This window comes from Passer montanus, unplaced genomic scaffold (assembly GCF_014805655.1).
Source record: "Passer montanus isolate IOZ18808 unplaced genomic scaffold, ASM1480565v1 scaffold45, whole genome shotgun sequence".
Classification (NCBI taxonomy): Eukaryota; Metazoa; Chordata; class Aves; order Passeriformes; family Passeridae; genus Passer; species Passer montanus.
In genome coordinates this window covers 7,194,099-7,254,447 of record NW_024369373.1, presented here as the reverse complement: position 1 = coordinate 7,254,447, position 60,349 = coordinate 7,194,099, and the positions used below count along the sequence as shown (strand labels likewise).

General features: G+C 40.9%; 2 protein-coding genes across 3 annotated transcripts; both read left to right on the top strand.

Moving 5' to 3' along the window:
- Window positions 1-22,733: 22,733 nt before the first annotated feature.
- Window positions 22,734-53,626, top strand: LPCAT2 (lysophosphatidylcholine acyltransferase 2). 2 transcript variants are annotated; one of them, XM_039721410.1, is made up of 14 exons: window positions 22,737-22,911; window positions 28,509-28,648; window positions 29,652-29,869; window positions 31,112-31,224; window positions 33,820-33,880; window positions 34,896-34,954; window positions 36,130-36,164; window positions 38,114-38,168; window positions 41,299-41,381; window positions 41,911-42,036; window positions 43,121-43,274; window positions 49,805-49,903; window positions 51,596-51,737; window positions 52,009-53,626. In XM_039721410.1, the coding sequence occupies exons 1-14, from the start codon at window positions 22,804-22,806 to the stop codon at window positions 52,251-52,253; spliced, it is 1,638 nt and encodes a 545-aa protein (XP_039577344.1). In that variant the 5' UTR covers window positions 22,737-22,803; the 3' UTR covers window positions 52,254-53,626. The 2 variants fall into 2 exon arrangements, with proteins under 2 accessions (XP_039577345.1, XP_039577344.1); XM_039721411.1 differs by lacking the exons at window positions 51,596-51,737; window positions 52,009-53,626 and adding an exon at window positions 50,473-50,854 and having other exon boundaries at window positions 22,734-22,911.
- CAPNS2 (calpain small subunit 2) lies at window positions 43,408-46,994 on the top strand. The gene has a single exon (XM_039721412.1). It carries the CDS (start codon window positions 44,799-44,801, stop codon window positions 45,552-45,554), a length of 756 nt encoding a protein of 251 aa, XP_039577346.1. The 5' UTR covers window positions 43,408-44,798; the 3' UTR covers window positions 45,555-46,994.
- Window positions 53,627-60,349: the final 6,723 nt, after the last annotated feature.

Here is a 60,349-nt window from a genome sequence, read left to right as displayed (position 1 = left end):
ACAAAACACAAAACAAAGTGGGTCTAATTGGAAAATATTTGTGTTTCAGTTTTTACAAATACCTGGCAACCCTCTATTGCAGGATCTATTTCAGGGATGTATGATCTGTCCTGATCATAAACATCTTCCTGCACTAGCGCTGAAAATATTCCCTAGCTTTAATGACTGCCAGGCATTCCTTTTGAGCACTGCAATAATTTAAGCTCTGTTATAAGAATCCTCAATAACCATCCCCTGAAGATTTTTATGTTCTTATGTCAATACTGCTCCAGAATGCCTACTCTAGCATCTGTATTTAATATGGAAGGGGTTTCAAACATAGATATAGTAGAACATTTGCAATGGGCCTTCCAGCTCTGAACTTGCTAAATCACATTTCTACTGATTACTGACATAGTTTCCTTTTTGTCTACAACTCATGCATGTTCTGCAATATTGGCAAACTTACCATCTTATGTTCTGTAGTAATAGCACCATAATCCTACAAAACTCTGCACATCTGGTGGGTGTAAGGAGTTCTGCTCAGCGTCTCCTTTTGTTCTCCTGTGTAAACCCATTCTCCAATGACTAAATCACTGGCAGAAAACCAGAAATAAATTTTCTGTCCTTAACCCAATGCACACTTCTTTGGGTTCAGTTTCAGACTGGCGACTTTAAGATTAACACAGGTCATTTATAAACACATCTGTTTCTGTTCATCAGCTGTAACATTTGCCAGGTTATCACTTATGTATGTCAGACAAGCTGGGGGAGTATACCGACCTTCTCATTAGCCTTTCACATCTGACCTGGGAAACACTAAGTCACAAAATGTGTCCTGAAAAAGTCTTTGGGTCTAATTCCACTTATTGAGAGCCACTTCTAAAACCTGCCTCTCCTTTCCTGCTTGTAATGAGTTAACCATGAGACAGAAGCACTGCAGCTCAGCCTGTACCCGACATGTCCCATGCAAATCCTTCCCACTCATCTGCTTCCCTGTTTCAGTCTGTCCCAATGCTATGGACTTTCTTGATGATCCCTAGACCCTTGGCTGAACCACATTATCCTTCCCAAGCTTCTTTTTTCACCTCTCTTATGCACTTTGAGACTGTACTCTTGTCAAGGAGGACACCACCCTTGCCTCTCCTGCCCTCAACACACTGCTCCCAAGACATTTTCAGAACAGAACCAAGAGTTTTTACCTACCTTCTTCAAAAAGAAGCAAAGGGAAAAAGCGTGTTTACCTCAAAGCCATACAAAATCCAGCACAAACATTTATTGAAGTTGTTCTACTTCTAGAGTTTTATTAAATTGAAGTTGGGTTCACTTAGGATTTTTTGGTGTCAGGGTAGAGTTGCACACACGTTGCACCGAAGCTTGTTGCAACATGGGGAGAGTTCAGACTCTTGCTCCTTGAGCTGAAGGAAATCTCTCCCAGTTATGAGCAGGATGGGCTGCAGGCCCCCAGCAGGGCAGCTCCAGTCCAGTAGGGCAAAGGGCAGTGGTTTAGCAACTGCTCCATCACAATACATAAAAAGAAGCCAAGGCTATAATGAAATTCCACAGCTTAAACACTCAACAGACAGAGCAGCCTGAACTGTGAATCATGCTTAACAGTTTGTGTCTCACTAATACTTTGTATTTGCTAAAAATACAATTTCTTCCTGCTACTCTGTCTTGATTTTACAAAGCAGCAGTTACCCATAAATTGTAACTGTGCTGTTCTTAAAATCAGGAGGAAGTAGGCCCTTTAGGTCCATTTTGGACACATTATTTATATTTCTAAATGCAGACATGTATGTTTTTAGCAGCAAAGACTAAGTGAATGAACATACTTCTGCTTTTGGAAGAGCTGAAATCAGAAAACAAGCAGGCATTGAGCTCTGTGGAATCACAGAGATTGGTACATGCAAAGAGAAACACTTGTTCCAGACTGGTTATGTAAAATAATCAGAAGTATTAGGTGTTTCCAGGTAGGAAACTGTAGTAAGAACAAAAACAAAATTTAAAAAAAATCTCAAAACAACAACCAAGCCAACAATTATGTCTTCAGATCAAGACTCCTTGCCTTTTCAGAGAATATTCTTCATCAGACATATTATTTCTTGTGGTTTTTGGGAAAACAAATTCCTAGCCTGGACTAAGAAGGGAATGGATGAAGTGAACCAATAGTCTCTTCTAGTCTTGAACTGTCTTAGGCCATTAAATTAATTTCTATTATTTAAGAAGTGTATATATAATAGCTTTTTCTAAATTACATATTAAATGTATGGCTGCATGAATGCATGCATATGCACACACAAAGAAATAGCTCATGGCTATATTAGAATATTTTTTTCCTATAGATGTCAGAATAGAATATTTGGTTTGAAGAGACCTATGACAATTATTTAGTCCAACTGTGTGAAGGCTAATTGACCTAAATCTGCTCAGCACATAACACCAGTTTTTCCCTTCTCCAGAAAAAAATCTCAGTCTGAGCAAAGAACAACACAGTGAGATAAAGTAAAAGTGTTCAGCCTGCATGGGTGATCTTCCCTGGTAGCACTACTGGAGATAACAGCCAAGAAATCCAAGATAATCAGTAGTTCATTTGTTTTATTGCTCAAACACTTTCTCCATAGCTGCAATAGCTCCATGAGAGGCCACAGCAGCACTGGTAGGTTGGTCAGTGCAACTGGGAAGGCCACACTGCCTGCTTGTGTTATCACTGGATCATTCTTTCACCTCATTTTGCAAATCCCCAAACTCCCAGGAGGCTTCTAAAGTTCAGCTTCAGCCAGATTCACCATACTCATGCTCAGAATCTTTTGACAACCAACAAGCCAGCCTGGAATAGGGATACAAGGATAAAAAACCTCATAACACCACAGGTCTGCATGTCTTCTGCAAATCCTGCCACAGAGGCTCTGCACAATGAGCCAGAGGGTGACAAAACAGAATCTGTTGAACTTTCAGCTGTCTTTTACTGCACAGTCCTCTCCTCTGGGACTTCTCAGAATTACTCACAAATGACTGACTTGCTTTGCTATTAAGAATTTGTTAGCATTGCCAAAATAAACTAAAATTGTAAGAGGATAATTGTTTTAATTTAGATTAGCCTGGAGTTTTGGCAGTCTGTCTCTGGAATTAGGTGGAGGTGGTCTCCACTTTCTAAAAGCCAGGAATTCACAATATTAAGCTATCCAAGTGGGCTTATTTTCCATGTCTCTTACCACTGCTTCAACCTTGGACTGCTTCACAGCTATATTCTGCCTTGCCCATGCCTCTTACAGCACAATATTGCTGCCAAAAGGGCTGAAGCCTGAAAGCAGCTTCACACTCTGCAGTTGTGTGCCAGGCAATGATGCAGACCTAGCACCTCCACTGCATAAAATTCCTAATCACTAACCAAGGAATTGGGAAATTCAACCCCAGCTCTCCCACCCAGTGCCACATCACAGAGTTACTTCAGCCTTGGAGACATTATTTCTACTGTGGCTGCACCTAAACAATCTGGCCACGGCCACTCTCCGCTGCTCTCCTTTCCAGCTGCCTGAACCCGACCCAGTGGCACCCCCACAGCAGAGTTCAGTGCCTCAGGACAGCAGCAGAGCAGTGAATAAGGCAAACCAACTCACAGGGCTTTACCAGAGAGACAAGACCTGCATGCAGAAGGAAGACAAGGGCTCTGCTTCCTCTCTGTGGTCAGTGCACTGACTGTTGAACCCAGGCCTCAAAAGGGAGAGAGTCATTTCTCACTAGCTGAAGATGTGGCAAGGCTCATTAAATTCTAGCATTTTCATGCTTTTCCATTAAGAGAATGTACTTTTCAAGGCCACTCACTATTCTATTCATCAGCAGCTCAAAAGAATGAAGTAGGAGGACTTACACTGAAAATCCTTTTTCTGTTGTTTCTAATGTTGTCAAAGGGGCTTCTAAACCCCTCATTTGTAGGACTTTCATCCATTCCTACATTTAGAAGCCTTTCTATGCAGCACTGCACAGCACTGTATTTCAATATAAGATTGCCAATTCTAAAATTCTTAGTAATTTAAGTAATTGAGTATTATCTGAATTAACTGTGATGTGAGCTAGGCTGGTGTAGACACCACATGGCATGCTGTGAAAAGGCAAAAGGAGGCTCTGCAAAAATTGTGGTGGAAAAAATAAAACCAAAATTTGTGAGCCTTACTCTCTCCTAAGTTTGGAATAAACTGCATTCTCACTAGCCCAAAGTAGGCTAATTCAGAAGGACATTTATGAAATGTGGATGTAAACTAGAACCATTCCTGGAGTTCCAGGGGATAAAAGCTTCTGCGGAGGCAAGAAGTGGCTTTACAATAATTGACAGCTTTAAAGCAAACCGAAGGAGAGTTATTGCAGTTGACATAGCATTGCTTCCAGTTCGATTTTCCTTCCAGAGTCAGCAGACGGGCTGTCACGGACAAAAATTTGGGAAGGGGAGTGTGCTGAAGCTCTCGCTGTGGGCGCGTTCCGCGCTCCCGGGCTCGGAGCGGCCCCTGCGGGAGCGCGGCCGCACCGCACCCGGCCCGCGGAGCGCCGGCACCACCGCCCCGGCGCCCCCACGGCACCGGGACAGGGCCCCGAGCCCTGACACCGCTCCTGCTGCACGGCACCGGGACAGGGCCCCGAGCCCTGACACCGCTCCTGCTCCAGCACGGCACCGGGAAAGGGCTCTTCCAGCCCTGACACCGCTCCTGCTGCAGCACGGCACCGGGACAGGGCCCCGAGCCCTGACACCGCTCCTGGAGCACGGCACCGGGACAGGGCCCCGAGCCCTGACACCGCTCCTGGAGCGCGGCACCGGGACAGGGCTCTTCCAGCCCTGACACCGCTCCTGCTGCTGCACGGCACCGGGACAGGCCCCCCGAGCCCTGACACCCACTCTTCCATCACGGCACCGGGACCAGGCTCCCGGAGCCCTGACAGCGCTCCTGCAGCACGGCACCGGGACCAGGCTCCCCGAGCCCTGACACCGCTCCTCCCTACACCAAGGCACCGGGACAAAGCTCCCCGGAGCTCGGGCACACGCTCCTGCTGCAGCACGGCACCGGGACCAGGCTCCCAGAGCCCTGACACCGCTCCTCCCTCCACCAAGGCACCGGGACCAGACTCCCGGAGCCCTGACAGCGCTCCTCCTGCAGCACGGCCCCACAGCAGCCCCCTGCACCAAAGGCAGCACACAGAACAGCCGCGTCCCTCGGAGTCCTCGCTGTAAAATGCTGCCGAGCAGGAGGCTTGAAGGATTTTGCTCTCTTTGGGCCGGTTGTTTTGGGGTAGTACCAAGCTATTTTAAAAGATAAAGAATGCTTAAACATCAAAAGGAAAGCACATTTTGTTAGGAATAAGTGTGAAAATTCTTTTACAGAATCAATTCTGTAAAGAGAGGGAGAACTGTTGAATCACATTCCACAGCTCCCATATACACTCTGCCATATGTATGCTCCATACTCATTTAGGGGAAGCTTTTTCCCTGAGTTTGTCTCTCCTTCCTCATGTCCCTCAAGCTCTTCATTTTAGCCACCATTCCTTCAAGCCAAATGGGGAAAGTCATCCTAAGTCTGCAGCACAATCTTCAGCCAGGACAAGCTGGGAAATGACTGAGCCACGTTCAAGGAATTTCCTCACTGTAGGAGGCAAGTCCCCCACAGCAACTCCTGCCAGTCTGAAGAGCAAATATTGTCTTTATAGCAGCACAGTGTGCTGCCAGGAGACCTCTGGCCACGTTTCAGCACTATCTCCACCACGCACTATGGGTATTCCAACCTATATTTTTTATCTGTATTTTTTCCAGACTTGTTAAAGTCTTTGTTCTTTAAACTGATACCACCTGAATGTAATTTTAACAGGTCACCTTGGTGCAATTCTGTGGCGTAATTCAACACCTGAAACTGTTTATTTAACTCTAAAATTTTCTTTGAAAAGTAATTATTTTTAGATCTTGGCCTGTGACTAGTATGTCAACTTCCCCTCTCAGAGAATGGGAAATTATTCAGACCTTGCCTCTATGGATAAAAGGTATGGTACAACTGTGGCATCACAGTGGAAGTATAGCCTGAAATATCTTGGTGTGCTTGAGAACACAGAAGATAGAGTGGGAAACCTTTCTAATTAGGAGAGATGACTGCTGCACACTCACACCCCTAAACACACAACTTAGGGAGAGAAACCAAGGAGGATGGGCAGTGCCACCCAGTCTCACATTAACAGTGCAAATACAGAGCTACCAGGCAGTAACTGCACAGGATAATCCAAAATGTGAGAATGGCCACAGCAAAAGAGCAAGGAGAGTGGTGAATGAGTAGCTAAGTAGCCACGTGGTTCATCTTCACAGAGATTGTGGCTCTGTTTCATCCTTGGAAAGCCAGCACTGGCCTCACCTCCCTTGTGCCATCCCACCTGAACATCACTGAGCACTCAGTATTGGAAGGGCAGCAACACAAAGCTACACTTTGAATCCAAAAATTATTCCTCTTGACCAGACAGCTGTTACAGCTGCTACTGCTCTTAGGCCAATACCAAAATTTCAGACATCATGGAAATACTAACAAAGTATTGACAGTACAAAATAAATATGCAAGCAGCTCAAAACTCTGAGATCAACTAACTTATCATTAGAGTTAGTTGCAGAGGTCTTCCTTCTGCTATTATTTACAGGGGGGAAGGGATCACCAGAAGAGGAATAATCATAAGAAAGGTAACAGATAAATTATTACTAGAGACAGAACTACTGAATTCCATTCCAGCACCTGGGCATGTTTCATACAACTATGTAGAGTTATCAGGATATAAAATCAATTCAAAACATAGACCATGCTCCTGGCAGGCTCTTTACTGCAGCAGATGTCTGTCAATAAACAGAAATTTAACTGTGCCTCGATGGCACTTCATTATCTGGAGCTCAAGAATACTACTAAATACTTCACATTTATATAGATTAATCTATTCTCACTTACTGTCTAATATCCATCACAATCTCATCTATGTTGGCAAGACCTCTCCATTTCCCTGATGGGATGAGTGTGTACCATTAACATGGACAGGTTTTATCTGTGTCACTGGTGGCTAGTCATAAAAACACTTTCAGTTTACCAAAATGCAAGATGATTGTATTATTACCATTATTTAAAAAAACAACACATTTACCTGGAGTTAAACACAACAGCACTGCATTGTGGATAAAGGAGGAATGTTCTTTTCTTCCTATTTGCAAGGCATTTTAAAACAGCTCAGCATTCATGCTGAGTTTGGGGAAGGAAGGGTTAAAGCGAAGGCTCCTCCTCCCCGCTCAGAGCACTTTAGAACAGTAGATACTCATTTCAACATAAATGTGGTACATAAAACTCTGATTGTGCATATGCTCAGTAGTGCTTTTGCAGCTTTTACGTTTCAAGGAGCATTGTGATAATTTAACCTGATCTCCTTAAATGTCCCTTCAAATTCAACCACTGATTACTACATCAATCAGTCACTTTTACCCTTGATTTAAAGGCTATAAACAACAGAAAATTTACCACATTAAATGTCTGTCCTCTTAAGTAGTTCAATTTCCACAATGCCATGAATGACAGCTTATTTTTCATCCAACATGAAGGATATGAGGAAACCACAGGACATGACTGGGTTCCAAATCATGCTGTTTATGAACTATGTGCAAACATACAAACCCTGCTAGCTGAGTGTCTCTCCAAAGCCCTGTATCAGACCTCCAGAGCCCAGGAACTGTGCTGTTTATACATGTGCACAAGAATTACACATCCAGTATAGAATATGCTTTCAACAAATTTGTCCATAATATTTCTTACTCTTCAAAATTATTGACTGCAGCTGTGTTTTTGAAAACGTGCTTCAGCTTAGATCATTGATGGAGAATTTGTTTTATAATATTCACTAACTCAGACTAGCCCTGGTGGTCTAAGCAGAAGCTAGAACTACCTGGTCTTCCAAGAAAAAAAGTATTTAAGAATGTTAAATTCAAATTTTCAGAAGTTAAATTAGAATAAATTGAATAACACAACTATTTTTTCAACTTTTTCCATGATACTACTGCGTACATCCTTTCAGGACGTGTGTGGTCTGGACTTGTTAAGTTCCAGTAAGAATCAGAGCCAATGAAATTATTCCTCAATAGAGGAAGAAGGAAAAAGCTCTCGTTTTCATCAACTTGCAGTGTTAGATGTGATCAACAGATAGTGGAATGCAGAATTTAAAACCAGACAGATTATCAATTATTACATAGTAACACATGCTCATTTCACCAGTTACATCATTTGCCCACAGCAAAAACTACATCTACCCTGTCCAAGCCTTCAGACACGCATCAACGCAATTAATAAGAAATAATAGATAGAAATTCATTTATACTTCCTTTTTCTTAGAATTACTGGTGAAAGCAGCAGTGGTTTTTATCCAAAGTTTTTATACATCATTTACCCAAAACCAAAAAAAACTCTTGTTTTCATAAAGTGCATTATAGCCAAGCAACAGAGAGAGAAAAGGAATTTCCTGACGACCTGACAAAAAATACAACTACAGCATATTGGAACAAGTTCTCAGTCTAGGGTTCTAAAAACCACAAAACCCAGAACTCCAAGGACACTGCACTGACAAAAGGCATCCCGAGGGGAACACAAAACTGCCACAACATGGCTCCCTCCACAGCTTTTTCCTTGGAACCAACCTTAGCCCAAGGCTGCTCTTCCTGCCTAGGGTTAGGGTTCTGAAAACCACAAAGCCCAGAGCTCCAGGTTAAATGTTTTGAATCAAAGCAGCACTATACACAACTAAAAAGAAACTCAAAAAATTCTATATAGTTTTATGTCAGGCAACTTCTGTTCTAAAGTTTAATAATCTGTTTAAAAATTATATATTTTTAAAAGGCAACTGAATGATAATAGCAAGGCATGAAGAAAAAGTCACTGGAATTCAGACAATGGTATTGTTATTTTCAGGATACTGAATTATTGTAACTCAGTCTTCTATCTCTGTAGCAAGGTGATGTTCAAAAGTATTAAGTAATAATGCCAACCTTTTGTATGTCAAGACACATTATAAACCTTAACTAATGAACCCATGGGACACTTCTGTAAGCTCAGGAGTTGGTTGTGGAGCTGGAGTCAGAGCTGGCGCAGGAAGAGGCACCAGGTCCAGAATGTCACCTTCTCTGAAGAACAGCAGAGCAACCACACATCTCCTAATCCCTCCCCCTTGCAAGATTTGTAGGGCCAATAACAGGCAAGGCAGGCTGTACTCATAATTGTGGAACTTCCTAATTTTGGTGTAATTGTGGGCTGGTAGTGGTTCACTCTTAGTGCCAGCCCAAAGGCCAGCAGCACCAAAGAATCTCACTGGGGTCCTAACCGCCTTTATAGGAGGTGTAGAAACAACAAAACACAGCCTCCTTTCAGAAAGACAAACCAGAATATTCAACATACAGCATTATTGATAGAAATTACACAATTATTTATTGGACTTCTGTCCAGAAAACACAACAGGAACTTGTGTACCTGCAGCAGTATATTTTACCCTATCACGTAAGACATTCCCAAATGGAAAAGTCAATCAGCCCAACGTGCAACTGTGCAGCCCTAAGTAGAAATAGCTTTTTCTTTATTCCAGCAACACTTCAACACTTGCTGTACCAAGGCCCTGCCCAGTGACATTGGATTAGACCACCATGTCACAGGGCATCCTTTACATTGCTTTAACAAAGCAGAACAAGCTCCATGCACATCTGTGCTTGCTAAAATCCCTGGCCTTTTATCTCAAAGTTCCTTAAACATGTTTATTCTTCTCTCAGTACTTTTAAACTCAGCCATAAACTTTGTGCCATGTTATGACAGCCTGTTTGTTTTAAGGTATTCAAGGATATTTAGAGGTCTTAACATCCAGTGCATCTTACCCATGCAAAGGCAGACCATTTACTTTGGGACAGAGAACAGGAAGAAGAAATCTCAAAAAAACACCCCAAAGAACTCTCCAATGTTTCCATTCTTCCATCATTAAACTACTTTCTTCCATGATAGTATCTCCATGGGAGATGTGCCCTAGGTCTGTGTTGAAGCAAGCAACTTTACTTTCATGGATAAGCATTACAATTGCCAGTTTTAGCCACAGAAAAACAGATCTAAACCAGCTTGAGAACAAATCCAACCTCACCAAATAAACCATGAACAGATTTTAGAATGCTGCAACTCCAGCCTTCTGCTAGTCCATGCAAAGCTAGACAACATCACTTACTGTAATACAGGTAGCATTACTGTTATTGTATAAGTTCCTTACAGTAATCTTTGGAAAAAAAGGAGAGAAAGAGAAATAGAAAGCTCTGCATGACAGGCAATGGTTGTCTTGCCTGAAAAACTACACAAAAGCTCTAAAATGATATGTGGCAATGAGTAGTAAAAAGCACAAGTAGAATATAAAACTGGAGAGATGCGTTTCATTCTGAAAATATTCAAGTGATATTTCTGCTTAGGATGGAGTCACATACTGGCCCTGTTGAAATCTACCCTTTTCACTTGCTTCCTGCTTGGTTGCTAACTGGGCTCTGAAGAGATGCAAAGGAGATTTGCTGAAAGGACTACTCAGGAAAATCAGTTATATTTGCAGACATTTGTAAAAACAGTTACAGATACATCTTCAAACTTTCAAACACTTTAAGCCTGATATCTTGGGAGACTAAAAATGGTAACTGGGAGAGTTGGTAGAATAACTGAGGAAGACTTCAGATGGAAGGAAGTGTTGGCCTGGCAGTTAGGAAAGGAAGTCCTTTGACACGAGAGACAGCAGCTCTGAACACCACCGCCAGCAAAGCATTAACACCTCCAGCAGCCACTTTAATGCATTAATGGTTACACTAACCCTGCCAACCTCTGAGCAGCGTTGTAAGTGATACCTCAGGGTAAAGTAAGTGGATAAAAATGCTATCAGGGAAGTTATGAATAGAAAGCATTCTTATGGAAAACGTAAATGCGTTCTACTGAGGAGTGACGAGCACTCGGAAATAAATCCTGTGCCATACCATCTCGTTTGAGAGTGAGGCTATAGAATCTGGGGCAAGGCATAAAACAACAGAGGCAAAATGAGCTTATTAGCACCCTTTCATGGGTTTTGGCTTCCTCCCTTCCCTCTTATTTTCAAAACTTGAACATACATGAAAACATTGAGAAAATCCATTCTCTAAGGCATTCTTGCCCTACGGCCACAACTGGCAACCCAACAAGCATAGAGAAAGGTTTCAGAGATTTTATTCCATATCTCATGGCCTAAACTGTGTCTTAGCTTGCTTGTAGGATTTATTACTGCAGTAGAATACAGTTTTTTTAAAAAAGTCAAACACTGCTATTTACATAGAAAACATCTCTATGCCTACTGAAGCACAAGCTCTTAAGAAAAGTGTTTATTAAAATTTAAGTATAATAAAAGCAGTGGTTCAGTAAATTTCAGATATTCATGGCAGTACATTTTCTTTCAGAGGTTCCTGGGTTTGCTTTATCATTTCTGACATTTCATATAGCACGTTATAAGCTTTTGCAGGGGAACAGCACTTTTACTAGAGCAGCAAATTGCACAGGTGGGAGAGGTTGATGCTAAACCGATTATTAAAAGATCGTCCTTCCCAAAACAAGAAATGAATGCAACAGCATAAAATCATCTGGGAGCACAAATTCTTTAGAAAAACATTAGAAATAAATAAGGAATAATCTATTTTTTTTTAATAAGAAATTCACCTGTGCATCTGTCTGTTAACTCTGCTTACTATACATGTCTTCAATGGTCAGATGAAACACTGCACTGCGATTTAACAAGACAGTACAGGTAGTTTAGAATACTTTCCAGATTTCTGTCATTTATATGTCAAAAGACTCCAGCTGACATGGCTATAGAACAATTTTCCAAGACCATTTCCAAGGAGTTCTAAGGCCCCATAACAAAATCAAAATCAGATTTTATTTAAAATACAGACATTAATATTCACTTCTGTAACAACACTGAGATTACTACTACTTATAAATTCTGATAATGGCAGTTTCTGGAAATGATTTGTTGCACTGCCTCTCCAGCCCATTTGGTGACTGCTTTGATATATAAATTGTTTGCAGATCTATACACTCTGAAATTCTTCAGAGAAATATCCATCCTTCTTGTTTAAGTTCATAACTGTCAGAGGCATCTCCCAAATATCAATACATTTTCAAATTGATTTACATTGGGGTAAATTTCCACAAGGCCTTTTTTATTTTGCATTTGTGGAGATTTTCCTGTCTCTTTTTCTGTTGTTGTCTCCCCATCTACTGTCACTTTTCGGTTTCCACAACAGTGGTGGAAACACTGTGTTTATTTCTAAGTTGTTTCATGGATCATATGATCCATTTTAATGGCACACATCCTTTTGAATTACTGTCCTCTGTACAATTAACACATTTTATGTTCACCTTCTGCCAAAATGCCTAGGGTGTGTGAATCTTCTCCACTCCGCATGTTTTGTTTGCAGGCAGCAATGAAGCTAGCAGTTTTCTTAACATTTCAAGTTAATTAATTGACATTAAGTGTTTACACTATACCATTGGACTACCAAGGCAAGGACTGGCAGTGCACAATTTAGCCTTCCAAAAACCCCAGATCCTTAGTCTTGGAAAGTCTTGTGTTTACCTAAGGCCTCTTGATAAAGCAGCCTGATCTTCTTCCTGCTGAAATCAGTGATGGAATTGCCAGTGACCTCAATAAGAACAAGGCTCCAACACCACTACCCCAAGGCTTTATTATTTCCAATTGTCTCGGTACACATCACAGGCATTAAGAAATGTGTCTCCACCTCAAAAGTAAATCCTATGGGTGTGCAGCAGTAGATAAAACCACTTTGCACTGAGACAGCACTTTCTGTTTCAATACATTTTACAACTGATTATGCCTTTCAATCCCTCCAGTAAGATAACCACTTCATACTACAGACTGGAAAACCAGCACAGAGTTACTGTCATTTGCCCAGCGAAGCATGGGTGAAATTCCAACACCCAGCCCCTTTGGGTCCATGCCCCTCTGCTGCTGGGAAGGAAGCTCACAAGCCTCTGTAACTAATCACCATTTCTCTTTATGAGAACTGAGCTACAGCTTCATAATCCTTTGTTAACATCCACATCTGTGATCTGATTCCACAGAAGAAAAATAGGTTATTTTACTGTTCAAGGCCCAATCTCAGTTTTTTGAACCTGCCGTATATATCAGTGTCCAAAAAGCTTCTCCAAGCCAGCTGGGTAGAGCTTAGGCAGTGTTTCTAATTCCACAGCACATTTCCAGACTCAAACCTTCTTTGAAATAAAGAATGAAAAGTTTGGGCAAAGCACCTGTAATCAGCATCTGAAATGTCCTGTTAGACACACACACTTCCTCAGAGCTTCCCCTGCCTTTTTGCAGGCCAAAAACTTTGGCTACAGTCAGCAGAAAAGCAGAATGTTTATTCTTCAGGCACAACTAACAGCACATCTCTGAAAACTGCCAAGTTATAGCAACCCTATTTCCTAGCATTCACTCCCCTTTTTGCAAGACTCATTGTTTCCACTCTTCCTGCCCTTTTCCTCTAGAAAAAAATATTTTTTCCTAAACCTGTATTCCAAAGCTTATAATAGACCACTGATTTGGGCTTCACAGCAAGTGTCTAGGCTGGTCCCTACGTCAGATCAACCTGACCTATGAGTACCTGTGTAGAAGAGACACTGCTGTGGTCTTCAAGGGTCCCAGCTGCTAAACAGCAGGAATACTTGGTCTTGCTTTAAATTACCCAATATCCACACCTTCAGTATTTGAAAATGCAGTGTGGCTCAGGGAAGATTATATTAGCATTAACTGAGCTCACACACCTGCATTTTGCTATTGTCCTTACAATCTTGCAGCCTCACCTGTCATATTAATAGCATTAGAATGGCTTCAGTGATAGCACTTAAAAAAGCAGAAACTGGTTTGAGCAAAGCAGATACCTGTTAACACTACGGAAGGAACAGGTAGGAGAAATCTTCATCCAGTTGCTAAATAAAAAATAATTATTGCGTGCCTTCCACTCCTTTAATTCTAGTTACCAAGTTCTTGCTCTCATTATCTACTATCATCCTCAGCTGAGTCACACTTAGTGGGTTGGTTGGAAATGCCTCATTTACTCTTGCTTGTTCACTCTCAACTCCTTTTTATTTCTTGAAATGGTATAAAAAGAATTGGCCCATCTGCATACTTACTCTCCTACTATTGTGGTGTACTTAAAACTCCAAATAATATGACAAAAATTACTTAAGTATCCTTCTGACATACCAACGGAGTTCTGGAGAGTGCATTTTTGTGGTAAGAAAAGTTTGTTTTCCTTGGCTGGAAACACATGAGTTATACATTACAGTGAGGCAGATCATATTTACAATTGAATGTGCCTATTAAGGTTTTCATAGCCCCAGACACACAGCAGAGCCGGGGCTGCATCTGCCAAGGCAGTCAGGAGACATTAATGAAGCACACAGAACTCTGCTGCTGTCCAGAGGAAAGCTGATAGTAAACCAACAGACACAGTCACATGGGTTTGTTATATAATTTTGGTCTTTACTAAAATAGCCAAAATGCCTGGCTGTACTGAGAGAATCTCTATGAAGGAGTTTGTGTTTACAGTGGCACTCCCAGCCTGGAACTACTGACTGTAAGACACCCATTAAAGCACTCCAGTTTTAGAGTTGACAAAAAACAGTGAAGAGGCCACAGACCTCATCTGGTGATTAGGAAAGGCACGGGACAGACTCTAATTTCCCTTAAACAGGGTACATTTTTCTCCCCAGAGCTGCAATCTGCACCTCTCCCCAGCTGTGCCTGTTGGGCACCCCAGCTGCCAGAGCACACACCCAGCGCTGTGCTCGAGGACAGCTCTGCCCTTGCACCGGTGCAGCCCCTGCAGCCACCACTGCAGGAGGGCTGGAGGTGAACTGTGAAGGTTAGAAGCGAGATAATATCAAAATAAATAAGCTATTGGTAGCCCTGATTTCTAACAGCTCCCTCGTACTGCAGGCCTGAGGTAATCAGCAGCTGGGCAAGGGGCCAGGCAAGACTGAGTCTCTGCAACCAAACACAGCTGAAGCTGTCGAAAGACAATAAAAGGTGGTTTTGTCTCAGCTATCTGAGACAGCCCCAGAACTCCACTGAGCCTGCAGAAGGGACCTCAAGAGTCATGGACTTGTCTTATTATTTAAGGAAGTCACATCAGCTGAGGCCCTTAAACTCGTTTGGACACTGCACTAACACACTGAGCAAATACCTCAGTGCATTGCTAGAGACTTTCAGCATTTATTTATTTTTCATATTAAGATACAAAGTGAAAACATTCTTCAGAGGCCATACTAACCGTAAAATATTAAGAATTTATTCTAATACTGACAGCTTAAAAACTGCATGGGCTGGGTCATGAAGCTTTACAGCTGGAAGAAAACAAGCTCCTTCAAACACAGGAGCTGGAATGAACTCAGATAACATCAACAGAGACATAAAATTTAGCACACTGAATGAGTTGTTCTTTTTTCTTTTCTTTATTCCATGTAAGACTCCTGAAATCATTCTTATTATGATAATGTGAAATAGAAACTATTAAAAAGATATAGTGAATGTGAATAAATATAAATGTTGGAAATATAATGGCATGTTAATAAATGTTAAAACTGTCAACAAAAAAAGAGAAATTGCAGTTCTTATGACAGCTGTCCATACTGATACTATCACCACAAGAGGCTTGATTTTAGATGAAATAACATTATATTCAAAGGGAAGGTTCAAAACAAAATATACTTTAATTAAAGAAAAATATTAACATTAAGAAACAGAAGGTTCTGATTACCAAAAAAAGTTTCAATATGAGGAAGAAATAAACATACACAGAAACATTTCGGTTATGGGAAATTGTCCTGAATGCTGTGCTCAAAATCACTTTTTTATTATGTGCTTGACATTTGTCTGAATTTAATACCTGTATGTGTACCACAAAGAAAACATTTGTAGTGTGTGGATATTATAAATAACTTTTCCACATCTAGTTTCTACTCACAGTAGGATCTGCAGTGGAAAGAAATAAACAGAGCATAGCTTAAACTCCACATAAACCAAAATAAAAGGCATCACAATATTTCATACAGATCATATACATATATATCAGTTTTCTGACAGCAAGTTGGTCTTTATGACGTTCTGCAGTGAGGTACTGAACACATACTAGAGGCTGCATAAAGATCATTGGGGATTTATCGCCCTCTTGTGAACAGGGGGAAAGTTACAATCTTCCTGAAAGTGAACGTGCAGTTGTTGCTGCTGCTAAAGAATCCTGTAGTAAAAACACATCTGTACAATTAATAAACAGAAATTCAGGTTAATAAAAAGGTAGGTCTGCTGGTTACTTTAATAACCTATAATAATTTTGTCAGAAAAGGATAAATTTCAAAATTAAAAATAATTCTAATTCAAATCAGAACAAGCAAGATATTTTTCTATGTAAGCAGGAAAACAGTAATCTAAATTTCACAAACTCACTGCCTAAAGCACTGATGTCAAATGTACAGACTAGCTCAAAGGTGTGTTAATCCCTGATTGCAGGCCCAAAACATCCTTCCATTTCAAACAGAGCAGAAGGATGAAAACACCTATTTTTGCCATACAGAAAATACAGCCTTTTAACTGCAAAGAATAATCGTGGGTGTAAATCCAAATTTGTTTGCAGATGCCAGTGAAGTTTGCAGACAGGAGCAGGGGTGTCTTGGTCCAGCACTCCACAGCAGCTCCAGAGGAAACAGGCTAGCTCAGCACTGGGAAGGCATCACACTTCTACTGAGTTATTTTTACAGAGCTTCCTCTTTGTGGTACTCCTTTCTTCCCTGCTGCTCTGCATCCACTCAGGGCGTCACGGTGAGTGCTCCTTTCCTTCTCCATCTGTCTGCTATCCCCCTCCTTTACCAAAACACCACTGAAATCAGGGCAAAAGCCATAAAATGTTCAGGCAAAGTCACCACCCCTCATCAGACAAAGCTCCAAGGCCAAGGAGCTGTTGGACACCAGGGTTTCCATTGCACACCTTGCCCTAAGGATGGGCAGCTACATCATTCCTTCCTTCTACCCTTCCCTTCTTCATGCACCCCTCACTAACTAAATGCTCCAAAGGGAACCCTTCCAACCTAAACAACCCTGCAACTGCTCACCCCCACACACTTCCCTGTGTCCCTCACCAGACAGAGTGCCCACCATGCCCTTCCAGTTCCCTCTGAGGCTCAGATCAGGATGTCACCACATAAGCACAGGCTTTCCTGGGCAGCCATGGGCCCTTGCTGGGTGCGTGCACAGCACACCCTGTGTGTTAATACAAATCACTTCTGGTCTTCTGTCACCACACCTACTCACAAGATGGCTCTCTCCTGTACATCTTCAACAAAGAAACATTACCAAACTCTCTCCTGAGATTATTAGCAGATAAGATATCAAGAAGCCAAGTGTCATTTGATCATGAGTAACAGAGGACCCTCATCCTGAGAAGCAATAATAACACTGCCTTGGAGGAATCTGAGAGCTTCTGTTTGTTTGTGCTGCCTTCCCTAATTTAAAGTAAATAAAGCATAAATCCTATCCAAATGAAGGCATCACCGAGCCCTACTAGCACTACATAATAACCATTTCCCTGAAAAACTATGTATTAATACCACTTAGCATAATGAATATTTAAAATGATACTGCAGTAAAGAATATAAATTCACCTATGCCTTTCCTCTTCTTAGTAGTGACTGTTAATAAACAGCTTTATAGCTATATTTATATATACTATATTTAAATGCAATTAGTTCCATACATTTCCAGCTTAATAAGAAATAATACATATTCATTTCTGCTCATTAACAGTCAGTATATAACTCTTAGCTAATGAACATTCAATTATGTTCTCTGAATACATTGTGGGATAAATTCTCTTTTTGTTGCTCATATCAGTTCACTTCAATTCAGTTGCAGCTAATTAAAATTCTTTTGCTTCATGTAGACAAACCTGGGTTTTTTGGAGTCCCTGGAGACTTTTTTAGGAGTTCTGTTTTATCTTTATGTACAGTCAGCTCCCTAATTAATGCTTTAAATAGGGTAAACTCTACTGAGGCTCCTGGGTTCAGTTCAAAGGAAAAAAAAAAACCAACTGGTAATTTTATATCTCATTCTCACACAAATCACTGGAGTCTCTCGTTTTCTTGTAAATCTACTTTTTTCCTTTTGTTTTCAGGTGAATTGAATAATCAGTGAAGGTGCCAGTTTGAGAGCACTGGGAGCTGGAGATGCCCTATCATCAACTGAGAGCTTTCCTTACCCAGAGGAACAGAAGAGAAATTCTTGTCAAGTTGTCTAGTTCTGCAGCCAGCTCAGGTGAGGAAGGAGGAATCTCCAAGGGTACGTACCCAGTGGACTCCCTGAGATAATACCACCTCCATTTTCATTCAGCATCAGCAAGAGTCAATGATATTTTTCCCTAAATTGTTATCAGAGCTGGTTCAGCAATCTATCTGCCTGTCTAGGACCAAAATTCCAACCTACTCCACTGAGACTAACACCACACAAGCTGAGCATCTACTGAAGTGTCTCCCTTTGCAGAGGTCATTAGTAGATATGACTTGCTAAAGGAAGTGATTAGGTTCTTGCCTCTGATTTATTTGCCTTATGTCCATTAAGCACTGTAAAAAGAAGGAAATTCAGCAGAAGAAGCTTTAGGGAACTTTCAGCAAGAAATTTTTCTCTTTGGTGTAGCACGCCAGGATTCTTTTACCTTATGCACTTATGGGATGGCGTGGATAACACACTGGGGACAGCAACCTCCCTGTGACAAAAACAGCTAGAAAAAACTCTCCAATTGAACAAAGCATTTGAAAACTTACCAAGCAAACACTGTGAACCTTCTGTGTATCAATATAAGGAATATAACAAAAAACACAGAAAGTCTAACATTTAGGGAAGAAGGGACAGAGGCAGAGAAACAAATGTCTGTAAGAGAAAACATCTAGGAATACCCAAGAGAAAGATTAGCTTTAGTGGTGTCTCAATTCTATTTAATATTAAATGAAAACTCCAAGATATATCTATCTCAGCACCTGCCTTAGAAGAAAAGGTTTGCCTGGGTTTGTGTATACATGCATGCCCCCATGTGTGCCTGCCTGGATGGGTGCATGCATGCAAGTCAGCCCTTATCCACTCCCCAAGTACCTGAGCACGGTGAAATGAGCAGTCCAGAACTGCTTTCCTTGCTTGAAGTCTCACTAAACCAGTGAATTCTATGAGAGACATGCAGAGCTGGATTCCCAGGAGACTGAAGTCGATTGACAGAACCCTAAGGAGTTTCACACCCTGTGTTATCCAGCCTGCCACAGCGCCATTTACACGGCATGACACTGAGGTTGTATGGTGCACAAAAACCTTTGAGTACACACAGCTGACCAGGATAACACTGGAAGACTGTCTCAGGTGGAGAAAGACAAACTCCATGTGACTTGTGTCACAGTTTTTGGCTGCCCTGATCGCTGCAGAGAATATGCTGCCAGCTGGGCACAGATGGGCACGAAGAAGGCATTAGCAGGCATTCTTCCAGGATGGGGGCACAAACACAACCAGCATTAGGGCACCATGGCCTAGACAGCAAGCAAGCTAGAAAGCAAGCAAGAGAGAAAGAAAGTCAGAAAGTAAGCCAGAAAACAAGAAAGAAAGCAAGAAAGAAAGTAAGCAATAAGTTGCTGAATTGAAAACAGAAACACGCAGCAGTCTACTGCTGTCCTCATACACATTTCTCACAAGTAGTTCACATTTAGTACCATTTAGTTCTTTTAGAAAGAAAACAGAAAATCAGAATGACACTTTGCATGAATAAGTTTTTTAGCTAGTCCTCCAGAGGAGTTGTTTTTCTTACAAGCACTGAACAGATGCTCCCCAACTGCTCTGTGCAGCAGTGTTACACAGCCAGGCCAGGAGATGGCAGATTTTTGTCAGACAACAGCAGGGAGAAGGTCAAAAGCAGATTTTCAATTTCTGTATCAAAAATGTCTTTGTACATGTGTTTTTATAAAGGTAAAACAACAGCCCTGATCAAAAGAATTAAACAGACAAATGTGAAAAAGATAACCTTCTTTTAGCCTCTGGTTCAGACTAGGAATTACTGACAGAAGAGTAAAAAAAAAAGTGCAAATATTTCATATTCTGTAGTATATGCTTTTGCTTAGCACAAATTTTATGATAAGAAGAAAAGTTAGAGTGTATTTTCACAAAAATGAGGAAGAGAGCAAACTGTCCCAAAGGCAGCTGCAATAAGGCAGATATCTTAGTCAATTTTAGACTGTATATATACAATTTATATTAAACACTATAAAGCTGCAAACACTTAAAGAGAAGAGCTGTGTCTGTTTATGAGAGAGAAAAACTCCTGTCTTAACACTAGGGAAATGTGTACTGGGTTTTCATGTATCACTAATATGATTCATTTTCATGAAGCTACACCTGCTCCAAAGCACTTTTCTACTGTTTCTAGGCAGAATCAAGGAACAGGGTAAACTTCTCAGGAAAAACCTCTGCTGTCCTAGTGACCTGCAGAACTAAAGCTGTAGTTTCAACCAAGAAAAATAATGAGCAGCAAGTCAATGCTACTTATTCCGTTGAAGTCCATCTTTAGCACCATATAAAGCTTTTGGTGAAATATTCCAGATACCAGCTTTGCACAAGCTTGGTGTTATGTTAGCAGTCCAATTGATCAAGATTCAATTTACCATAGATTCAGAGACAAAAAAAAGGAATTATTCAAAAGAGATGCTGACCCTAATTTAGCCAAAGAATTAAATATGATCGCACTTTCTCACGTGTTCTGAACAATAAAGGTTTTTTTGCACTGTGCTTGTCTTTTGGTACTTGTGATGTTAAGCATTTCATATTATGCTATAGCTAATCAGCCTTAGAAAAGCAGAATTTACATAATCAATATTATTGTTTTTCTTAAATGTACAAGTCACCAGAAGCACTAATGTAGATATGAAAAGCATCATGTCTGCAAGGCCACAGTGTGAGTCAGAGGATCAGGCCAGTGGCAAAAAAAAAAAAAAAAAAAAAAAAAAAAAGCAGACACTATTATATAGTGATATAATAATATAATTTGTCAGACATAAATTAATCCTGCCCACCCAGTTGCACTGGTCAGGCCTCCTAGCAGTAGTATTTTCTGTTTGGATACCTCAAGAAAGATGTGGAGAAATGCCACAGGAAAGCTTTAAGAATGCTCAGATATGTAGAAACTATCACCTGGGAAGGAAAATCTGAAAACATTAGTCTGGTGAAAGCATTAGAGAATCACAACAGTACACAAGTGTACAAAAACTAGCTGCAGAGAGGAAAGGGACCAGTTCTTGCATCCATCTGAGGGTGGGTATCATCTACAATCAGATACAGAAAAAATAATCTCAAGACATTACCAGAGAAGTGCTGGAACAGATCAGCTAGAGAAGTCATGGGCTTTTTAAAAAAGCTTGTAAAATCATCTGCCAAGAGTGATGGAGGTAGAATTGATCTTTCTCCTCTGGAGTTCCCCCCAGCCTTACTTTCTGTGACAATTGTGCTGATCCAGTTCCTTCACAGCTCTCAGCTTTTTCAGAAGACAATGTTGGTTTCAAGGACTGACAACCGCAGGGAAATCCTGGAAACCAGCCAAGGGAAATCCTACACTCATCAAGCTTCCATTATAGGCAGGCTTCAGTTAGCCCAAATATATCATTATGACTACTCCTTAAGCACCTGCAGTTGCAAAACACAAATAATTATTTTATAATAATAAAGTTTTGTGAATGCTGATGGTATCTTTGTGGAAGCAGAGACGTCAAAGTGGGAACTGAACCATGAGATGTTTATAATTAGTTTCATTACAGCAACATGAACAGTCTGGCAACATACAGACAACTGTTATGCCAGGAAGTACCAACATTTTCATGTGAAGGAGAAATTGGAAAAAGCACCATAGCAAAACGAAGTGTTTGAACCAATGTCATGCAAGAGGCCAGCGGCCTGGGCCCAGCGCTCCCTGCACAGACAGACAGGCGGCTCAGCCCCACCACTGGAGCAGATTCCTGTGAGAACCCAAAAGCCTGCTTCCTAAATGTGGTCAGCGTGGAACTTCCTCTGGGGTGAAGCCAGCAGCAGCCAGGCGGGCAGGCAGAAGGTGCCGGAGGACGGAGCTGCAGCGCGCCCGGCCCGGCAGAGCCGCTCCCGGCGCATCCCTCAGGGCGCACCTGCGGGAAGGGACGCCACGGGCATCCGGCACGCCGAGAAAGGCTGCAGCGGATCTGCAGACCTCACGTGCTCAAGAACCAGAATCACTGTACCAGCCTTAGCAGCAGTGAAAATGCACCACTGCCCTAGAACGACCTTTGCCGTGGGCCACGACAGCGCCGGCCCCTCTCCTCTCCTCTCCTCTCCCAGCTCACGTTGCTCCCAGTGCTTACGGCCAGCGCGGCTCAGCCGCGGAGCCTGCAGCGCACGGCGCGGGGCAGGCACGGCAGGGCACTGCAGGGCTGCGGGTACACTGACCCCGGCGCGGGGCAGGGCACGGGCAGGGCTGCGGGGTGCGGCAGGTCACGGACCGGGCACGGACCGTGCACGGCAGCGTTGCGGGCACACGGACCCCGGCGCGGGGCAGGGCACGGCCGGTGCTGCGGGACACCGACCCCAGCGGGAGGCGGGGCTCCCGCGGTGGGCAGGGCCGGCCGGAGCCGCTGGCCCCGGGCTCCGCCGCCGGCTCATGCGCAGCCGCCGGGGGTGGCAGTGGCGATGGCGCCGCGGGTGTTGCCGCTGCCCAGGCAGCAGTCCTTCAGCCCGCCCACCGTCCTCAACCCCTTCGTGCATCCGGGCGGCCTCAGCGCCGGCGACAAGCTGCGGGTAAGGCTGGGGGGTGGGCGGGAGAGGCCGCCGGGGCCGGGCCGCGCTGCCCCGGGCTGGGATGCGCTCGGGAGCGCGGCGGGCACGGCACCCCCGGGCGCGGCTCAGCCCGGGCGCGGCTCTGAACCAGAGCTCCGTGCCTCCGGGCCCCCGCGGGGCTGTCAGCGGTGAGGGCTGGGGGCACCGGGCGCTTTCGAGCCCCCTTGCCAGGGCAGAGCGCGGTGTGAGCGATCGAGGTTTGAAAGTGCCGCCGGCAGCCGGGGCTGCGGGGCCCGGCCTGCCCAGCACTGCCCGTGCCCAGCGCCGCCCGTGCCCAGCACTGCCCGTGCCCAGCACCGCCCGTGCCCAGCACCGCCCGTGCCCAGCGCTGCCCGTGCCCAGCGCCGCCCGTGCCCAGCACCGCCCGTGCCCAGCGCCGCCCGTGCCCGGCACCGCGCCCGCAGGACAGCCGAGCAGCCCCGGCTCCGGCTCACCTCTGCAGCTCCCGGCTCTGCCGAGAACAGCCTGCTAGTGACAACATTTCCTTCCCTGTACGGCATAGTTTCCTTCCTGATCTAACCTGGAGAGCAGATACACGGGGAAGTTATGTAAACTTCCAAAGATGCAAAGGGTGATTTCCATAAAAAAGTCACTTTTCTTGAAATTAAGTTCTTCAGCCTTTCAGAGTCTTCAAGCTGCATGCTTGCTCAATGCATACACACAGGGGCTTACTGGCTTCAAACTTAAAATTTTAAACACAAGATTCAAAACAAGCTTTTGGAAATATTTGTGCAATCATTGCAGATAACACATCATTCCTAGAGAATACAGTGCTCCTGTTTCAATAATTAAATACTACCCATCATGTCAGATGCCCCAGCTTTAGAATTTAGATGTCAGCTTCTCTCTTATATGAAAAGCTAAAGCAGAAGATAACTTTTTCAGTCATGCTGTTTCAGATGCTTAACTGGCTTTAGGCTGATTTTAAGCCTGGGATAGGGAGGGGGTAGTGAATCTCTTGGCTCCATATCGTAGGGTGTACAAGAAAAGATGGTCCCCCATATTCCACTGGGTCACTGACTGGTGTTACTGGATTAATTGAATCATGCCTCTGAGCTGAGTGCTGTCCCAGTATGACTTGTGTACAAACAAACACTAGACTTACAATATACTCATACAACTAAAAAAGCTTTGATTCTTAAAACATTCTGTAAAAATTAGCTGATGAACCAAACATGAATATATGATTGAGGACAATGAGGACATCAGTGTGTGGGTGAAATTAGAGCATTTTCTGCTGATGGTTATAAATATCTGAAACTGACATATAACTAAATATTTCATGTTTCATATAGATCTTTGTCAAGTTATAAACAATGTTTGCCCTGAAGATAGCTGGGTAGAGGAAATGTGAGAAAACTGGAAAACAATTTCAAGTCCTTTTATCCCGTATGTTTTACTAGCAGCCTGGCACACATTTCAAGTGCATCTGGATCAGTAGCTTTAGGCATGAACCCTGAAGAAAACAGTTTCTTAATCAGATTCCAGAAATGAACAGCTTTCTGTGCCGCCTGTCCTTTCTGGAGGGTGCACAGACTACTTTCAAAAGCTTGCATTTTTAAGTTACTCCATAAAGCACCTGGAAGGAAAAGCACTCATCTGGGTTAGGGCCTGGTGGTTCTGAGCTGAGGAGCTAAACAGTCACAGAATTGCAAAGCAGAAAAACACACAAGAGAGAACCTTTTTTGTATTGTGGTTTGCTCCCTTCTGATCTTTTCCCCTTATGGTCATAAGGACTGGGACACTTCCTGCTGATTGCTTTGTCCTGTGAACCTCTGCTCCTCTCTTGCTCAGCACTGCCAGCCAGACCTGCTGGGAATCGAGGCCTTACCAGACAGAGTTGCTATAAATTCCAGAAAAGGGAAGTCTCCCTTCTCTTTCCGTTCACATCAAGTGTAGTGTTTCTCCATTCTTGCATGTTAAGGATAGTGTTGTCATGTCTCCCCATTCTGTACTCATTTAACATACACCAATACAAACATACAATTTCAAAACCCTCTTTGGGAGTCCATGGCAGGATTTCCATATGTTGGTGACCTTGCATGTAAAGGCTGCTATGTACCTGGTGAGTGGAGCTTGAAAATGAGGTAGGGTGGCTGTCTCATTTGCATTTCATTCAGCTTCATATATAAAAACAGCTGGACTGAAAAGTGAGTGAGAAAATTTTACAATTTCTTGCCAGTCTTTTTTATAGTTTACAACCCACCCTTTGTCATTCTTTAGAATGTGCAAAGCAAGGATCAGTTGGGCTGTCCTAAACATCTTTATGTGCCAAATGATTTTAAAACAGTTGTCAAATACTTCTGGTTTCCATCCTCTGACTGAAGTTGGCTGCAGTTCATTGCTGAGATTTTTCCTGGGTTTTAGTTCTTTTGGTCCTGATTGCTCACTTGCTGCCATAACTTCTGAACTGCAAATGTAAAGCACAAATTCTAGTCATTACTGGATTCCAATTTATTCAGAAGAGATGCTCAGTGGACTTCTGCAGTGGTGAACTGTGTAATACCACAGTCAGCATGCTAAAAGCAGTATTTTTGGAAGCAAGCAGCTGGACTGCCTGGCAGAGCTGTGACATCCTCTGGATGCTCATGGAACACTGTCCTGCCCTGTGTGTACTGCTGGGGGCCAGTCCATCTGATCACAGTTCAAGTATTTCAGTAGGAGCTGGGCTTCACTCTGGTCCCCAGCCTGCTCTGCTGCTGCTTCTGAGATAATTTGACAGCAGCTACAGTTGAACAAAATTTTATATGGAATTCTATGGCTTTCTGCTTTTCCACTTTAAAGGTTCCTACCATCCATGGAAGTATAATCCCATGTATTGATCAAAGATCAATCAGCTATGGGTGTGGGACCTGCACTGCCAGGACTGCTGCAGTGACAGGATGTGCAGTTACTGCAGACACAGTAAACAGAAAGTACATGGGTGATTCAGTAAGTGGGAAAAAGTTCTCTGGATGACTCAGAATAATTCTATCTTGGTGATTACTGCACAGAAGCTGAAATGGCTCTGATCCTACTTAGTAGTAACTAAGTGTAGTTAACTTTGTTTTTTTCTCCTATGCTTTCCCTTTTCTAGTCTACCTTGACCTTCCTCTTTTCTGTCCTTTTCTTACCCTACTCTGCAGCTGATGGAGCAGAAACCAACTCTGCCTCATTACACAGTGACCTAGAAAGCCAATGGCTTGCATCAGCAAATCAGTACCACCTGTGCATCTGCCTAAAATAGATTAATGAATTTATTAAAGTTTTGAAGAAGGAATTGTTTTGCTTTTGCTATTGCATCCTTTATCTTTCATTTTAGGTCATTACATATATATTCTTTTTTCATGAAGAAAAACATTATTTTAAGTCAAACCACACTGATTTATGCTTATCCTGCCTATTTTGGATAACTGAATGCAGCTGAAATGTTGAACTGGACTATAGATCATAGTGAAAAAGGATGTATATAGAGAAAAAAACCCCAAATCTAATTCTGGGAGACAAGCAAGGAGTCTTTGTTAGTTTATCTTCCTAGCCAACTTTCTCAGATTTGCCACAACTGCCACCAGAGTGAGTGGGAGCTATAGATCTGTAGGGTCAAACCTGTCATGCTCATTTCTGTGATCCAGAGCAGTCCTTTACCTGTTATCCATAAAGTTATGGTTAAAATTCCATAGCTAGTTACACAGAAATGTTAAATAAAAGAAACAAATAGTCAGACCTAAATGTTCAGATTTCTCCTGGAAACACACTGTATGGCAGTGCTTGCAGAACATAAACATCAACACAGCATACCTGCTCATCATGCTCATCTGAATTTACTCTGTGTACAGATTTCTCCTGGAAACACACTGTATGGCAGTGCTTGCAGAACATAAACATCAACAATGAGTGTACCTGCTCATCGTGCTCATCTGAATTTGCTCTGTGTATCCACTGTCATGTTTGGTCTGTTGCCACTGTGCCTGTGGTAACACAGAAGCGAGTCCTGAAGGCCCCAAATTCATCTTAATCCTCATCAGTGTCAGAGGGTTTAGAGGCAGATGGCAGAGCCTCTCCTGAATAGTGACAAGGGGAGGGTAAAAGGACATTACATGAAGATGGAAGGGATTTGGTGGGAGGGAAAGGACTGTGTTGGTGGAAGGAAAATTAGAAGCAACTGAGTGTATCAAAAAATTGGATAAAGTATACACTAAGGTGCTTATTTTCAAATATACCACACTTGTTCCTTTTTAAAGAAAAGAGGTGAATTAAAATCCACTGTGATGTTAATAATCACAGCTCTAGGAGATTGCAAACTATTTTATAAAGCTGACTTAAAAATGCCTTGCTTTTTCTGTACAGTAAGAGGCCACTGTTAAAGAGCTGACTAGAAAGGTTGATTCTGAGAGAAGAACACTGTTGTTCAGTTGAAGATTTTCTTAAAAAACAGTAAAGCATAAAACACAGTAAGCTCACAAGAATAAGTTAAACTCTCTTAACTCTCCTTCAGTAACTTCTCCCATACACTTGAAGTGGTGGAGCTGTCAGTCTGTGACACACTCTCAGATAAATTTTGGGGAACTTGAAGAAACAGCCCAAATAAATTTTTTAAAAAATCACTATTACAGTTCTTTTGGAGTGTGTTTTGTTTTGTGCATAGCTTTTCACACAAACTGGTCCTCATCAGTGAGTGGCAGCAGAGCTGGATTAGTGCCAAAGGGACTTAAATCCTTTACTGGTTTCCCAGGAGTTCTGGGCTCTGACCTGCTCACACAGCTCACCTGCCTCCCAGCCCCAGCCTTGCTCAATCTGCACGGTGCTTGTTGCACCATAAAGCCAACCTTCAGGATACAGTTTCTAACCTAATGTGCTGGGGTAAAACAATTAAGAATTTCCTCCTGCCCTGCCCTGTACCAGAGCTGCCTGTGGTGCCAACACACCTGTTTCCTGGAGCTATGCATGAAAATAGGCAAGCTAAAGATTCCTTTGGGAGGGCTGGGGATGATGTTTGAGGATTATTTGCAATTAGGGCAAGTAAAACCTTGGTTTTGTTCAAGTCCCAGCTGGAGGAAATGACATTGTGTTGTGTGTGCACTGCTCCCTGCAGCAGTAGTGGGGACCACTTGCAGCAGTATTGTGACTCAACACAAGATTTGTCATTTGAAAGGGCAAGAATACAATTAGTCATCTTAAGGATCCGACTTGACTTCTAGATAGGCAGCTAGAGATAGAAAGCTCTGGAGTGGAGTTATGTGTCAGCTGGGCAGACTCATCTGGGCTGGTTATGTGCTGCAGATCAGGGCCAAATATAAACTGGAGCCAGCAAACTTAGTTTACCCTCTGTGTCTAGTGACATCCAAGCCAAAAATGTAAATACTCAGATACTCCAGCCTTTCCTGAAATGGGAGCTCAGAAGTGAAAATGAAATACCGTTAATTACTTCCCATAAGAGCACTGGAATCATTAAAGCTTTCCTTACTAAATCACAAAGCAATAATGGTAGTACTTTAAAATAGTTGTAAAGTAACTACACAGATAGCAGAATCATTTCTGTTGATACCATTTCTTAAGATTTTTCACCTCTTTTTTTCCAGACTGCTCTCCAGGGGATTTTTTTGCTTCCCCTCCGTGCCATATGCATCACGTTCATTTTACTGCTAGCTTGGCTGTCTGCATCAATTGCAACTTTCTGTCAGCCTGGAGGAGGATTTCTGCCGCTGGAAGGATGGAGAAGGTGAAAAAGTGACCAATGTTTGTGAAAGCTGAACTTTTTTTTCCCTTAATAACACAAAGCCAGGGTCTAAAGCTTTTTTTCCCCTTTCACTCCTCCTTTTGATTGAAGAGGATTCCTCAGTTTTTACCCATTTATATGAAGCAAATTTTTAATAAGTATATTTTACAAAAATAGTGGACCTTTTTAAGTAGGTAGATTTTCAGTTGTCTTGAGGCTAAAAAGATAAATTATATAAAAACATGTATAGACTATCTGTAAGCCAGGACTTCAGTAATAATCCTAACAGGAATATTTGAGAAAAGAAATTCATTAAGCAAGTATTTTGTAACGTGGCATAGGCTGAGCTCCTGTGTAGCCTTTGTCATTTTGCTGTGCTATGATTCTATGACAAAATTAGCTTTGACAGCTCCTCTCAGCTGCATTGCCCTTGAAGTGGTATTTCACAGCTGCTTCTGTGGGTTCTGGGTTTCAGTTGCTCACTTCTGACCTCAAAGTACTGCAGTTCCCTTCTAGCCACAGTGCACTGCAGCTGCAGGAGGAGAAGGAGACACAGGAGGTGAATTCTAGCAAGACCAGAAGGTTAGGGATGAAAGGAATGTGTCCTCTCCTGTGGGAACATGTTCCATTAAGGAAATATTGTCATTTAATCTTATTTAAAAATGACAGTAAAAAAACAGTATCAGTTACATAAATTCTTATGGTAAAGGACACTAAATTTGCTAATTACCCCACTCAAAACAGTGTTATGGTACAATGCCATGAAATATGCCATGAGAAATAGTGTGCTTGGGAAGAGGCTGTACACTGCCTTATCTTCCCTCAGGAGAAGGTGATGTCCCCTTCCCTACTTCCCCTTTAGCCCTACATTCTGCTGGTGAGTAGCATTGCTACCCTGTGTGGGGCCCCATTGCTGGTTAGAACTAGGAAATCTGTTAGGGGCTTTTCTTTTCAAGTACAAAATAAAAACTGTAAGCTGGACAAGATTTTTGTTTCTTTTTGCAAGGAGGATGATCCAGACAACCCTGCCCAGCCTGGCTCGCGCGGCGTTCTTCGTGATGGGATTCCAGGTTAAAGTGAAAGGGAAGGCAGCCAGTCTACTGGAAGCCCCAATCTTTGTTGCAGCTCCTCATTCAAGCTTTTTTGATGGCATTATTTGTGCCCTGACTGGAATGCCATCAATAGTGTCTAGAACAGAGAATTTGTCAACTCCAGTATTTGGCAGTAAGTATTTATGAAAAAACCTGAAAGTTGCAAGTTAACAACTTGACATTGGGCCAAAAAATTTATCTCCTGTAGTGATTTAAGGGCAGACTTTTAAGCTTTATCTTCCAAAGATACTGACAAATTATTTCCAGTGAAATTTCTATGACACATTATTTTTTTGAATTTGTAAAAATGCCTAAAAATTATGCTGTTTCTTTTCAGGTATGATATACAATATAATTTTGAACTTCTTTTGTACTGAATGCATGTTTTGCAGCTGCTCAGGCTGGAAACTTTTTCTTTCATTCTCCCAGTAGTAACTCAAAAAATCTGTTCCACTGCTGTCTTTTAACAGTGTAGCCCACAAATGTGGGTGAAGGTTATTTCAAAACAGACCCAAACTACAGTAGTCTGGAAAATACCATATTTATAAGATTAATCTTGCAGGCACTGTTATGGATTTTTTAATGGGAGCAAGATCAGGAAAGAATAAAAGAGGAGTTACTCAAAAAGGAAATGCAGGGAATGGAAAAGATCAGATGAGTCATGCTTCTATTATTTTCTCCTCCTTCTGGCACAAAAAGAATCCCCACTTGCATTATTGCTAGAATCAGCTGTAGACTTTCTGCTGGCTATACAGTAACCCAGAACTAAACACAGTAGGCAACACAGCAAAGTGTTTTTGTGGAAAAGAAATGGACAGAGAATATATTGATTTTAGCTTAAAAGCACAGGATGGGGACAGAGAAGATAATTCTTCGCCAGATTTCTCATGACAAAGGTCCACACATTTTAATGTAGACTTCTGATTAAATGAGGGTTTTTTTCTGTAATTTATATTGAAGCTGTGCATGCTTTGTAACAGAAAAGGGAAGGCTAAAACTACGTTTTGGGTGCAGTCTGCCTGAGCTAGGCCTGAGTGTGGCCTGTGAGCAGACCCAGTCAGGTCACTCTTTTGAATTGTGTGGAAATGCTTAGTGAAAAATAACAGCAATATTATTAAAATGTGTTTGGGTGAATTTTGCATGTTTATATCTACTGTAAAGCTCCTCAGCTGGCAGGCTGGGTATGTCTTCTGCATCTTATTTCCCATTTTGCAGAAAGAGAATAACAACACTCTTATCAATTTAGTCTGGAAGTTGTTTGTGTGGAGTCTGTCTCCTAGTATATAAATAACATGGTTTTGCTATAAGGAAGCCTTGAACCCATGTGTTTTCTAGGCACTAGTATAAGGCAATTTCTTTTTTATCTGTTTCACAGGAATTTTAAGATCCCTTCAGCCTGTAGCAGTTTCTCGTCAGGACCCTGATTCTCGGAAGAACACGGTTGCTGAGATAACTCAGCGGGCATTGTCGAGAGGCCAGTGGCCACAGGTAATGAAAACACCACTGACTTCTCTTCGATCTTGTATTCCTATTCCTTATTCATCGTGCATCACAAGTGACCAGCTGGATAGGATTCTTAAAAGGTACAGAAATGAAGTCAGCTCTCAGGTATATGACTGGGTTAAGAAGGGAAGAATCTGGTGTCTAGAAGGAGTTCAAATGGATCCGTTAAATCCAACCATACCAATTGCTGTTGCAAATGCAAATGCTCTTGACTTTTTTTCCCTTTTCAAGTCTTAACATGCTGCCTTCAGTGTAGCAGGTGAATTGCATTAGTATGTGTGGATCAGTAGTCTGAAGCTAGACCATAGAGCTGTGCTCACACCGTGTGGAGGATGAGCAGTTGGTGAGATGGGTAACGCAGACTGTCCAAGATCAGTACAAACAGTACTTTAGCCCAAAACTTCAGTTTCTCACATAAAGTATAGACGAGGTGGAGCTCTGTTCATTTTTCAGGTTAATAATGCACTAAGCCCAAGATTTTTAATTGATCTGAACCATGGAAGGATTTTGACATGGAAGCAAGAGTTGTTTCTTCTGCAGCGTTTCCCATGATCATTCCTCAGCAGCAAGCTCTGTTCTGCCTCCAGTCCTGGGTGGCTTTCCATCTGGAAGAGCTGATGGGGCCGGGGCTGATCAGGAGGGAGGAAAGTGTTGAGGCAGCAGCTCTGCTGCGTATGTGAAAAGCAGAGGCCTGGGATGGAAATCCACATCTTTTGGAGGAAGAAAGACTGGGAGTGCATCTACTAACATCTCATGTGGGAGCGCCTTTCTGCTTTCTTCTTGTTGCATTAATTCTGGACTCACAGTGCCTTCAGATACTATAAATACAATGTCATTGCCATGCTGCTGGATAGATCCAGTCAGTGATACTATAAGATCTTTCTCCAAACATCTCCTGTGCAGATTTTTGTATAAACTCATGCTTTTTCTTTTGAATTATCTCTTGACTTGTTTTCTTGGAGGTTAATTTACTTGAAATAAAAACAGAAAGTGACTGGTTCAGTAGCTGAATTTACAAGGTCTCTTTAGTCATAGTCATACTCCCTAAATGACTAAGAAAAATTAATTTTTCTTCACTTTTGTTCCACTGAGTGGCTTTTGAGGAAAATTAAGAGGCAAGTGAAGATAGTAGACTTCAGTAGGAGGTATCTGTGACAGCTAGACCTGCTGTTTACTGCTCTACTTTCTGAACAGTCTCTAGAAACAGAGACCATTTAAGTAGGTAAGACCAACACTTGTTGGTTCTTTTTGTAATGGCATTATTTACACATTTCATACATTTTTACTTCATAAGTACCTTTCTAAAAGCTTTTTTAACATTTAGGGTACTTTGACTCATAAATGTATTTTTCTAATACAATTGCTCTAAATAATTTTATAGCCTCCATTACTTTTTGAAATTTGTCAGTTAAACATGCCAAATTTTTTTAATACTAGGCTTACAGACTACCCTGGTACTTATGATTAGTGAATACCCTGGTAGACCTGATCTCCACTGAAAGCAGCATGGGGAGGAAAGGGAAGTGGGCTCCTGCGCCAGTGCTGCACTTGGGATGAAACCTAGATATGTATTGTGGCATAAATAGATTATGAGTCAAGTAATCTGGGAATCTCCAAGACTGAGTCAGCAGTACAACTGAGGGTATCACTGGGTGATTCCTAGTCCTGTGCCCTGGCCACACATTCTGATTACAGGATGTGTCATGGAAGACTGGCTGTAACTTGCTGTGTGCAGTTGCCTCTGTCATACCCTTGAACAGTGTGTGTCCCTTGGGTGTGACCTGCTGAGGCCTCTCTCACAGCTAGCCTTGGCCTGTTCATTCACACTGAACTGGGAGCACACCTTGATCCAGACCATTTTGTGCTGGGGTGTTTTTAGAATGCTGCTTATGATCCTGTAGTTTTATAAGAAATACAAGTCTTGTGTTCCATAGGGGGCTGGATTCAGTGTGTCACACTGCAGCTCACAGTGCCCTTCGTGTACTATCTCAGACACTGATCCAGAAACCTTCTGGGTGCTGGTGTGTCTGAGTCACTGGGTTCAGAGGCTGCTGTGGTGTGCAATGCCTTCAGAGCTCTGCCTCACAGCAAATGCCTTCTCTGCCTTTTGCTCTGCTGCTCAAGCTGTGTTCTCATCACAGCTGGCATCTCACTTGATGGCATCTTCACTTGTAAATGCCCAAGTACCTCATGCACTTCCTTTCAGCCCAAACTCCCCTATTTATACACCCAGCAACTCAAAAAGGAACTGCTGTCAGAGGAACAATTCTATTATTACCAACACTAAAATGACAAGTGAAACACTTAAAGCCTTCTGTACCATATTTCTGAACTGATAAAGGCCTTTCCCCAGAACTCCTTTCTTGGGAAGCATTGGTTTCCAAATCAAGATGGACCAGGTTAAAAATATAGTGAACATCCTTCATTAATATGTTTGTTTCCTTTGGAAACAGTAATGATATTCTGGTAATAGAGTACAACACGTCACAGAGGTCAGCCGGTGCATAACAGATACTAAGGTACAATCCTTTTATGAAATATATGTGTGTGTATATATTTTTCTCTCTCTTTAAATCCAAGATACTGATTTTCCCAGAAGGCACCTGCACAAACCGATCCTGCCTGATCACATTTAAACAAGGTGAGAGATTTTATCCTGTTGTTGTTGGAAAAAAATATGTGATACTAATTTGATAGTTGTAGTAAGGACTGAACTTTTGAAGGTACATCATCCACAACAGCGCTGTTGTAATCCCTTACTTTATTAAAGTTTCAGAGGTACTAAACCCACTCTTTTATACCAGTCAGCTTATTTCCCTGGTTAGTGCAATTGTGTAGGATGCAAAATATCTGTGACATATATGAGTAGTTAGTTGGGGGATTTTTCTGAGTACAGTTTTCACCTAATTTATTTACTCAGAAACTCAACTGTGATTGTTATGAGATAAATGTATGAACTTCCTCATGTGATATTCTTTTATGTCAGCTAACAGTTGGGCTATCTTAGATTCCTGTAAATTTTGCCATGCAAGACTTAGCAGCCAAGTTACAAAATGTCTTTGTGCAGCACTTAGCAAGGAAGGACAACAAATAATTTTTAACTTTTTTCATTGCACCACTGATCATTATGTTGTGCTGCCCTTCAGTTAAGAAAGGAGAGCAATATGACTTTAACTGTTTTACAGGGTCTTGGGTAGAAGTGTTAAAAACCATTACTACGTGGCCAGATCCGTATCACTTGTGATAATCAGAATACAGAGTGATTCAGGAAATGCTCAAAAGCCTTGTGAACATCTCATCCTATGAAATTAATGCCCGTCAGTGGGGAGATAATGCACAGAAAATGAGTTTGAACAGTCCAGGGATCTCAAGCAGCTTTCTCCTTGAGATGGAGCTGAACCCTTTTCTGTCCCGACATCTTGCTGGTTGTGCTGCTGATTTAAAAAACAAACCAAAAAACAGAAACCCAACCTACAATATAGACATAAAACCCAAATCAAACAACAGACAAAAAACTGAAGTAGAACACTTCTCATTTTCCTAGTGTTTTTAAAAAAGTCTCCTTCAAGGTACTGTTGTCTGAAATAAATCACTTAAAGCTCCCAATTGCTGTATCAAGCTTAGTTGTAACAACTAGTTCTAATTTATGGCTGCAGGTGCCTTTCTTCCACGAGTCCCTGTCCAACCTGTGTTACTCCGATACCCCAACAAGCTGGTGAGCAGAACACTTCTGTTACTAACTGAGAAGGCAAAAGTCTGACTTAAGTGGTACCGACAATAAATACTTTGCATTGTCACTAAAGAATATATTGTCCTGAGCTTTAGCATTGCTAAAGCTAAGCTAAGCAGCCAGGCTTCCCAAGTGTCAGCATGTTGTAGTTGCTACTCTGACTGTGCAAAAATTACTGCTGGGCGTCTTAGCTAAAGGGGGGAGACAGGAAAGTGTTGTGACGGAAGTTGGAAACTTCCTGCAGTGCCACAGAGCCTGTACTTTGAAGTCTAAAATGGACACAACTTCCCTATTTAGTCATCATTTTCTGGTTAACCTCAAGATAGCCTTACTGCAAAAGGACTTGTGAAGTTTCTGAAGAGAAGCAAAGCTGAGCCATGCAGTACATCCAACACCCCTCCTCAGGAGAGCAGCTTTGCAGATGTTCTTTTCATGCAGCATTCCATGTGCAGCTCCACTGTACTCTGACTGTAAGGCTGGAACCTTTTCAACTTTTTTTAAATTACCTGGTCATCCAACAAATCCAGGAAAGACCAAACTTTCACTTCCTAATGTTTTGTTAGGATTGAAAATATGGTTGTTATTGTTATTTGCAAAGGCTCCTTTGTGTAAACCTTTCACAAATGAATGTCAAAAGTGAACCACTCGGGGGATTGGTGTCACATTTCACTGATAAGATTTAAGGATCTGCCAGTACACACTGTAAATATAATGTATAAGAAGTAATAAACACAGAGAGAGGGAAAAAAACAACAAAATATCAAATAAAAAGCATGATAAATTATGCAGAAATGTCTTTAAAAACTAAATGAGACATATTTATGAGAATGCCTCTCTAAAGGGACTGGTAAGGCCCACTGACAAAGTCTTACCCATTTTTCTTTTCCCTGCTTCTGTTGTTTAGATCAGAGTGAATGATTTACAATATCTAACTAACTATAAATGTTATTCCCAATTGTTTATAAGAGTCTGCCATACTTATTTCCAAATTTTTAAGGCAAGGAATCCTATCTGCCTTAATACCTTTATTTATTTTCACTATACGCCTATAAAAACATCATCCACTTTTACTAAACTTGTGCCTGTTTTAAATTGTAACTTATCTGCTCACCAACTTTCATCTGGTTTTGTCATACATTTCTGTTTTATTTTTTCCTTAGGATACTGTGACCTGGACATGGCAGGGCTATTCATTGTAAGTTTCTTAATCCTGCTGAAAATTACATACAGAAATTTTTCCCCTGTCTGCCAAACAGATTCCACTAAGCCAAGACACATGTTCTTCTAGATCTGTTTTTATGAGGGGGAAATACTTGGGGATAATGCTGTCATGCAGTAGATTTCATATCTGAATGGCTAGAGAGAGGGTTAGCAAAGGAAAGTATTATTTCCAGTTCCATCACTTTTTTTTTTCCTCTTGTTTCATGCATTAAATTAGAACAAAGGAAAGAAAAGTATTAACCTTCACAACTGTACTGAAAATATGTCTGGAAAATACTTTCCACTTCACAAACATTCATTAAAATGTGCATTTTCAGAATCCATATACCACATTCTCGTGTGGAATATGTAGTGTATCTAAGTACAATAGTCCTGATTTATTAACTAACATTGGGAAAGCAGGTAATTTTGAAACACATTTGGAGTAGTGGAGCAGATCATAAGCACCTTTTAAGCTATCTTTATAAATAAATAAATACACATACACTTTTTAATATACATAATCCTGTCATCTGCACACTTAGACAATGGACATGATGAAGTGTCCATTTTGGTTTCCCAAGATTTTTTCCTGTTTCTGCTATTGTTGATACATTTATCAGCTTACTGAGACTAGTGAACATTGCAAGTTCAGTACATGCTGCAGATTTCCTCCATAGAGGATTTACACTGAAAGATTAAAATAGAGCTGTGTCTTCAGTTATAATAGATGGAGTAGGAGTAGACGAAGAAGGAAATTAAATCAGAGTTATTCCCATGGGAGGGAGGAGGCTGCCCATTCACTCAGAGTAGAGAAATGCTCTGAGCCTGGTGGCTGGATGGTGAAGGATCAGATCAAAACCTGTGAGCAGGTGAAAGGAACTGCTTAGCAAAATTGTGAGGAGAGAAGGGATGGATGGAGAGGAATCCATAGATTCTTAACAAAACTAACTGGAACCAGGAGAAGAATATTCCCTGCACAAACATGCAGATCACAAAATGCAAAACTGTCTCACTCTTTGTAAAACTTCCTGGATATTGTGGCCAGGACAGGACAGTACCAGTCTCCTCAGAAACCTCCTGGCATAGTTCCTGCTTTTACTTACTACTTCTCTCTTACTTTTGTGCCTTGCTGGAAGGAATACCTGATGTTATGTGTTAGAAAATCAAGCATTAAGAGTGGGCTTGTGCAGAAGATAGACACGATTCCATAGATTCTCTTGCATTTTCCCTTTTCTTTTCTATTTAGTCCAAAACAAGAACAGAGAAAGACTGCTTGAAAGTTTTCCATTAAAATATACCTGCTTTAAAGATCAAATGTGCATTTCTGCTTCAAGATCACAGTGAAAAGAGGAAGTCAGTAGTAGAAGTGACTATGCTTATCCTCTTTGGCAGTTCCATCCTCCCCTGAGCTTATCTGTTGATTCTAAAATTTGTGACTTTTTAAAAAAGAAGATGGTCCTGACCCTATAGGCACTTCATTAACACTTCTGTGTAAATGTTACTGTAATTTGAAAAGTGACTAGCAAATACTAACAAATCCAGTTCTGCATACGGAAGTTACTGGTCCTATTTTGCAGCTGAGAGAATAAAAGATAAAATAATGCTTCTTCTCGGAATCAAAGGTCTTAAAGTTTAAAATCCAGTATCCATGGACCTCCTTAGAGAGAAGGGGACATTTTACTGGCCAAAGAGCTGTGCAGAATTGTTAATGTTCATGAGAGCAGACAACAAGTTGCCTGCCCCATGAGCAAGCAGCAGCTATATACAGGAGCCCTGTTAGAAAAAATGTGAAAAGTATCTTTTTGGGAAACTTCACTACAAGGTACTTAAAATCTTGCCTAATACAGGCTTTGGGTTTTTTTTTTTTGTGCTTTAAAATTGACATGCAAATTCTTCTGTTTTAAATAAGTAAAATTTATTTTTCTTCCTATTTACCTGCAGTAAAGAGCTGTGCATAATGACATTGTGTCAGATCTCCACAAGAGTAGAAGTTGAGGTAAGAATTGGAAATATTTTTTATTAAGATTTAGCAACCAGGGTATTTCCGCTTTGATATAATCATAATATAATAAATTATTCACATTATTAGTTATTTTTAGTGAACAATAAATGTCTCAGAAACAAGAACAAGCATCATAGTAAGTAATAGATTAATTTGTTGTCCATATGTATGTATCATTCTGATGAGTTTTTGAGACAGGTGCCAGAAATGTCTTTATTTTTAGAGAACTATAAAATCATTGTTAAGTATCACTACATGAATTCTACTGATGTTAAAACTAAAAATTAACGTTCTGTCAAAGGTAACAGCTTCTTTTTCCCACCTCCCCATTTCTCTGAGCCCTTCAAAGTAGCTTTGTCTTCCTCACCATCACCCCAGACTGGGCTCTCATAGATTTCTACAATTCACAGCTCATTCAAGTACTTGTGCTGAGCCTCGTGTAAGGACCCAGTTTCCCTGATCATTAAATGCACTGCACAGCACAGGGACAGATGAATGACAACTGAAACAACATCCACACTTCTCATGTGAGCACCCACACTCTAACTGCTCCCTGTCAAAGAGGAAACTTTCAAAACACATTCCTGACCAGACCACAGAGGATTGTCAGTGTGCACTAAGTTGGTTTAGGAGCCTGAGGAAGGGGAGAAAATGACACATTTTGCTGTTTATTTCCAAAACACAGGATTTAACAGAGTCCAAAGCTTTGTGAATATAAGCGGTGTTGTTGCTGCTGACAATTGTCAATCTACTCTGTGTTGTGGAAAGGTGGCATTCATTTTAAGGGTATAATGTATGCCATATAGTGCATGCATTAGACACATATTTGTAGAGGATGTAATCAAGAAATAATTCTCCTAATAATTTTGTTCAGTGGGGCATAGCTATGTGATTTATATACATGGGAGAAAGAAACAATTAATGCAGCCCTTCCAACAGAAGGAAGAGTATAATTTTCCCTACTTTGGAACAGAACTCAAACTTGTTTTTTTAAAAACTAAATTTCATGTTCCATGAGATGAAACTGAAACATGAAAAAATTTGCAGCTTTCTCAGCAGCATGTGTCCCTAAAATGAAACTAATTTCTTACACCAGTGCAAAAACCTTTCAGTTTCTAATAAGAGAAGGGACACATTTTCCTGTGAAAGGAGGGAATCCAGCTACTCCTTTTAAGAGTGGAAATTTCTGTTGCTGTCCCATGTTGTGAGCAAGTAGCCTCTCCACTCCCACCACTCTTGCAGTGCCTCTCCTTGCTGTGCAGGAGCTGCAGGGCTGTGTGCCCATGTCCAGTCCAGCTCTAACACACTGGGATGCTGCACATGAAACTGAACCTGGCAGTGAGTTTTAGGGCTGCCAAAAATACAGCGATTGGCAAATTCTGTAAGAAGAGAGACTAGGTCCCAAGCAGATCAGAGCAATATTTTTGCTATTGAAAGAGGTGTGAAGAATTTTCTTACAGGACTGAATTTGACTGGGAAGATGTACATGCCACTCTCCAGCAGATAGCAGCTGAAGTGTGACATCATGCAGCCACTGCAGAAGGTCAACCAAATTCTTGCTCCTCAGCTGTTGTTTCTGGCAAACAGGTTCTATGAATAATTGTAGGGGAATTTTTTGAAGGGGGTGAAGGTGGTGTTTAAGCTGCCAGGAATTTACATTGCTCTGTGAGCAAGACCTCAGCCTCAAGTGAGGTAATGACCACATTCAAAACCATGACCATGTTTGCGTAGATAAACCCGGAGTTATGACTTCATCTCACCCATCAGAGGTTTCTGTGTCCTGTGTGCCTGTGCTTTTTCAGTTTAAGAGTTATCTGACTTCTGAAGGGGTGTTGTAATAACCAGGGACCTATTTCAGACCTTGAACAAAGCTAGGAACTGCTTACAAAAGGAATGAAATCTCAAATATTCCTGTGAACAGTTGGACCTCCCTCTCCTCTCCTCTCCTTACAGGGGAGACAACTTTTAATTATAAACAGAAAAATTTTATGGTTATTTGACAGATAACCAATTCCATAAACTCATTGGTTTTAATCATAAAGAGAAAGCATTCCTTAAAAACAAACTTTAAATGGCTGTTCAGGACAAACTGTGTTTATATGGGACAGTTAGCGCTATAGTAATGCACCACCAGCAACTGCAGTATAACTAACTAAAGCAACATACCGGCACATGATTAACAACTTTCTTCCAATGAACTATGAGCAGCACCTTATTTTGGAATCTTTGTGTTCTAGGAATTAAGGTTAGGGTGCAGAGCAGCAGAACTCAGATAAATGATAACCATAGCTGGGAAAAGGCACAGTAAACAGAACTGTGAGCAAACACTGTAGACTGAAGTAGGAAGAGCAAAGCACTCCTCTGCACACACCACTTTGCAAACAGGTGCTGGTTCATGCCACAATAGATAATAGTTCATCCAGAAGCTAATTTGGTGAAAAGGTACTTCCAAGTTTTTACATATTAATAGTGAACCCTCAGTAGTAAACATGTTTCCATTTAGATAGCTGGGGTGTTTCCTAGGTGTGGTCAGAGAGGGGGTTGTTGGGATTTTTTACCTTCTGCTTGCAGTTCTGAATTGTATCCAGTTAGTGTACTACTTACAGCTCAGAACTGTGATTCCTTAATGTTTTTGTCAGGAGGGAAAAGTGTACGGGAAACTTACCAGTCACATGCTGACAGATACACGGTATGACATGGGACTGCAGTGTGTGTTTAAAAACATTAAAACTCTCACACACAATAGTCTAATATATAACATCACTTTAAAAGGATCTTTGAAAAGAAGTGTGCAGTATTTCAAGCTCACATTCTTACCAGTGCAGCATTTAATCTTCTAACTAAGTATGTACTTATTACACTTTCCTTCTTTGGAGGGTTGATTTTACATATTAAAGACGCTTCTACCAATCCTTGAGAGTTTTGCAGTAAATCTCATTTGTGTGGGGAGGGCAGGAGAGCCTGAGCAGTTTCTGAGGTGGCTGAGACCTCTAGTGCCCAGTCCTTTCATTGCATGGCTGATGTTTTTCTCCTGTTCTCGCACACTCAAACAAACATAAGAAATTGCTCGTGTTCCTGATGAAGTGGTAACTGCTGAATTGATTGGATAACTCATCCCTTTCAGTTTCTGCCTGTTCATGTTCCTACTGAGGAAGAAAAGAATGATCCAATTCTTTTTGCCAACAGAGTCAGACAAACCATGGCAAAGTAAGTAACTGATCATCAATAAAACCTGAGAACTGTTCTTTTATTTTTATTAGCAATTCCACATATAGCCTAACCATAAAGTACAATTTGATCAAGTCCTGGGTACTATACATAGGAATTGCTCTAGATTTTCACTAAGAGGTGTCAAAATCCTGTACTAGATTACCCTGATTGCTTTCACATGGAACATAAAAAAGGTATACATTGGAACACAGTATGTTCAATTCATAGAACATTTGAATAAATGATCTCTCCTTGCTTGGCAAGGAGAATGGGTGGTGGTTTGTTCTCCAGCATTACTGGGCTGCATTTACAAGACTGTAAATCTTAAAACCTCATGGTGCTGCCATAACATAGTTTCATGGTGTGGTTTCACAGTTTCATGAAATGGTGTATATTGCTTTGTCTAATTGCAGCAGTGCAAGAATGAATTACCATTTGTTTCACATATCAGAGAAGGGAAATCGTCTACAAAAAGTTATTTTCATATATAAGAAATTTATTTTGCTTTTCCTTAATTTTATTTCAGTGCTTTGAATGTGCCAGTCACTGATCACACTTTTGAAGATTGCAGGCTGATGATTTCAGCAGGGCAGTTGACTTTACCCATGGAAGCTGGGCTGGTGGAGTTCACCAAAATTAGCAAGAAACTCAAGTAAGGGAAGTTTTAGTAGTAGAAGTTTATGGTAGCATAATTACTAAAGTGCTGCAGGTATTGATGGCCATCTGCCAAAGGTTAAATAACCAGACTACAGACTTGGCCATGTGTAACATAGTGTATTTAAGCATACAATTTACATAAATTACTGGGAAATCAGAGATGAGGAAAATCCCAGTAAGGACTAATCCCGAGTAATTTTTGTAACCAGCATTGCCAGACAAAAGATTGTTCTCACCAAAGGGTGAAAAAAGTAGAGCAGTAGTCCATGGTAATCTTGGTGGAAATTTAAATTGCTTTAGTGGTGAGGTACTGGCAGCTTATGGCAGGAAGTAAAAAACCTTCTTTCCAGCCTGAAACTTCAGCTTACTGTTCTTAGTTTTACTGTGCAGCCATGTGTCACTAGTGATGTCAGTTTTTTCTGTCTAGATACAGTGGAATTTGAGAACTGAGCCATGTAACCATACTCCATCAAATAACCTGGCATGGCTGTGGTGAAATCTGAATGTGTCCAATAAATCTTGACTTATTGTTAAGTGCTATATATCCATTTATAGAATTCCATCTGGAACAGTTACATGGCAATCCTAATTATTCTTACTGAGGTGCAGTGGTGTATTGTGCAGAGATCTGGCAGTTCTGAGGCTCTGGCAATACTGGTGTTTGGGTAGAGATCTTGCTAACAGAGCTGAGACCTGCTCTCTCTGTCAAGGAAATACTTAGCCTAGAGCATGATACAGCAAAATACTGCTACACTTGAATTTATGGTAATGAAAAGCTCTCTGCTGGAGCATCCTAGTAATTGGACAGACAATTCTAGGTTTGGGAAGTTATTCTGTGTAAGTCTGACATACCCAAGCATAGAACTGCCTGATTTTAATATTAATAACCAGAGAGGAGCAGTCCTTAATTACTGATTTAAAGTAAAATATCTGGTCTGAAGTACAGCATTAGAAATGCTGTACACACATGCCCTGTTTGGCAGTTTTTCATCTTTGAGCACTGTAATAACTCCTACTAAAATTCCATCTGTCCGAGAACTGCTGTATAGAAATATCTCCTCTCCCTCATGTTTGCATAGCCTAAAATGGAATCATATCAGAGAGCAGTTGGATACTTTTGCTGCTATTGCAAGTGCTTCCAAAGGGGGAAGAATTGGAATTGAGGAGTTTGCTGAGTACTTGAAGCTACCTATTTCAGATGTCCTCAAAGAGCTGTTTCTACTTTTTGACAGGGTGAGTAATTGGTTAACTGACTTTTTGACAATATTTTGTTAGAAATCATGTCCCAAAAGGATATTTATTATAATTCATTATGTCCAGCTTAATAAATGCTTCTTGGTTAACAGTTTCTGTAAGCAAGGTAGGTGACTCTTACAGTTTTTTTCATAAGTTTCAGTGGAGAAAATATTCATTAGTTTCTGCCTTGTGAGAGATGGCAGCCATCCCTTGGACCAAGTTGCTGCACCAGTATCAGACAATAATCTTCATGCTGGTAGTAGCTGAATATTTTCTTGGGCCAACTGCAGATTTTGATCTTATGTACATTTTGATAGCTTAGTTAGCTGTTGTAATTAATTAGATAATTTAAGGCAGAGTGAAGCTAACTGGAGTGTTAACTGGAACACTGGAGTGTTCCTGCTGTGCTTGTGAAGGGTGCTGTTAGATTTTACAGGGACTCCTCTTGCTTCTCTCCACCAGGAAAGGAGGTTGTGTGTTAACATGATCACTTAGGCTTTACCCCTACTCAGTGCTAATCTCTCCAATTTCCTACTTCTCTCTGAGAATGACAAAAATGGCTGCATTTCTGTCTATACCGAAAGCATCAATGACTAGAGCAGAGATAGAATTAATCTTACTTCTAGGCCTCCACATGTGCTCCAGTGCACACCGCCTGTTGTCCTGCAAGTGCCTGTGGACTGGAGGTTTTCTCTTACCGTAAGAGCTTTCCCAACTCACCATCACTCTTCCTGATCAGTTAGCCTTAGCAGTACACCTGTCCTTGGGAGGCCATGGTATATGCTCATTAAAACTGTTTCAGGATTTTTCCACATAAAAGTTTTTACAAGCTCTAAAAGAGTCAGATGTATTTCCTGAACTGCTGAATGCCTTGAAGCTCTAGCAGTCCTAGGTACATCAGGCCTTTGTCATTCTTGCCTCCTCATCTTGGACCATTGGCTCCTGAGGCATGTAGTCTGAGTCCTGAAGCACAGTACCTGCATCAGAAATGTGCAGTGGCAACCAGAGTAATTAAGGGCAATCATACTCTTTCACTTTCTTTATATGGTGCAACATCAGTGACCAGAACTAACAAAGTAATTCTCAATTCTCTAAAATTCTGAGGGAATAAAAGATTATGACAACAAAGAAGTGCAAGGCTGCATTCACCTTTAAGGAGATGAGCACAACTGAGGAACAATCATGCTCATCTAACAGGGCTGGTTTCAAATTGCTTCAGATATGAGCACAAGCATTCTGAGACTTCTGCTTTGTGGGTTTCAACCTCATTATTTTTTTCTCTAAAATGATTTCTCAAATCACATAAACATAACAATGCAAAGAAGAAAAGAAATAGGGGCGTATCAACACCTGACAGAAACTAGTGAGACGTAACTGGGAGCCAGAAACATGCACAGACATGGTGAAGTCTAAGCATGCAGATAAGCTGTGTTTTGCCCACACCCACGTCAGACACAAAACAGCTTCAGAGAGCTACAGAACACTGGATCTCCACGTAACTCACTTCAGAAAATCTTCACAATGTTCCTTGCTAAAGCTTTGCTGAGTGGAGCAAGTGGAGGAAGTAGTAGTAGTCGTGGAGGAAGCCTTGCACGTGGCCTTGGAGGGCTCCTGACAGGAGGTGGAGGTGCAGGGAATATTGGAGGACTTGTTGGAGGTCTCGTCAACCTTATAAGTGAAGCGGCAGCTCAGTATAATCCAGAGCCACCTCCGCCTCCTCGCAATCATTTTACAAATGTGGAAGCTCAGGAGAGTGATGAGATCAGACAATTTCGTCGCCTGTTTGCCCAGCTGGCTGGAGATGATATGGAAGTGTGTGCCACCGAGCTAAGGGACATCCTGAACAAAGTCCTTTCCAGACACCAAGACCTGAAGGCGGATGGCTTCAGCTTGGACACCTGCCGTAGCATGGTCGCCGTCATGGACAGCGACACAAGTGGCAAGCTGGGCTTTGAGGAGTTCAAGTACCTGTGGAACAACATCAAGAAGTGGCAGTATGTGTACAAGCAGTTCGATGCTGGCCAGTCAGGCACTGTTGGGAGAGCCCAGCTGCCCAGCGCCCTGAGGGCTGCGGGGTTCCAGCTGAACGAGCAGCTGTGCCGGGTGGTCGTGCGCAGGTACGCCGCCGAGGACGGCAGCATGGATTTCAACAGCTTCATCAGCTGCCTGGTGCGCCTGGACAGCATGTTCCGGGCCTTCAAGTCCCTGGACCAAGATGGAAGTGGGCACGTCAGAGTGACCATTGAGGACTGGCTGCAGCTGACCATGTATTCTTGAAGTGTTTGTGTGGCAGATACACCTGGAGGACCACACTGCTCTGCTGCACAGCTGTGGTCTTGGCCTTTAGTCTTTCTAAGGCAGATGTAGATAGCAGTAGATGGCTCAGCTTCCAGTGTAGTGATTCTTCTTGTGCATGCATTAGTCTGCTTTTCTGAGGGGTTTGTGTAGGTTGTTGATCGGGCAGTTGCATAAGTTCAGAAAATCCTAGATTCTAAGGTTAGGGAATATATTGGAAAGATCAGAGCTTAGTTAGTTTTTCATGTAAAGTGGCTTGTATATGAGTATAACTATTACATAAAAAAGCTGCTAAGTTTGGTGCTGATGTTGCTGTTCTGGTTTGTCAGCAGTCACTAAGCTGGAATAAAGGCTGTTTGCCTGAAGGCAGTCACTAGTAGACTCTTGTGCAGTTATTTCTAACAAGGGGAACATTAGAGTTGCAATAACTGTAGTGATCAGTGAACTTACATAATCATTCCATTTCCTTTCTACTTCTGCTTTTTCATGCTTGGCTGCTGAAGCAAAACCTCAGTTTTACTGTCAGTTCTATCTGGTGGCCAGGACAAAATTGAAGACTTACATGAGGCTACTTCTGCAATGATCTCCTTCCTACAGTTCCATGAACTAGTCTTTTCTCTCTTTCCTTCAAGCCTGAACATAGTTATGAAGCAAACAACTTAAAATACTACATTTATATTTAGAGAAACTTGAAATAATTATGCAGTCACATAGCAGACAGAGAGCCAAAGTCAACCTTTGGCTATCTGAGTGAAATTTCATCAGCGTGCAGCATCCCACTCAAGGTAGTTATGCAGTAATGGCTAAGATGTCAACTTCTGAGTAAAAAAATAAAAGGAATAACATGAACTGTCAAAAGTGCCTTTCCTTGAATTAAGGATTACATTGTTGACAAAAACGGCTCTTGCACAAAACAGATTTCTTGGCAAGGCTCTGCTGCTTTAAACGAAAATTGTCTTGGGTGTGTGGGAGCTGGCTGGAATGTGAAAAGAGGAGTTAAATTGGCAGCCTGGCACTAGAGGCAGTCTCCAGATGTGACTCATAGAGGAATACCACACAATACCTGCAGGCCATCTACATGTTAATGGGGTGCTGTGGTGTAGTTTGGTTTGGTCTGTAACTTTCCATAGCTTCGATTTCTAAATCTTGCACTTACACTTTGCAAACAGTATTTTTCAAATTGATGAGCTATCCTCCCTGGTATACTTGCAGAAACCTTTTACTTGAAACTAACTTATAATTTGTGCCCAGATTTTTTTCCTCCTGCACTTTGTTTAATAGCAAACAGAAAAATATTCATACTATCCCAGATAAAAGAGGCCAGTTCCTTCCTCATGGCATTCAGCCTCCTCCCAGTTCTTCAGTGGAAAAGCACTCAGTTATCCATTATGCCATGTAGTGCCATTTGGGCTCTGAGTAACTGGAAAGTGAGCAGGAGGTAAAGTGATAACCTCCTCTAAAGTATTGATGCAGTAGTACTTTAAGCTTTATACTGCATCTGGCTTGCAGTCCCTGTGCAAATCTAAATATACTATGGTAGTGCAACTTTCTTGTTTTCCAAAGTCTAAGATTTAGTGTATTATATAAGAAAACAACAATAAAACCCCAGTTACCACAGCATGCTATAGGGAAAATAGTAGCAGAAAGTTGGCTTCCTTAAGGAAAACAAGAGTTGTTAAGGTTACATTATGTTTTTGATTGTGTAGCATAACTGCAAATATTATTTGTAGCATATTTGTAGCATAACCAAATTCTGTTTTACCATTTAGAGAACTGGAGCTTAGCTCACACATTGCTTCCTTAAAATATTCTTGGATACATAGGCTGCAAACACAGTTAGGTATGCATGGAAAGACAATTGCAAGTGCTTTTTGCTGTGGTGTTACACAAGCACTTCAAGTTTTCCTGTATTTTCAGTTTAACTTCCATTTCTTTTCCCAGGCAGCAACCCCATCATTTCTCCTTAACCAGAATGCCAGAGCATTTGGAAGTTAGCCAGCATCCTAGAGTTTTGTAGAACTAGTCACAACATGATCTTGCAAGCATAGTAACTTTATTTTCTACTGAAATGGCTGGGGTTCTTTCTATCAGACTGCACTCAGTTTTGATTACTGAGTTTTCACACTTTAACGAAAATAATATGACCTTTATTTTGTCTTTTTTCTTGTCATATTTCCATGTGCCACAACTGTGTTAACTTCTTTCAGAAGTTGTTGTTTTTCATTAAATTATTTTAAAGTTTACTTCCCAATTCTTTTACTGTGATAAATATTCTTAACTTTGAAAATAAATTTTCAAAATATTCTAATCACTTCAAACAATCCTTTTCTAAGAATACAGTCTGCAAAACTATCCAAAAATAATATTCTCTGGAACTTTGAACAGTTATTATCTGCACTCTTGCTTCAGTTGTTTTTAGACTTTATGTTTGTAATGCTACGCTTTAAAACTAGGTCTGAGAATGACAATGTGAAGAAAATGCTGAAAGTCAAACTCTGCATCACAATGAGAACACAGATTTGCAAATAAAACAATGTGTATGAGACAACTTTGTCCTTTTCTAATGATTAAAAACTGACAAAAGTTATAACCCTTAGACATCCATGAAAGTAACTTAAAAGTTCATATCTTATTCATATCTTTGCTCAAAAGTTTACCTGAAATTCACAGGTTTCTGAAGTACAAGATGTTCAAAGTCAATCAAAAGATCAATCAAAAGGATCAGTTAGACCATCAATATAAATAATACAGCAGTTGTCTATGCAAAAGAGACCTGCATTGGTTTTGAATGCTAAATAAAATTATATCTTAGAAGATTTAAATCCTGCAAAATGTATAGCTTGATGATGAGAGGTTAATAATACTGATTTCATTATATTATTACACATATTTTGTTAATCAAGAACTGTCTCAAAATCTAAATTCAATTGCTAAAATCCCTGTTTCATAGCACCCAAAATTTTCAAACCACTCTACAGAGCAGCCTTAGTATTCTCCCCTGACATATTGCACTGTTCAGCAGCAGAAGACCAAGAGCAGAAAGGTTTAGGTTGGTATGCTCAAGGGGACATTAGAAGTTGGTAGGAGAGCCGGAAATAGAATCTGGTCTGGTCCTTTGCTGCAGATTTACCCAGCTGACCACCCCTCTCTCACTTGGCTGAAAAAGTTTTGTGTTGCTCTCATACATACTTCTTAAGAAAATGTTTTTCTTGTTGAAATGCAAAACACTTCATCCACAAAGGGAACTTTGCTTTACACTTCAGTTTGCTTTTAAAATGTTTTTGATGAATGCCGTTACTGTGAATTCAAAACAATGTATTCTTGTCTATTTGTCATCTCTGTTATGCTGTCATTACCTGCTCTGTGTCCCACCATCTAAGGTTTGCAGATGGCTTTTGCCCAGACAGATGTTTCCCAAAACACTCAAGAAACTTCCAGTAAAGTGACAGAAACATTACTGATATAAGCATAGATTTCATCAGGCATCTGCCATTCTCCTTATCTGAAAATATAATGCATCTTACAGAGAATTAATCACAAATCCCATCAAAGCAAGCTTCAAAAGTTTTGTTGATGTAGCTTTGTAGTTAACACATTGAAATGTTTGTTCAGATCAGAACTGGAATTATTACAGAGGCTGTTCCAATGAATTCCTTGTCTTTCTGGCTTAAAAGGTGGGACAGTGCAGTGGCTTCCAAATAGCATGTAGGGCAGTGCATAGGCTTCAGAGGAAAGCTTAAGATAAACCAGGTAGATTTAGTTGTCCTTTCACTGACATATATTTTATTGCTGAAGGTTCAGACTCTAAGCAGCATCCTTACTCTTGGCCTGTTGATTCTGGGTTGTGTTGCGTTGGTCTCTGAACTTCATCAAGTGCCAGTGCTGCATGCACTGCTACAGTTACCTCAAACGTGGATTCCAGTTATTCTCAGAGCCTTCCTGAAGGCCGTGTGCTAAAGAAGAACTTTAAGTTGTTTTAAATCTTTTTTGTGTTTTGTTTGTTCATAAAATAGAAATCCATACCCATTTTGTAGCCATTGAAAACATGTATATTGCTACTCCAGCCTTAGCATTACAGATTTAGTGAGCTCTTAGGTTTTTTCCCAGGAAGAACAAAAACCTCTAGTATTGTAAAATGTCTTAGTGCATGTGTTGTGTTTGATTCACAGAAGAGCTTTTAAAGTGATTTTTGGTATTAACTATAACTACTGCCATGCATGTTTGGGTTACAGAATGGAGATGGCAGCATCGACTTCAGAGAGTATGTAATTGGTTTGTCTATTCTTTGTAACCCAGCCAACACTGAGGAGACGATTCGGATGGCATTTAAGGTAAGTTCCATTTAGTGTAAATCTACAAACCTGACAAATCAAGACTGACTGTAAGTCTGTTAGCTTTCAAATCATAAGTTTATAGCTTCAATCTGTTATGCAAATGTGAGTAATTCTCTTAAACCAATTGACATTTAGAGTGTGAAAGGGAGGGGAAGAATTGCAGGCATCATAGAGAAGGGTTTCAAAAGCCATCTGAAGGCACTAATGAATATGTAACTTGGCAGGCTAACTCCAAAAATGATTCAGCAGCTCTTGTAGTTTTTTTTGCCTGAGGTTTTTTTCTGCTGTGATTCTTCAATGTCACAATAGATGGAGTAATACCCTCTTGTGGGTCAAGCTTCACTAGAGTCATTGTTCTCAACAAAGAGGAAGGAGAAAAAAATTCAAGGGCTGTTAGGACTGGCACATTGAAAACTGGGCTACATCTAAGAGCTGCTGGCTTGTCCTGTGGGCCCTGATAGTACAAGCAGTAAAGGAGCAGTAGCTCCTTTCACATCTCAGGTACATGCAGACAATATGTGACCAGGCATGCCCATGTTGTGAATCCTTGGCTCTTTTTTTAGTAGCTCTTTGACACAGATCCACTTGTTTTACCCATTAGTGTGGTCTTATTAACTCTTTTGAGAAATTAATTGGGATACCACTCATGTTCATTGTAAGCTTCCTAGTACTGATGCATACTTGGGAAGTACCACACAGTTTTTGGCAATCCATTATATCCACTGGCTTCTTTTCAGATAAGCATTAGAGCTTTTCAAGGTGATTTGTTAGTTTTTGGGGATGTTTTATCAGTATAGATTCCTATGAAGAAGCAAGTCTAGCAGCTATTGTTGCTGTTCCATTGTGTTGATCCCTACACTATAATGTTCAGTATGTTAACAGGTGTGCTGATAATAAAATTAATAAAATCAGTAATTTGTTTTAATTTCCAGTTTCAGCACAAAACAACTCATTTAGCTGGTAAAAGCCTGCTTCAGTCTAAAATGGAACTATGGGTTCCTTTTGCTGTTTGTTTTCTGTGCCACTAAATGTCTTTTCTTTCACAATGGCAAAGTGTGCCTGTAGCAAGTATTTAAGAATTACAGCCATCCATCCCTTGTATTTCTCCAGGGGTGATTCATAGCAGATGGTTTCTGTCACTGCACTGGGCAGGATGGGATGATCAATGTACATCAACTGCCTGCATTCCAGGAACCTGCATTCCAAATTCCTTGTTAATTACAATTAATTCCTTAGTGAGTGGTCAATCACATACACTAAAATTTAGGTATGTCAGAGCATAAACTATGAGCGCAAGTTTAATCTGACAGCAGATGTGCTATAACCTAATGAAAATGGAGACTAAAACCTAAGATGTTCCAGTAGAGACTGGCTGAATCCAGTAGACTCTTAGCATAGCTCATGGTGACAATAAACATACATCTTGGTTTATGTTTTATCAGTTTTGTATTATTTTTATCAGTGAACCAGCGCTGTGAGGTTTGTTTGTTTTGGCAGAATTCTATTCCCTGCTATAGCATGAACATTGCTCTGCAGAGTGTCTGCTTAGTCTTATTCCAGGCTCTTCAAATCCCAGGCATTGTTCACAGAGCTGCTGAGTGCTGGAAAGCCACAATGAGTGGCTGATGTGCACAGAGGGTTCATAAGCAAAGTGATGCCAAAGTATTTCTACACATTCTGTCTCTCCAGCTCTTTGACATGGATGAGGATGGCACTATAACAGAAGATGAGTTTTCTTGTATCATTCAGTCAGCACTGAGGCTGCCTGAGCTTGATGTTTCTGTGCTCTTTAAAGAAATAGATACAGATGAAACCGGGAAGCTCTCCTATGGTAAGTTAACGTCCTTTTGTTAGAAAGAATACTCTGATAGTCATATTGGCAGGGACTTCCCTTTTTTAATTCCCTCAAATTCCCTGATGGTTCTCATGCCTTGTTTCTGGGGAGAACTTTTGAAGCAAAGACCTAGATGCTTTGTATGATTCTCTTGGGTTTTCTTAGAGGGAACTAACTGGAGATCAGCTTCAGCGAAAGAAGCAGGCACTGCAGTTTTCTTTTATTCTGTTGCTGCACTACAGTATCTGTGTTTTTTAATGTTTTTCAGAGGAGTTCAAGAACTTTGCACTCAAGCATCCAGAATATGCCTCATTGTTTACTACATATATAGATCTACAGAGACACCAGTCAGGTGTGTTTGAGGAGCAAGACACTGAGCCACCCAAAGGCAAACACAGCCCAGTTAGGAGCACAGCCCTGGTCTCAGAAACAACACCACTTGCAAGAAATAAAGTCTGTCCTCAAGGCAATGAGGAAGATACCTCAAGTACCTCTGACAAAAAGGATGACTGAGAAGAATTAAATAATTCAGCTCTTGAATTTTACAGAATTTTTCCCCCAGCTGTTCATAAGCACAACTGATGTAAATTAGAGATGGAAGTTACAACTTCAAAAATGTTTGGGTTTTTTTTCATATCAGAAGGAGTTACTCCTTTTTAATTGTAAGGGAAAAACCACTGTTCAGTCCTTAATGTCACTATCACAGTACTGGGAATGTTCTTCAGTGTCTTCCAAGTTCATGCTTCCACAAAAGTAACAGGTGTGCTAAGAGGGGTACGAGGCTCCAGCACTGCAGTGACCTCTTGGAATGGAGACTGAGGAGTTCACTTGTCTCAAAACAAGTGGTATTTTTGGCACTGCTCAATTCCTCCAGATTCCCAACATGACTTAAGGGAAAAAAAATTATGCTAGAATGTTATAATGTGCAGTATCTCTCAGCTATTCACAAGTTTCTGAGACACACAAATGAGTTAGAGGAAGCTGAGACTTTAAGATTATGTTTTTTGGTTGTCCTTAGATTGCCCTTAACTGCTTAGGAACCAGAAAGCCTAAGCTTCTGAACAAGACATTCTGGTTCACTGATGTTAACAAAAACCACTTTAGGCCTAAAGGCTGGTGACAGATGGAAATGGCTGCACTTCTAACAACAAAAAACAAATTGGAATTCCAAGATAGCAGCTTGTAATCTGGAGGAAAATGCAGACAGTAACACCTAAAATTAATGGACTATTTCAAAATAAATACCATGTTGTTTACAGTAACAACTGTTCAGGATCACATTGGTAGGGGCATTTCAAGCTTCAGCATATTTTTTTTATTCTTGCAATTATCAACAGAGGAATGTGACCTTGTTCTGCAAAGATTGAAAGGCAAATATGCTGTCAAACCATAGTTCTAGTACTTAGTATCTATCTAAAGCTGTCTCCTAGAAACTGTATTTGCATTACTGTGCCATTGCTCAGTGTTCTTGGGGCTTGGTTCAAAACCAAGCTCTTTCTAGTCAATGATTTGAATATGTTTTGCCTCAGTCCTCTAGTGCATTGGAAATTGGGCCTTTACCTTTTTCCATCCCTTATCTGAATGCACTTTATGCAGTATTTAAAATATATAGCTATTTAGGCAAATACTTCTCAATAAAAACTTAGAAGGGATTAAATGAGAAGATATTTTTGGATTAAAACTGAGATGAGCAAAGCCTAGACTGTCTAGTACCAATAATAACCAACTTTCAGCAGGTTTTCATATATGAAATGGTAACCTCTGCCTCTAAGTTATTGCTTGCAGTCTGGTCGCAAGTTCATTGCCATGTTTTACTTTCTCTGTTTATAATTGTGCCTCTGCTGATGCTTCATGTTCTCAAAATAAATCTATATTTTTTAAAAGACTTTACTTGTACAACTGAGTCTTTTTATTTTTAGTACAGTGGGAAGGGTACTTTGTCTACCTTAAGGGGCTGGGGGGAGCTTCCAGGAAATTATGCTTAACATGTCTTACCTTGGTAAACTCTGCAGCCTGAAGTTGGCATTTTCAGTTCTTTGTATGGTGGCACTTTGCTTTATGGTAGGACTGGAAGAGCGTGACAGGACCAATACTCTTCCAAAGATTTGCTTCTGGTGACTGCCTCGACAAGAGGGATTATGATATAAAGGTCTGCAAATCCATGGAGAGAGAGTGCCATTTTTTAATGGAAAATAAGGCATCACCATTTGCACGTAAAATGAGTGACCTCAACCACAGCTGAGATGTAACAATCATGGCTTTGAATACATCAACATTAGGAGAATATTTTCTCCCAATTAGGGGAGAAACAGGAATACAGTTAACTGGAATACATGTTAATTCTCTGCAAGGATGCTTTTACCTAGCATAACCAAAGTCTCAGCTTTTCAACCAGCAGTAATCTCTTCAAAGATTACTTCTATTCCAACCAGTAAGAAAAAAATGGGTAGGCAAAGTTGACAAAGGAAAGCACTTCAAGATCTGGGGATGCAAAGGCTGCCCTACACACATTCCTGCTGAATCCAGTCACATTCAGCAGCAGGAGCTGTGCTGTCCAGTAGCACAGTATGTTTGGAGATTTTATAAAAATCTGCAAGTCACACAAGCCCTTTGCACTTACAGCTAAAAATATTATGTATATAAATCTACCTATCCCTGTAGTTAGAGGAAAGGCCACAAATGGGTTTGGTATGTAGCAGTGATTCAACCATGCTCTGAAGAGAAATTAGCTAAACACTAGAGACACTAACTCAATATACACACATCTGCTGGGTGTGCGGGAAGGGAATACATTAATTTCTAGGCATCATTGTGCCTCAGGGAGCTTTTAAAAGGACCAAACTAAAAGCAGTCTGCAATAAACAGGCATTACATTAAGTGGTAGAGCAGGAACTAAACAGAAGTAGAAGGTTAAAAATACTAAACAGAAAATGGTTCTCAATCAGGCATTGAGGGATGACACCTTTCTGCCTCAGACTTCCTGAGGTGTAAGTTTGTAAGTCTACGGACTGCTTTAGGATCACTGTGAGTCCTGCACAGCAGAAAGGATGTTGTCATCATAGAAAACATCATTTATTGAATCAGGACTTCTCTGTCTTGCTTTGACATGGATTTGATGGCAAGTCCTTCATGGATACAAAAATAAGACACTTTTTAAAGTGTATTTAAAGCAATCTTAACACAGGCAAGAATCAAACAAGGACAAGTCTATTACAAGAGGGAAACACAACTTACTCACAAGAATACAGGCTCATGGGATGCCGTTATCCATGAGGTTTGGTAACTATATATGCTATGAATAAATCTCATTTGCATTTTTTAATCTAGGCTCTTGTTTCTGAACACATAAAAGGCAATGCTGGGTCACCTAGAAAAGTGAACCTTTTTTGTACACCCTGGAACAACAAAGATATTAATACTATAAGTTTAAGGAAGGTGAATTAACAGGGTGTCCACTGGCCACACCAGAGGTTGATTTCTGAGGCAAACATCTTTCAATCCATGAAAATTAAAACTATTTGTACTTCCTTTGCTGCATCAGTGTTACTGCCTAAATAAGTGGAAACAGAGATGACACATCCAGGTTTCATCAGGTTATACCTCTATAAGATCTGGCACTAAACTGCCAAAATCACATCATTCCTGGCTGGTTGCTGTCCATCAGAACTATGAGGAGTAGTGACACTTTGATGGAAAGCATCTGAAAATGGCTCTCCTCACAGTCAATAACTGTGCAGCACCAATCAGAGGCACCAAACCATCAGTGACTGCTGCTCCTGAACTCTTGTGCTCATCTGCATCAGCACAAGTGAGGTGCCAAATCATATTCCACAATATTCCTGTGAGAGTTACATCCTCTTCCCCATCAGCTTGCACCATGGCATGGGGATGCAGAGGAGGTGAAATTCTTTGATTCCTGAATGGCTTACAAGGGAAACTGCACAGCAGTTGTGTGCTCTGCCCATTCATCCCTTCTCAAGACCCCAGCAGGACTAAGAGCCCCAGGAGTCCAGCCAAGGCTTGTGTTGTGCGACAGCTCTACTGACCGTTCATGGAAGAGCTGCACAGGGTAAGGGCTGCTTGGCCATATCTGCCATCTCCCTTGCAATTCCATCTAGAACAGAGTATTCCCTGGGCATCAGAAGTCTGAGAACCATTTGTCAAGACCTTGCTCCTATGGTGGTCAGCCCACCAGGGCCCTGTTCCTGGGTAATTCCTCAGGCACCATGCCAGTGCAAATAAATATACACCATTCTGCCTGAGCAGGCTTCTCTTGCATAGGAGCCAAGAGCTACTCAGAGCCTGTGGATGTGAAAAATCAGGGCCTGAAGCTTAGAAACTAAATGTAAAAAATGTCCCTACATATCCAAACACACCCCCACCGGACAGTGCTGTGAACTGTTTGACCACAGCCTTCAGCAAGGAATGCAGCCTGAGTTTTCCTGCTGAGAATTACACAGCTCTCACTTTGAGATTGCCACAGGAGAAATTCTAAGGAAAGGCTTGGGAGGTTGGTAGCTACACTGTGTGTGATTTACTGGAAGATTGGACTCTGGTCCAAGCCCTTTGGCTTACCATTTTCCCTTTTGTTTTTCATCTCTTGAAACAACCTGCCTTTCTCTCCACTTTGTCCCTCCACATTTCCACCTAAAACATATTAAAAGTTATATTCCACAATGATTAAAGTTAAATTTTAAGGTTGAAACATAAAAATTACCAAATTTGGTGGGGTGCAGGGGCATATGCAGTATTCAGGTAACTACTTTTACTGGTCTGCAGTAAAAGCAAACTTGTCAAAGGTTGCAAGGGATTTTAATGACATTGAATTAATTAATTTTAAACCTTTACTCAATGAAATAACATTTATTAGACTGACTAGCAGTAGGGAGACGTTTGTCAGCAGTGCTTAAGTTTGCAGACTCTCTGTTACTATACATAGCCAGAGAGGCAGAAAGTAAACATCTTATAGGATTAGCAGCTATGTTCATAGCTGAGATGAAATTTGAACATTTCATTAGTATAAGATTAATTCTGACATTTCATAAAGCCAAAATGCAAACAATAAAATGTGTCTGATATAAATACAGTATGCAGCACTTACTCAGATAAAGTTCAAGAAGCACAGCAGGTTTAGTACCATGACAAAGGAAATACAGGAGGGTCATTTAAGGACCCAACTTCTGCTAAGCACTTCAGTGTATGCTTAATCCTGTAGGTATCAACCAGATGCTTTGTACTTATCAAAAGTAGATAACAGTACTAATAATCAGAAAACAGGAAAATATTCCATGGCTAGTTATTTTAAGGATGCTGAGAATTGCATCATCATCATCAAGCAACACAGTACCACAACTGATTAAGTTTTATTTGTTATGCCATCCCCTTAGTTTGGGATATTCTGTTATAATAGAAAATACTTCATTACCTTGACTAAGCACTACTTTTAATTCCCCTTCTTGTTGCAACAGGTTGAAAGTAAATATATGTCCTTCCTCTGTTCTGACTTCATGATTTTTCTTGGTTTTCATGCTATTACATGCTTTACCATGCTGATAATAAATCAATATTAACTTTTTTCATCTGTTAACTTTTATTACAAGTTTTATTCCAGGAAACAGTCGAAAATCTTTCTTTTCAAGATTGAAAATTATATGTTAGAAAGTGGTTCAAGCAAGGCTCACCTCTAAAGCTGCAGCTGTGTGTGCATTGCTTTGTTCTATACTGGGCACAGGTAAGAGCATTCATTTGAAGGAGTGAGCATTAACTAAGTTAAACTTGCCATTAAAGGCCTCCACAAAGGAACACTGCCTTGCCCATTTAATCCACTTCTCAATAAGTTCTGCTATTAGAAAATTTTTTCTTCTAGTCTAGCCTGAATACTTTTGCAGCTGAAGTGTTGTGTTCACCTTGCTCAAGGAGAATTGATTAATTTCTATTTTTCTGCTGGGTAACTATTTATAACTGCACATACCTATATCCAGATCTTATCATCAGGCCTGTTTCACTCTTGCCTCTCCCTTTCTTTATTCAAAAAGCAAAATCTCTTTCTGTTTTTTTCTTTTTTTTCTTCATGGATTGAACTTTTTAGACTACTGATTATTTCCATTTGGGTTCTCCAGAGAGAGAAGCTCTCAGCTCCAGACCTACCATTCCTCAGCAGGCAAGAAGACTTTCTGTAGTTTGTAGTCAATGCTCCTGTTATACTCACCCAGTGCAAAGCTTTGCTTTTTAAAACCAACACAGCATTGCCCAGTGTAGAGCTACCTCTGATCTAATTAACTGCTCCCCCCTTTCTCTCTTCCTACAGCTGCTCATTCCTGCCTACTGCAGTATCTTAGTTTTATCCTTATGGAATTTAAATAACAAGTTTATCAATAGCATTTTGATCAACTCAAATTATTCTTGAGAAGAGCTTTCTTATTTAAAAAAGCTCCTTTATTTCCCTTTTGTTAAGGGCATCATCTTCCTAAAACTTCACTAAGCATCTGACAGTGCACTAGGAGCAAAGTTTCTACAGATTAGAGAGACATGATGAAAGCTTAGAGGCTATAATTGTTCAAAAGTAATAATTTCCTTTTCAAAGGTAAACATCAGCCTTGCAGACAAAGATAAGGCCAAGTGCACAATTAGATACACAAGTCTGTGTTTCTGCTCATATCTCCTGATATCAAAGATTGCAGGAAAATTCAAAGTGTTTTCTTAAGATGTAAAAAAGAAATGAACAGGAAAAAGTGTAGGAGACTAGAAGGAGTCATCCCAGAACTGCCAGCAGCCTTTGGAAAAGCTGTTTTCCCTAATGACGGAAGTCTTTGAAACAGGAGATAACCAGCCATGAACTGCAGCAGCCATTCAAAGCAGAAATCATTTCAAATGTTTACATTTTGTCCACTGGCCTTTGGAATGAAAGCATGCCAAATTCCATCATGCTATTTAATCACGTCCTTAACAGCCCATCTCTTGTGAGCAGAAAAGTATATTGTCAATATACACAGTGGGATAGAAACAGTGTCATTGTCACCCATGTGGTCTAAGTTCAGGTTTGAACTATTATTAACTCAAAGCTGCACTAAACCTAAAACAACCTTTGAAATAAACACAGGCAGGAGCCATTCTTTCTACCTTTGGTATTACCAAATTTAAAGCAAAAGTCTATGCTTCATATAGTGCAAACTTCTCTTTTAGTATAAAAGATACTTAGTGGACTGAAGAGAACCAGCCCTTTGGGCAACAAGTGCTAGGAGACACCTTTTACAATACTCTCTATTATTATTCACTTTATTAAAATGGACTTTGCAGCTTAAGCAGAAGAAACAGCCATTGAAGTATTGTATAAAGCACCTAAGAGCAGCTTCCACCTTTGCTGGCTATTTAACAGTTTATAAATAGACAAAGCAAAAAGAAAGCAAATACCCTGCCAAAGTTGCACAGGAGAGCACTGGTATAGCAAACATAGAAACACAAGAGTTGTGACTCATTAATTACCTGTGGGCACTCATGGTGTTCCAAACCCTGTAGTTCCAGTTTGACATTTTTTGCTTTAACACTCCTACTCTTTTTTTTTCAGATGCAAGAAGGTGAAATCAGCATCAGACAACAAAAAGCACAGATTAAACAGATTTGACAGTTATGGCAATACGATGCATTTAGACTCTTTTAACATCTTTTTCCCTATCAAAATACTTGCACCTCTAACCCACAGCTCACTCTGACTTGCTTGCTGTCTCTAGGCATTTTTGTGATACCAAGCCTGATTCTTCCCACCATGACTCAGGGCATGCCAAGGTGCAAGGGAAAGAGATCTCAGCTCTCTGTACAGTTACAGGGGTACAGCAGCAAGCTCTGGCCCAGCAGCCAGGTCAGTGTCTGACCTTCTGGTGGAGCCTGTCTGTCTCCATTTTCTCCTCTTCCAGCCTAATGTGAACAATTTCGCAGCAGACAAAAAACCCCTCCCCTCCACCTAATCTCTTATTATTTTCCCTAGTGGAGTCCATCTAGCTTACATCAAAGAACTGGTCTCGTTAAGCCATTGTTTTATAAATCTCCTAATATTTTTCCTATCCATAATACAGAAGACACTGCTGATAGAAATATGTCAACAGGAAGACAAACAGGCAGCATTTGACATGCTATTAGTCTAAGTCTGGGTGGATAAATAAATCATGGATCACATATTCACAAGGGGGAAAACATTGTTTATTTCCAGTGGATTTATTACGCACACATCTCCCGTACAGCACAGTGACAAAACACACCCCACAAAAAAGGATGTCACAATGTACCCGAGAAAGGACTGTTGATGCAACCAGGACAAAGTATTCTCTCCTTAGGAAGGGCTTCAGTCTCTTGGGAATACATCACACTGGCCACACAAAATGAAGACAGCTGGAAGTGTCCTTCAGCTATATCACTGTATATGGCAGGGTAATTCATCAAGGCTGAATCATTCCTAAACACTGGATGTTTCTCTGGAAGTAATTTGTTTTATAAGTGCAATAAATATTAAGTATTTCACCCCTTTCTTTAGAATATTGCAAATTCCCACTCTATTCTTAGATGAAAAATATATGAAAAATATAATCCAGTCTGATTCTGAATCAGGCCTACCCAAA

Bases quoted from the DNA above. Each gene is read 5' to 3' on its own strand.
- LPCAT2 (XM_039721410.1), top strand. From the start codon at position 22,804: ATGGCGCCGCGGGTGTTGCCGCTGCCCAGGCAGCAGTCCTTCAGCCCG. The intron at 31,225-33,819 runs GTAATGAAAACA...TTTAAATCCAAG, and splicing joins CGAGAGGCCAGTGGCCACAG to ATACTGATTTTCCCAGAAGG. The intron at 33,881-34,895 runs GTGAGAGATTTT...TTATGGCTGCAG, and splicing joins CCTGATCACATTTAAACAAG to GTGCCTTTCTTCCACGAGTC.
- CAPNS2 (XM_039721412.1), top strand. From the start codon at position 44,799: ATGTTCCTTGCTAAAGCTTTGCTGAGTGGAGCAAGTGGAGGAAGTAGT.